Here is a 72,089-nt window from a genome sequence, read left to right on the forward strand (position 1 = left end):
CTGTTTAAAAGAGTCTGGTGTAGGCCACATAACTACAACTGTGGTTTTGCAGTACCACGGGTCAAATCTCTGTATTATCATGCTTTTGAGATTTTTTTCCGTAAAAAAAACTGTAATAGTGTTTCTCTGACTGTTCAGACACCAATATATCTGTTTAAAAGAGTCTGGTGTAGGCCAGATAACTACAACTGTGGTTTTGCAGTTCCACGGGTCAAATCTCAGTATTTTCCTGCTTTTGGCATTTTTTCCGTAAAAAAAATACAGTAATAGTGTCTCCCTGACTGTTCAGACACAAATATATCTGTTTAAAAGGGTCTGGTGTAGGCCAGATAACTACAACTGTGGTTTTGCAGTTCCACGGTTCAAATCTCTGTATTATCCTGCTTTTGCCATTTTTTCCATAAAAAAAACAGTAAAAGTGTCTCCCTGACTGTTCAGACACAAACATGTTAGGCGTTGGTCTGGGACTGGATTTGAAATGGGTCCAAGACCTTCTGTGGTCTCCATTCCATGCCAGCCAGGGCTGATGCTGCTCAGCATTGTTGTCAGCCCCAATGCCTAGCTGCTCCACGAGCCCTGCAGATTGTCTCCCAGGCATTTGTGCCTAGCAGTGTTAAGCATAGGCTGCAGAGGGAGACAGGGCTCGTGGAATCTAAGTCCAGGATTCGCCGCACTGAGCATGTCCGTGACCTGGCGGATCATGATTGGTGGGTTGGCACCCACCTGACTCGGTGACCTGGCACTTCCTGATTGGTCCACGGGTAACGTCACCAATAGCGCGTCGCTGGGTATGGCTTAGTCTTTAAAAGGCCAGCCCACAAACATGGCGGCGCGCTCAGATCTTTTGAGCTAGCTGTTTGTGGTGTGCACGCTGACTCCGGGCTCAAAGAGCCATAGTTTCCGCTAGGCAGGTTTAGCTCCATAGTGGCAGGTTAGCTTCATAGAGGCAGGTAGCTTCGCTTCGCTGACTGGCTCTGACCAGGGTGTTCGTCCTTACACCCCGAGCAGCCTGTGAGTTTAATAGAGCGTGTTTGCTCAGTCCGGTAGCACGCCGGCTGAGTGCTCGAGTACCCGGCGGGAATCACCCGCAAGCTAGCGCCGTCTCCTATAGCGTAGTGCCTGTACCGAAGTCAGGGCTACTGCTCATAGTCCGGTCACACGTCTCCCTGCGGTTCTTGGAGATTGTGTGAACCGCTTTAGCGCCTATCCCCATAGCGTAGCGCCTGTATCAAAGACAGGGCTACTGCTGTTCCCACGGACGCACATCTCCCTGCGGTTCTTGGAGATTGTGCATACCGTCTTACCCTTCCGTGTGCATTAACACGAAGGGATAAGATTATTGTTAGTTGCGTCGCCGGTCGCTCTCTCCTCCGTGCAGTAAATGGAGATAGAGCGTACCGCTATACCCTGTTCGGTGTGAAGTTAACACGGAGGGGTTTATCATTTAGTTGTCGTTAGCCTTTCCACCCGGGAAGTGTTCGGCAGCAGTCCTCTAGGCTGCATCGCGGACCCCGGGGTCGGTTGCGTTCCATTAAATAAAGTTGTCTGCAACCACTCCCCCTAACACAAACATATCTGTTTAAAAGAGTCTGGTGTAGGCCAGATAACTACAACTGTGGTTTTGCAGTTCCACGGTTTAAATCTCTGTATTATCCTGCTTTTGGCATTTTTTCCGTAAAAAAAATTGGTAAAAGTGTCTCCCTGACTGTTCAGACTCAAATATATCTGTTTAAAAGAGTCTAGAGTAGTCCAGATAACTACAACTGTGGTGTTGCAGTTCCACGGGTCAAATCTCAGTATTATCCTGCTTTTGGCATTTTTTCCGGAAAAAAAACAGTAATAGTGTCTCCCTGACTGTTCAGACACAAATATATCTGTTTAAAAGAGTCTGGTGTAGGCCAGAAAACTACAACTGTGGTTTTGCCGTTCCTTGGTTCAAATCTCTGTATTATCCTGCTTTTGGCATTTTTTTCCGTAAAAAAAACACAGTAATAGTGTCTCCCTTACTGTTCAGACACAAATATATCTGTTTAAAAGAGTCTGGTGTAGGCCAGATAACTAGAACTGTGGTTTTGCAGTTCCACGGTTCCAATCTCTGTATTATCCTGCTTTTGTCATTTTTTCTGCAAAGAAACAGTAATAGTGTCTCCCTGACTGTTCAGACACAAATATACCTGTTCAAAAGAGGCTGGTGTAGGCCACATAACTACAACTGTGGTTTTGCAGTTCCTTAGTTCAAAATAATGTATTATCCTGCTTTTGGAATTTTTTTCCGTAAAAAAAACACAGTAATAGTGTGTCCCTTACTGTTCAGACACAAATATATCGGTTAAAAAGAGTCTGGTGTAGGCCAGATAACTAGAACTGTGGTTTTGCAGTTCCACTGGTTAAATCTCTGTATTATCCTGCTTTTGGCATTTTTTCCGTAAAAAAAAACTGTAATAGTGTCTCCCTGACTGTTCAGACACCAATATATTTGTTTAAAAGAGTCTGGTGTAGGCCAGATAGCAAGATCTGTGGTTTTGCAGTTCCACGGCTCAAATATCTGTATTATCTTGCTTTTGCCATTTTTTCCATAAAAAAAACTGTAATAGTGTCTCCCTGACTGTTCAGACAAAAATATATCTGTTTAAAAGATAGTCGTGTATGCCAGATAAATAGAACTGTGGTTTTGCAGTTCCTCGGTTCAAATCTCTTTATTATCCTGCTTTTGGCATTTTTTCTGTAAAAAAAAACATTAATAGTGTGTCACTGACTGTTCAGACACAAATATATCTGTTTAAAAGAGTCTGGTGTAGACCAGATAACTACAACTGTGGTTTTGCAGTTCCACGGGTGAAATCTCTGTGATATACTGCTTTTGGCATTTTTTCCGTAAAAAAAACAGTAATAGTGTCTCCCTGACTGTTCAGACACAAATATATCTGTTTAAAAGTGTCTGGTGTAGACCACATTACTAGAACTGTGATTTTGCAGTTCCACTTTTCAAATCTCTGTATTATCCTGCTTTTGGCATTTTTTCCGTAAAAAAAAAACAGTAATACTGTCTCACTGACTGTTCAGACACAAATATATCTGTTTAAAAGAGTCTGGTGTAGACCAGATAACTACAACTGTAGTTTTGCAGTTCCACGGTTCAAATCTCTGTATTACCCTGCTTTTGGAATTTTTTCGTAAAAAAAAAAACTGTAATAGTGTCTACCTGACTGTTCAGACAAAAAATATATCTGTTTAAAAGAGACTGGTGTACGCCAGATAACTACAACTGTGGTTTTGCAGTTCCACGGTTCAAATCTCTGTATTATCCTGCTTTTTGCATTTTTTCCATAAACAAAACAGTAATAGTGTCTCCCTGACTGTTCAGACACAAATATATCTGTTTAAAAGATTGTGGTGTAGGCCAGAAAAAATAGAACTGTGGTTTTGCAGTTCCACGGGTCAAATCTCTGTATTATCCTGCTTTTGGCATTTTTTCCATTAAAAAAAAGCAGTAATAGTTTCTCCCTGACTGTTCAGACACAAATATATCTGTTTAAAAGAGTCTGGTGTAGGCCAGATAACTAGAACTGTGGTTTTGCAGTTCCACGGGAGAAATCTCTGTGATATCCTGCTTTTGGCATTTTTTCCGTAAAAAAAAAATGTAATAGTGTCTCCCTGACTGTTCAGACACAAATATATCTGTTTAAAAGAGTCTGGTGTAGGCTAGATGACTAGAACTGTGGTTTTGCAGTTCCACGGTTCAAATCTCTGTATTATCCTGCTTTTGGCCTTTTTTTCCACAAAAAAACTGTAATAGTGTCTTCCTGACTCTTCAGACACAAATATATCTTTTTAAAAGAGTGTGGTGTAGGCCAGATAACTAAAACTGTGGTTTTGCAGTTCCACTGGTTAAATCTCCGTATTATCCTGCTTTTGGCATTTTCTCCATAAAAAGACTGTAATAGTGTCTCCCTGACTGTTCAGAGAACAATATATCTGTTTAATAGAGTGTGGTGTAGACCAGATAAATAGAACTGTGGTTTTGCAGTTCCATGGTTCAAATCTCTGTATTTTCCTGCTTTTGGCATTTTTTCTGTAAAAAAAAAAACAGTAATAATGTCTCCCTGACAGTACAGACACCAATATATCTGTTTAAAAGAGTCTGGTGTAGGCCAAATAACTACAACTGTGGTCTTGCAGTTCCACGGGTCAAATATCTGTATTATCCTGCTTTTGGCATTTTTTCTGTGAAAAAAAACAGTAATAGAGTCTCCCTGACTGTACAGACACCAATATATCAGTTTAAAAGTGTCTGGTGTAGGCCAAATAACTACAACTGTGGTTTTGCAGTTTCACGGGTCAAATCTCTGTATTATCCTGCTTTTGGCTTTTTTTCCTAAAAAAAAAACAGTAATAGTGTCTCCCTGACTGTTCAGACACAAATATATCTGTTTAAAAGAGTCTGGTGTAGTCCAGATAACTAGAACTCTGGATTGTAGTTCCACGATTCAAATCTCTGTATTATCCTGCTTTTGGCATTTTTTCCATAAAAAAAACAGTAATACTGTCTCCCTGACTGTTCAGACACAAATATATCTGTTTAAAAGATTGTGGTGTAGACCAGATAAATAGAACTGTGGTTTTGCAGTTCCACGGGTCAAATCTCTGTATTATCCTGCTTTTGGCAATTTTTCTGTAAAAAAAAACAGTAATAGTGTCTCCCTGACTGTCCAGACACAAATATATCTTTTAAAAAGAATCTGCTGTAGGCCAGATAACTACAACTGTGGTTTTGCAGTTCCACGGGTCCAATGTCTGTATTATCCTGCTTTTGGCATTTTTTCCGTGAAAAAAAAACAGTAATAGAGTTTCCCTGATGTACAGACACCAATATATCTGTTTAAAACATTCTAGTGTAGGCCAGAAAACTACAACTGTGGCTTTGCAGTTCCACGGGTCAAATCTCTGTATTATCCTGCTTTTGGCATTTTTTCCATATAAAAAACAGTAGTAGTGTCTCCCTGACTGATCAGACACAAATATATCTGTTTAAAAGAGTCTGGTGTAGGCCAAATAACTACAACTGTGGTTTTGCAGTTCGACAGTCGAAATCTCTTTATTATCCTCCTTTTCGCATTATTTCTGTTGAAAAAAAAAACATTAATAGTATCTCCCTAACTGTTCAGACACAAATATATCTGTTTACAAGAATCTGGTGTAGGCCAGATAACTAGAACTGTGGTTTTGCAGTTCCACGGGTCAAATCTCTGTATTATCTTGCTTTTGGAATTTTTTCCGTAAAAAAAAAACAGTAATAGTGTCTCCCTGACTGTTCAGACACAAATATATCTGTTTAAAAGAGTCTGGTGTAGGCCAGATAACTAGAACTGTGGTTTTGCAGTTCCACGGGTCAAATCTCTGTGATATCCTGCTTTTGGCATTTTTTCCGTAAAAAAAACAATAATAGTGTCTCCCTGACTGTTCAGACACAAATATATCTGTTTAAAAGCGTCTGGTGTAGACCAGATAACTAGAACTGTGGTTTTGCAGTTCCACGTTTCAAATCTCTGTATTATCCTGCTTTTGGCATTTTTCCATAAAAAAAACATTAATAGTGTCTCACTGACTGTTCAGACACAAATATATATGTTTAAAAGAGTCTGGTGTAGGCTAGATGACTAGAACTGTGGTTTTGCAGTTCCACGGTTCAAATATCCGTATTATCCTGCTGTTAGCATTTTTTTACGTAAAAAAAAAACAGTAATAGTGTCTCCCTGACTGACCAGACACCAATATATCTGTTAAAAAGAGTCTAGTGTAGGCCAGATAACTACAACTGTGGTTTTGCAGTTCCACGGGTCAAATCTCTGTATTATCCTGCTTTTGGTATTTTTTCCATAATAAAAACCTGTAATAGTGTCTCCCTGACTGCTCAGACACAAATATATCTCTTTAAAAGAGTCTGGTATAGGCCAGACTTCGGGAACTTTGGTTTTGCAGTTCCACTGGTCAAATCTCTGTATTATCCTACTTTTGGCATTTTTTCCGTAAAAAAAAACTGTAATAGTGTGTCCCTGACTGTTCAAACACCAATATATCTGTTTAAAAGAGTCTGGTGTAGGCCAGATAACTAGAACTGTGGTTTTGCAGTTCCATGGGTCAAATCTCTGTATTATCTTGCTTTTGGCATTTTTTCCTAAAAAGAAACAGTAATAGTGTCTCTCTGACTGTTCAGACACAAATATATCTGTTTAAAAGAGTCTGGTGTAGACCAGATAACTACAACTGTGGTTTTGCAGTTCCACGGGTCAAATCTCTGCATTATCCTGCTTTTGGATTTTTTTCCGTAAAAAAAAACAGTAATAGTGTCTCCCTGACTGTTCAGAGAACAATATATCTGTTTAATAGAGTGTGGTATAGGCCAGATAAATAGAACTGTGGTTTTGCAGTTCCACATTTCAAATCTTTGTATTATCCTGCTTTTGGCATTTTTTCCATAAAGAAAAACAGTAATAGTGTCTCCCTGACTGTTCAGACACAAATATATCTGTTTAAAAGATTGTGGTGTAGGCCAGAAAAATAGAACTGTGGTTTTGCAGTTCCACGGGTCAAATCTCTGTATTATCCTGCTTTTGGCATTTTTTACATTAAAAAAAAGCAGTAATAGTGTCTCCCTGACTGTTCAGACACAAATATATCTGTTTAAAAGAGTCTGGTGTAGGCCAGATAACTAGAAATGTGGTTTTGCAGTTCCACTTGTCAAATCTCCGTATTATCCTGCTGTTAGCATTTTTTACGTAAAAAAAACAGTAATAGTGTCTCCCTGACTGTCCAGACACCAATATATCTGTTTAAAAGAGTCTAGTGTAGGCCAGATAACTACAACTGTGGTTTTGCAGTTCCACGGGTCAAACCTCTGTATTATCCTGCTTTTAGCATTTTTTCCGTATAAAAAACAGTAATAGTGTCTCCCTGACTGTCCAGACACCAATATAGCTGTTTAAAAGAGTCTAGTGTAGGCCATATAACTCCAACTTTGGTTTTGCAGCTCCACGGTTCAAATCTCTGTATTATCCTGCTTTTGGTATTTTTTCGTAAAAAAAAAAACTGTAATAGTGTCTACCTGACTGTTCAGACTCAAATATATCTGTTTAAAAGAGTCTGGTGTAGGCCAAATAACTACAACTGTGGTTTTGCAGTTCCACGGTTCAAATCTCTGTATTATCCTGCTTTTGCCATTTTTTCCATAAAGAAAAAACAGTAATAGTGTCTCCCTGACTGTTCAGACACAAATATATCTGTTTAAAAGATTGTGGTGTAGGCCAGAAAAAATAGAACTGTGGTTTTGCAGTTCCACGGGTCAAATCTCTGTATTATCCTGCTTTTGGCATTTTTTCCATTAAAAAAAAGCAGTAATAGTTTCTCCCTGACTGTTCAGACACAAATATATCTGTTTAAAAGAGTCTGGTGTAGGCCAGATAACTAGAACTGTGGTTTTGCAGTTCCACGGGAGAAATCTCTGTGATATCCTGCTTTTGGCATTTTTTCCGTATAAAAAAACAGTAATAGTGTCTCCCTGACTGTCCAGACACAAATATATCTTTTAAAAAGAATCTGGTGTTGGCCAGAAAACTACAACTGTGGTTTTGTAGTTCCACTGGTCCAATCTCTGTATTATCCTGCTTTTGGCATTTTTTCCGTATAAAAAACAGTAATAGTGTCTCCCTGACTGTACAGACACCAATATATCTGTTTAAAAGAGTCTGGTGTAGTCCAGATAACTAGAACTGTGGTTTTGCAGTACCACGGTTCAAATCTCTGTATTATTCTGCTTTTTGCATTTTTTCCGTAAAAAAAAAACAGTAATAGTGTCTTCCTGACTGATCAGAAACAAATATATCTGTTTAAAAGAGTCTGGTTAGGCCAGATAACTACAACTGTGGTTTTGCAGTTTCACTGGTCAAATCTCTGTATTATCCTGCTTTTGGCTTTTTTTCCTAAAAAAAAACAGTAATAGTGTCTCCCTGACTGTTCAGACACAAATATATCTGTTTAAAAGAGTCTGGTTAGGCCAGATAACTACAACTGTGGTTTTGCAGTTTCACTGGTCAAATCTCTTTATTATCCTCCTTTTCGCATTTTTTCTGTTAAAAAAAACATTAATAGTATCTCCCTAACAGTTCAGACACAAATATATCTGTTTAAAAGAATCTGGTGTAGGCCAGATAACTAGAATTGTGGTTTTGCAGTTCCACGGGTCAAATCTCTGTATTATCCTGCTTTTGGCATTTTTTTCCGTATAAAAAACAGTAATAGTGTCTCTCTGACTGTTCAGACACCAATATATCTGTTTAAAAGAGTCTGGTGTAGGCCAGATAACTACAACTGTGGTTTTGCAGTTCCACGATTCAAATCTTTGTATTTTCCTGTTTTTGGCATTTTTTCCGTAAAAAAATAGCAATAGTGTCTCCCTGACTGTTCAGACACAAATATATCTGTTTAAAAGAGTCTGGTGTAGGCCAGATAACTAGAACTGTGGTTCTGCAGTTCCACGGGTCAAATCTCTGTATTATCTTGCTTTTGGCATTTTTACCTAAAAAAAAACAGTAATAGTGTCTCTCTGACTGTTCAGACACAAATATATCTGTTTAAAAGAGTCTGGTGTAGGCGATATAACTACAACTTTGGTTTTGCATCTCCACGGTTCATATCTCTGTATTATCCTGCTTTTGGTATTTTTTCCGTAAAAAAAAAACTGTAATAGTGTCTCTCTGACTGTTCAGACACAAATATATCTGTTTAAAAGAGTCAAGTGTAGGCCAGATAACTAGAACTGTGGTTTTGCAGTTCCACAGGTCAAATCTCTGTATTATCCTGCTTTTGGCAATTTTTCCGCAAGAAAAAACTGTAATAGTGTGTCCATGACTGTTCAGATACAAATATATCTGTTTAACACTATAACTACCGGAGGGGTCATTTTGACCCTTTTGCTATTTATTTTTCCTATAATTTCTAAAATTTTAACAAATGAGTTCTGAGTTTTGTGACTTTTATTTATTCATGGTAGTGTATATTTTAGGACATAAAAATGAATTATAATTTTTTCAGGGGCCCGTATTTTACAATTCATACCTATAAGTACTGAAGGGTAGTGTTGAGCCACCCCCGTATCGTTCGAGTTCTGTTCGGTTCATCGAACACCCGTATGTTCGTCGAACACCGTTAAAACCAATGGTAGGCAAACAAAAACACATAGAAACACATAGAAAACACTTCAAAGGTGTCCAAAAGCTGACAAACTGCTCAGAAGACACAAATAACACATGGAAAAGTGACAAGTACATATAGTCATGCGAAAAGAAAAGAGGTGGAGGAGTAAAAGGAGGGGGAGACACAGATATAGGTGTAATGCACTCCCCCGGACTGACTGGTGTGTGCGTGTTTAATGGTTCCACTGTGCCATGAACCGGAGAGTGCCTGGAGGGGCGTAACTAAGTATCTGCTCGATCCGACCAAGGTCGCACGACAGCATACGACGCCAGTGCACCAGGGAGGAACCGAGAAGAGGGACCAGGGTCTACGCCAGGTCAGACTCCGGACACGGCTGTTGACCCACACCGGGGAATACAGGAACAGGCAGGCTAGAGCGCAGGCTGGGTAGTGTCCAGTACAGACTGGGAGACGAGTTCAGAGCCGCAGATGCGGTAATAAAACAGAGTAAAGCGAAACCGCAGGTGCGGTAGACAAGGCTGAGCAGAGCGAAACCGCTGACGCGGTAGACAGGGCTGAGCAGATCGAAACCGCAGACGCGGTAGACAAAGCTGAGCAGAGCGAAACCACAGACGCGGTAGACAAGGCTGAGCAGAGCGAAACCGCAGACGTGGTGGACAAGGCTGAGCAGAGCAAAACCGCAGACACGGTAGACAAGGCTGAGCAGAGCAAAACCGCAGACACGGTGGACAGGGCTGAGCAAAGCAATACCCCAGACGCGGTGGACAGGGCTGAGCAAAGCAAAACCGCAGACGTGGTGGACAAGGCTGAGCAAACCGAAACCGCAGACGCAGTGGACAAGGCTGAGCAAAGCGAAACCGCAGACGCGGTGGACAAGGCTGAGCAGAGCGAAACCGCAGACGCGGTGGACAGGGCTGAGATAAATCGCCGAAGAGGTAAACAAAGACAAAACAAAGGGGACAGAGCTCTGTTCACACGGAACTGACTGGAAAAGAAAGGCAGAACCAGATACACACAAGGTACTTGCAAAGAAGTAGCGAAAGGACTCCAACTCACAAACGGAAGTACAATGACAACGAGTAGAAGTTAGGTGCAGGTTCAGACTCTACAGAAAAAAGGGAGCAAACGGACATAAAGACAAAACAGGTAAGAAGCTAGGAGACAGTTCAGACAAGAACAGTTACTGCAACAAAATACAAGAACGAGCCTAGGTAAAGCCAAGTGCTGGTTCAGACACTGCAGAAAAAGGGAACAATCAGACATAAAGACAAAACAGGTAAGAAGCTAGGAGACAGCTCAGACAAGAACAGTTACTGCAACAAAATGCAGGAACGAGCCTAGGTAAAGTCAAGTGCTGGTTCAGACACTGCAGAAAAAGGGAACAAACGGACATAAAGACAAAACAGGTAGGAAGCTAGGAGACAGTTCAGACAGGAACTGTACTGCAACAAATACAGGAGCGAGCCTGGGTATGCGGCCCCCAGAGGGCGAGACGAACAGGCTAGGAGCGTGTTCAGACAGGCCTGGAAATACAGCCTCAGGAAGGCTGACAGACAGCTGGCTAGAGTACACAGACAGGACACAGTTCAGACACGGGAACTGATACCGCAAGGTAGGAAACATAGACAGGACCTGGCAAATCAGTGACAAGAAGCCAACTGACAGAACAAGATGCTCAGGCAAGGATTCCAGGAAGGAGCTGGGTTAAATACCAGGTGACAAACAGCAGTAGGCTGAGGACGCATCAGGGGAGTGTCAGCAGCAGCTACAAGAAACAGGAAGTTCAGCGGGCGTCGCCCTAAACAGCAAGAGCAAAGCAAAGCAGACAACATGGAAAGAAACCAGAGTGGCAGTCTGGACTGGAGATCAAGTGCGCGCTCTTGCACAGTGGGAGATGGACCACTATGCAAGGACGCCGCCAGGTATGTTACAATAGGCATGTCATGCCCTTCTAAAATCAAGAAAGGCTGGAGTAAAAATCTAAAATCAGCCTACCAACACCCAGACGTCGTGACAAGAAAATTAAAAAAAGAAATATCTTTAGGTAGAATGGCGGTTCCATTAAGAACACTTTCCTTACAAGACGTAGTGGTATCCCCGTTGTGAGTTGTGCCAAAAACGGAACCCAATACATTCGGACTAATCCACCATTTGTAATATCCAAGGGGCTGGTCCGTAAACGGCAACATCGACGCAGAACCAAGTACAGTAGTATATACTGTACATCCTTTGACAAGGCAATCAGGTGGATCAAGAAGTTGGGAAGGGTCACTCTAATGGCCAAAACAGACATTGATGCGACGTTCCGGTTACTTGCTACCTGTGCCTCCGAATAGTGTCCACCTATTGGGCTGCTTCTGGGAAGGAGCATACTATATAGATCGCTGTTTGCCCATGGGGTGCTCCAGATCCTGCTCACTATTTGAGGTGTTTAGTTGCTTCCTCGAATGGGTTGTAATGGACATTTCTAAGGGGGCACATATTATCCATTACCTCGACAACTTCTTATGCCTGGGCCCAAAAGATTCGCCACAGTGTGAATACACGCGGTAGTCCACCTGTGAGAAGGAGAGAGCTGGAGGGAGAGCGAACACCACATAGCCGAGGGGTTAGATGGAGAACGGAAGAAGGAAAGAGGGTGAGGGAGGTAAGTGAGTACAGTGGAAGGCCGACCTGAGCTCCCCCACGTTCCTGTTGGGCAGGGAACAGACCTGGGAAGAAAAGCCGCTTGCGCATCCCTTTGAGGTTACGGGTGCGAGCTGGCAGAGGGCCTACACTGGAGTGCGAAGCCGACACGGCCAGTCCGTTCCTGCCCGTGCGACCTCCGTGTCACCAGGTTTGTGCCTGAGCCACGGTGGACCGTGACGGCCAGCCCCCCTCTCCCAATAATGGTGCCTGTCCGCTGGTGGGTCGAGCCCCCACACGGTGGGGGGGGGAAAGTAACATCTGCAGAAGAAAGACCATCTTCCAGCCAAACTAAGATGTCTACTTCTTTTCGTGGACAATGTGATACGTTCCCTTTCTTACGGACATGCCCATCGCTTTAAATTCCAGATGAGGAACAAAAACAGCAGGTGCTTCAACGGATATCAAGTGCTCCTTCAAGTGGGCTCTCCTCCACCTCAACTTCAACATCACAACTACTCCAGTCCTCAGAGGTGTCACCCCAATCGCACTTGCTTCCTCACATCTCCCAAGTCTCCAGCTGCCCGTCTGAGTATAGGGTAACACAGATGGTTGAGTCTGCACAGCTGTTTTCTCATACTATATCCTGGGAAACGGAGGTCGGCTCCAGAGCTTCTGTTAATCCAGACGAGGAAATGATCTGCACTGTTGCCCAAAATCTTTATAAGTCGGATCCAGGACCAGATGAAGAAGGTTGTGAGCATAATGTAGACCCTCGTTCCCAAACTGTAACTCCTGTTGGTGGAGACAATGATGAAGACAATGATGAGACTCAAATACCTGATTGGAGCGACAACTTGACTTTTCGGTCAGGGCAGGAAGAGGTTGGCTCTGTGGACAATGGGTGTGAGAACACACAGGGTGATGATGACGAGGTTGGAGATCCCACTTACTGTCAACCCACAGTCAGCCAGTCGATGAGGTCAGCAGAGGAGATGGAGGAGGATGTGACTAGCCCAGGGGATGGGGATGACTCGGTACCCGGGCCTTTGCCTGGCCTTTGGGATGTCGCGGTGGTCGGCTCCCGGGCCCGTACCCTGGGGTTACTCTTTAAAAGGGTGGATAATTGTTAATTTTATAAGAGTTCGTGACGCCACCTGTGGTATCTGGTGAGAAGCACCAGCGCTGCAGCAGTCCACTGAGGCCGGTGATAAGGCAGCTCGATGGTATAGCTCCCAACAGGTGGAGCTAGGCCTCAGAAAAGCGTATGCAGGTTGAATGCAGGACAGGCGAGACCCAGCTGGGTCAGAGCAAGAACGGGAACGGACACGGTAGTCACTTCAGTACCTTCTACTGGTGGAAATTCAGGCACATCCCGGAGCACTGTAGGGTGAAGGGTTCATATCAGGATCCTCCCCAATGAGCGGGTGTAGGGCCTCCTGTTTCTTGCCTCTGTGTAGTAAGTTTCTGACCTGCCTGGAGCCAGGCCTAACTTTGTCTCTGTCCTGCGCTGGCTGACCTTGTGGTAGGGCCTTGTCTTGGAGTTCACGCTCCCAGTATGCAGGGCCTAAGCGTCTCCTGGCTCTGTTACGTATCAGAACCTTAGCGATCCCGGGACTTGTAGTTCTCCAGGGATTCCGGTTATGCCTTACTGGGTCATAGAGATCCCGGTAAGCTTTGATCCGGTGTCCGGTAAATGCTTCGGGGTGAGCTGGTTAAGCTCCTCTGCCCACTATGTACTAACTCTCCACTCGCCTTCGGCCTACTCAGGCCCTCACTAGGCTATACACACTAACGGCAGCTTGCCGCGCTTCACCGATCTTATGGCGCCGGCACATGTTAAGCTCTAACTGGGCTCCCTGAATCTAGCTAACAGGAGCCACGTGCTCCACTGCTGAACTATTAACTGAGTTCTCTAGACTAGACTGAGCTCCACTGCAGACTGACCTCTCTTAGGCTTCTCTATTGCAGGAACTCTTCAGAGGAACTGAACTGCCTAGCTCCACCATCCCTATTTATATCCCTAACGGGCTCCCTCTGCTGGTCTGAGGTGGAAGGTGGAGATGTGTGAATGTTTATGGGGGCCTCTTGTGGAAGATTCCATCAATGCATTCTTCTAGGATCTGTGATACCAAGCGCAGCTGGGCGTCACAGATGCTATTGACGACGAGGTTAGGTTGCGCCTTCCTGGACAGAGACGGAGTACTGGAAGCACGTCAACAACTGCATCCTCAACCACAACTCTGCCACTGACCACAAGTCGTAGTGGCTCTTCAGGTCGGATTGGCTCTAAGCCTTGCATAGCCTGGGCATTTTTTCAGATCAATAAGGATGACCCAACTCGCGTTATCTGTAATATTTGTCACCAAAAGCTAAGTAGAGGCCAAAAAATCCATAGTTTGAGTACTTCATGCATGAACCGTCACATGGATATGAAGCATAAGTTGCAGTGGGAAGCTTACTGTGCTAAAATGCGGCCTAGCAGGCCGGGCCAATGACCGTCTGCCCCATCTTATGCATCCGTGGCCTCTTCATCCTCTGTGATTGGGGGGACAGCAGTCACACATGTTTTTGGACGAAGATCTGCCACCTCTTTACCCGCAACAGCCAGTGTGATTGGCAGGTCATCATTTCATTTGGAAGTGGAAACACCAGCTGGTGTTGAGCGCTCTCCGACATCGAGAGCACCACCTTTGGATCAAGGCAACCTAACTTTTCCGCCTGCATCTTCCTCACAGACCGGCAAGTTTGCCGGGGACACCCTACTCAACCCCGTCTAAGCAGAACAGCCAGCCCTCGGTCCCTCAGATGTGGACAAGTAAAAGACCATTTCCTCCTAGCTATGACAAAGGTAAGAGGTTGAATTTCACCATCTGCAAGCTCTTGGCTACAGAAATGCTGTCTTTCCGCCTGGTGGACACAGAGGATTTTCGAGACCTTATGTCCGTCGCAGTGCCCCAGTACCAGATACCCAGTCGGCACTACTTCTCAAAGAAAGGTGTGCCTGCCCTCCACCAGCATGTCGCACACAACATCACCGCTTCTTTGAGAAACTGTGTGTGTGGCAGGGTGCATTTCACCACAGACACTTGGGAGAGTAGGCATGGACAGGGGCGTCGCTGACTGGGCACTGGGTAACTATTGTGACAGCAGGACAAGAGGCTGCTGTCCAAGTCTTGCCGTCCCCACGAGTTGTACATCAATCCTCTTTATCTAGTAGTTCCTCCACTGCTTCCTCAACCTCCTCTCGGTCCTCCACCTGCACCCAAAGCCTGTCTGGTAATGCCACCCGCTTAATAACTGTGCAGAAGGAATCCTGCACACCTCCTTACTATGCTGGCAGCAGGGCTCAACGACATCAGGCGGTGTTTACTTTGAAATGTCTGGGAAAAGTGAGTCACACAGCTGAGAAGTTATGGTCAGCTCTGGAGACCCAGTTTCATGAATGGTTGTCTCCACTGGACCTGCAAACAGGGAAGGCCGTGTGAGACAATGCTGCAAACCTGGGTGCGGCCCTTCACCGGGGCAATGTCACAAACGTGCCTTGTATGGCTCACGTGTTGAACCTGGTTGTCCAGCAATTTTTAGCCCACTATCCCGGACTAGATGGCCTTCTGCAGAGGGCACGGTCGCTGTGTGCTCACTTCCGCCGTTCGCATCCCGCAACTCAACGACTTACATCTCTACAGAAGTCGTTGGGCCTGCCAGTTCACCAGCTGAAATGCGATGTGCCGACACGGTGGAATTCAACTCTGCATATGTTGCAGCGACTGTGGCAGCACCGACAAGCCCTGGTGCAATACGTTCTGACGTATCCAGAGGTGGGGCAAATCACGCTGCAGGAGTGGTCTTAGATCAGGGACCTATGAAATTGACTCGCCCCCTGGGCCGTGGGGTACCCGGAGCAGGGCCGGTAGACGCTGGGGGTTGTAGTCACTGTGGCGGCGACCCGGTCCGTGACCCATGGCGGTCAATCCAAGGGTAATTTGTATATATGGGTTTTATAATGTCCGACTACGCCACCTGTGGAGTGCGGCCAAAGGGGCCGCCGCTGCGGAACAGTCCTCTGAAGCTGGTGGTTTTGCAGCAATGGTATTATTACTCCCCACAGGAAGAGTGTAGCTTCAGGGAAGTGTGGGTGGATGATGGTGGTTGTAGTGCAGGGAGTCAGTAATGAACACAGAGTCCGTGTGATGCAGTCCCAAGATCTTTACTCACAGTTGTTGCAGTCCAGATTACAGGTACCAGAGCAATCTCCTCCTTCGTGCTGTGCATACTCAGTGAGGGGCTCAGTCCACCCCCAGATAGCTCCGGAGTAGTTAGCAGGACCCCCTTCTGTTTATCCTTTCTCTGGCCTTCTCCCTGCACCTCACACCCAGTGACACTTCTATCCGGTATCCTCGGGCCTTGGCGGGCGACGTGTGTTCCGTCCCCTGGGTCCTATGTGGCTACATTCTTAGTGAGACTGGTGTGGACTTTGGCCTGCAGTACATGAAATTCTGCAGCCTCCGGTTTCTAGTTGAGCCTTGCTGTTTCTCTGCTAGTTGAGGGACCGGTTCCCCTTATCTGGCCTGACCCCTCTACCTCCTGGTAGCAGCAGGCGTACGGGTGGCCTTCTGCATGGCCCGTACCCCTAGGGTCCCTTCGGTTCCTGGAGCCTTCCTGCTCCCACTCCTCTCTTCTCTCCTTCAGTCCTGGGCCTCCCAGGCTAGGCCCGCCTCCGGAGCAGAGCTCATGCAGAGCCTCTGCTCCTGTCACTTCTCCTCTGACTGGCTTGCTCTTTCTAAGATGGCTTCCTATTTATACTCTCCCTGTCATGTGCTCCCCTAAGCTTCTTTCTCCACCCATACCCACTACATAGGACCCTCCCACCAGCTAGGGACCTGGGTCTGTGCTCTCCCTTAGGAGCAATCTCGCCCTACCCCCACTGCGGGTATGTGTTGGATGCAGGTGTTATGGTTCCGAGCCATACTCCTTCCTTACCTGAGGGTGAGATACCACACCTCTGGGTGAGATGCAGTACCTCTGTGGCGACTGAACCCTCAGGGGCGCCACACACCCTTCTGCACAGTTTTGAAATGGCGACGAAGATGTTTAGTGCTGACGACGGTGCCATTATCAGCATGACTATTCTGGTGATTTACATGCTGGAGCACATGTTAAACAGAATTCAGAGTCAGGTGGTGGGACAAGAGGAGGTGGAGGAAGTAGAGGAGTCGTCGTATGCGGAAGGGATAACATCTGCAAGGTCCAGACGGTCGGCCGCACCAAGGCGGCAGGCATGGGAAGGTGGGGGAGAGGGATTAACCAGGGCGCATGGTAGCAGCCAAACTGTTGAGGAAGGTGCAGCAGCCGAGGAAGAAGTGGACGAAGAACTGGCGATGGGCATGTAAGACTCATCAGATGAGGGAGACCTTGATCACATTTCTGTTGTGTGAGGTTGGGGGAAGAGGGCAGAGGAGGAAGCATGATTCTTACCTCGCTACCAACACAACAAGGACTTGGTCCTCCTGGATGCGCAAGACACATGAGTGCCTTCTTGCTGCACTACCTGCAACATGACCCTCGGATTGTCAGAATTCGAAGTAATCCCGACTACTGGGTTGCCACACTCTTAGATCCCCGGTACAAAAGTAAATTTGCCGAAATAATTCCTGCCATAGAAAGGGATTCACGCATGCAGGAGTATCAGCAGAGGCTGTTGTAGAATCTGACATGTGCTTTTCCACAAACACCAGTGGTGCACGTAGTGAATCTCACAGTTTTAACTTGCAAACCATGGGACTGTCGAGTCTTCATCACTCAAACCGTAACAGTAACACAGTATCTGCTGGTAACAGCAATTTTGTGGAATCGTTTCACCTCTTTTTTAGACCATCCTTTGCAAGGCCACAGGAGACAAGAAGTCTGACACATAGTCAACGCCTAGAGAGGATGACACAGGAGTATCTCCAAGTGAACATCGAAGCTATGACTGTGTCACTGGACCCTTGCTCATTTTGGGCTTCCAATCTGGAAAAATGGCCGGAGCTCGCCACTCATGCCTTGGAGATCTTGTCATGCCCTGCAGCCAGCGTTCTCTCTGAACATGTGTTCAGCGCTGCTGGTGGTGTGCTGACAGATAAGTGCACACGGCTGTCCACTGAGAATGTAGACAGACTCACGTTCATAAAGATGAACAAATCATGGATCCGCAAGGACTTTTCTACCCCTGTGTCATCCTGGGGAGACTAAAAGCTTGAGGATTTGGTAAAATCACCTCACCAACCGTTTTAAGCAACTCTGGGGCAATTGATGCCACTTAAGTGGTGTCTGTGCCACAATTTTTGGAAAAAATGGAGACTCTTTTTGGAGTCCCCTTGCTGTGTTTTACGTGATGTTGGCATCGTCAATTCCAGGTGGGTTGGGTCGCTCCCCCCCCCCTTTTAACTGTAAGAAACTACATACACTATGGCTTGGGGTAACACAGATGGTTGAGTCTGAAGAGCTGTTTACTCAGAGGTCTGCTCCAAAGCTTCAGTGTCTGCTAGTCAGCATAGAATTTTTAACTGCATCTAGCCCAGGCAATACTTTGGGCGTAGTAGCCCAGCTGCGAAGCAAGCTGCACCGCCTGTGTATCTAATAAGAATTTTTAAATGTATCTAGCGTAGACAGACTGTGGGGACCCCCAACCAAACCCAGACGCTCAGCCCCCCTACCGCCCCCCTTTCCTTGACAATACAATAATGTAACTCTTACAACTGGATGGGTGAGGATCAGTCACAGCTTTATTAACTCTTTATACTCATTCCATTAGAAAATTATTTCTAAAATAATTCAGCTTGTTGCAGCATGCCCTGGGTCTCCACACCGGCAAGTTGACCAACAAGTGAAACTCTCCAACATGTCCTTTCTATTTCCAGGCCACGGAGGATCCTGCGTACTCGTATGCAGGACTCTGACCCCCATCCATCACTCTTAACGCTTGTTCCACTCCGTCCTGGAGTCCTGACAGGAATATGTCCAGTCCAATATCCATTAAGTGAACACCGTCGGGCCGTATGAGGCCTGCTTTATCTCCTTCCAGTTGTCGGTGTTGTATCACTACACCGCCTCTGTCTCTTCTAAATTTTGCCATCCGAATATTTATTACCCGCCTTGTCCATTCGATGGCCGTGATGTCTCGCGCAACTTGCCATACCGCTATCGGCAAAATCTCTGACCATACTATAGTTAGTTTTGTGAAAAATTCTCTGAAGCACTCAGTGTCTAGTTTCATTATTGCCATTAGTTATGCGCTCTAGTGATGACCTATGTCGTTTCACCCGGCCTGTATAACTAAGATGACCGGACCTATTGCCTCTCTCCCTACCTTGATTACCTCCATTAGTACCTGTGGCCATAGCAGGCCACTAATACCTCTCCAGTTCAATTATGTGTTATGAAACTCTAATTTCCTCCCGTCTGGGTGGACTTTTGCCCTTTTTTCTGCCCAATATATATGCGACTGGCCTATCACCCACACTGTTGGCTTAGCGTCACCTGTAAAAGAAACAAACCACGTTAGGATAACAAGTCCGGTCTTATGTACCCAACCTAAACTAACCCCCCCACATGCACAATACACATACATAATTTATATACAGTACACAACATAACAGTAACAACAATACACAACATAACAATAACAATATAACAAAGACTAACCATATACCTACATGACATAACAACTTAACCATAAGACCACTAACCATGTACCAAAAGATCAGACCCAAGTTCAGTGCTTGCAAGCCCTATGTTCAGATTCTGATACTGTAAAACAAAAAACTCCAATGTGAGGGGAGCAGCCCACCACCAGGAAACTGGAGACTACCGAGGCTCTCACCCTAATCTAACACACAACACCCTATCCCTCTCTAATAAAGAAAAAGAAAAAACTGTCCCTACCACCCTACCAATCTTTCACTACCGATCCCCAACCTGTCCCTTAGTGACCCTCACTACCAACCTAATACTAACTACCTGTCCCTAAAGACTGTCCCTATCTGTCCCTCCCTGTCCCTACACATCTATCTGACCCTACAAATAAAGATAAAAATACTAAACTCACCCTATCACAAGCACACAGAACCTAACTCTCCCTAGGGCACATTAAATGAGAACCCCCTCCATAGAAGGGAGGCCCTCCATGCACCCAGCCTCTAATACTCCAGCGAGAGCACTTTTGCCAGGTCACCCAGGATGTTCCTAATCACCTCTTCCCGTGGGAGGACTTTCTGTTGGGTGGACACTAAACACCGTGCGTTCCACGTGTAGAACCTAGTCACTAAACTAACTAAGAAAACAATGCCCCGATATTGGCCACCAAGGGACCTGAATGCCCCATAGGCCAACTCCGCAAAGGAAAGGCCTGCCAGCCTAGGCCAGCCAATGGAAGCACCCACCCTACTGTAGACCTCTGTATTAAAGGGACACTGAAGCAGGAAGTGCTCCATGCTTTCAAGCATGCCGCCACACTGATAGCGGGGACAATCCCGGTCATCAGAGTTCCTGTACTTCAGGTTGTCCCTCACATACAGTCTCCCATGGAAGCAGCGCCAAGTCAAGTCCAAAACTTCAAGGGGTTCCGCTTAGAGTTTAATAACCCGAGCCCCACCTCCAGATCCCGGCTTGGGCAATCCTTGAGCGCCAGGGGCTTCTGGAAGTGGGTCAACAGAACCCTATTGTCAAGTAACCTCCTTGACAAGGTCCTGATCTCCCACACTCCCAGACCCCACCGGCAGATCACCTTCACAAACAGGGTAGCATAAGCCGGAAGATGCCCATGAGGCGCTCGAAAGTCCTTCACCCGCCCTCCTGTCTCCCATTCCTGGAAGAAAGGCCGAAACCACCCCCTACAGGAGAATACCCATGGAGGAGCCCTCTTTAACCAGAGGTTGGTGATGTTTGCCTTAAGAAAGGTGTTTACTAGAAACACCACTGGGTTAAACATACCCAACCCTCCTAGTCTCCTCGTGCGGTACTAGTGTTGAGCCACCCCCGTAGTGTTCGAGTTTGGTTCGGTTCGTCGAACACCCGTGTGTTCGCCGAACTGTTCGTCGAACTGTTCGTCGAACACCTTCGAACACCGTTAAAACCAATGGCAGGCAAACAAAAACACATAGAAACACATAGAAAACACCTTCAAAGGTGTCCAAAAGCTGACAAACTGCTCAGAAGACACAACTAACACATGGAAAAGTGACAAGTACATATAGTCATGCGAAAAGAAAAGAGGTGGAGGAGTAAAAGGAGGGGGAGACACAGATATAGGCATGTCATGCCTTTCTAAAATCCAAAAAGTGAGAAGCCGAGACGGCCAGTCCGCTCCTGCCCGTGCCACCTCCGTGTCGCCGGGTTTGTGCCAGAGCCGCGGTGAACCCTGACGGCCAGCCCCCCTCTCCCAATACTGGTGCCTGTCCGCTGGTGGGTTGAGAGAGCCCCCCTGTGGTGGAGGCAGCTCTAAGCTTTTTAATTTAAATTGTCCCTCTAATTTGAATGAATACACTTTAAATCCATTTACAAGGATCTATTGGAGGGCAAGTCTCATGCCAGCAGCCGCGTAATTCCAGCTCCAGTAGCGTCCACTAAAGCTGCTGCAGTTAAAAAGCTTTTATAAGGATCGAGCTCGGCTGTCCACCGCAAGGCATCCTAGTGCCAGTCCCAGCCCCTATGCCTTGGGGTGCCTCCTGATGCTCTTCACTGAGTATCCCGTGGTCCCGAAGCATTTCCTTTGAAAAAATTAAGTGTCCAAACTACAGGTGGTGTAGCTTGCTTAACAGCCGGGATAATCCGCTGACTAGCAGACACTGCTACTAGGCACAAAGTATTTCCTGGGCTAGATGCAGTTAAAAATTTGTAAGTAGATACTCTCGTTGGATGCTGAGAAAGCATTCCATAGAGTCTCCTGGCACGCCATATATGATTCTCTTAAAAAGCTTGGGGTAGGGGTCTAGGGGACCCTTTTATAGCCAAAATCACGGCCCTGTATCACAATACGTCACCTAGGCTGAAGATAAATGGAACTGTAGCACCGAGGGCTCGGTTGCTACAGACGTATTGCACCTCACCCAGAGGTGTGATATCTCACTCTCAGATAAGGATGGAGTGTGGATCAGGACCCGACACCTGCATGCATTACACACATTGCCGTGGGGCAGGGCGACCAATATGCCCCTGAGATGGGCACGACAGTCCCTGTCCCTGGCTGGAGTGGGGGGAGGGAACACTGAGGAAGGGGAACCCTGCAGTGCAGGAGCAGGGAGGAAGCAGTTCCTGGGTGCATTGAGAAGGGAGTATAAAAGGTGGGCACCATCTTAGTTCAGTGCAGAGAAGTCTGAGCAGAAGTGGCAGGGAGCAGGGGCTCTGCATGAGCTCTGCTCCGGAGGCGGGCCTAGTAACAGAGGCCCAGGCCTGCAAGAGGGAGAAGGAAGGAAGAGGAGCGGAGAAGGCTCCAGGAACGAGGAATGAAGGGATCCCAGGGGTGCGGACGGGCGAGTCGCCACCGCACGCCTGAATCCACCTGCGTGGAGGGGTCAGGCCAAAGGGGGAGACCGGTCCCCGAACTAGTGGAGGCAGGAAACGACCCTCACCTAGAAACCGGAGGCTCTGACATTTTATGTGGCGCAGCCCCTCGCTACACCCGCTAGGAAGGCACCACATAGGGTCAGGGAAACTGGCGCCAAGTTTACCAAGAGGAGGCCCGAGGCAGCCGGACAGAAGTGTTGGTAAGAAAGGCCAGACAAAGGACACACAAAGGGGGTCCTGTGAAGTGCTCCAAAGTTATCTGGGAGTTGTCTGAGCCCCTCACCTGGTGAGCACAGTACGACGTGGGCAGCCGTTACCTGCAGACGTGGTCTGGATAATAAGAACTGTGAGTAAAGGCCCTGAACTGCATCACTGACTCCGTGTCGTTACTGCTGCTGCCCTGCACCATCACCCCCATCCTCCGCATACACTGCCCTGAGGCTATACTCCTCCCGTGGGGAGTTATGCTACGCTCTGCTGCACCCACAACACCAGCCTCAGTGGTCTGCCCTGTAGCGGCGGTTCACTCTGACCGCAATCCACGGGTGGCGTAGTCGGACATTTAAACATCAAAACCACATAAATAGTTCCGCCACTGGTTTGACCGCCCTGAGCCACGGAACTGGGTCGCCGCCACGAAGACTACAACCACCAGCATCCACCAAAAAGGGTCCGGCTCCGGGTGTCCCAAGGCCCAGGGGGTGCGTCAGAACATTTTCATCACCTTTCACAATCACCAATGGGACAAGGCAGGGATGTCCTCTTTCCCCTCTCTTATACATCCTAGTGACGGAGCACCTGCTCTCATCAATTCGCCATAACCCCAATATTAGGTGGATTGAGGTGGGAGGCACCGAGTACAAGTGCTCTCTATTTGCTGATGATGTCCTAGTATATATCACTCAATCACATATATCCATCCCTGCTGTTATGGCTGAAATAGATCACTTTGTTACATGGTAAAATTTTAAAATCAATGCAGCGAAGTCTGAGGCCCTCGATGTATCCCTCCCTAAATCCATATAGGATTCCATCAAGTCCAACTTTCCCTTTGCCTGGCCCTCACAGGGTATCAAATACTTAGGAATTCCTATTCATAGAGACCTCTCCCATCTATGTTATCTTAATTTTGGGCCCTTTATTGAACAATTCCATACAGACCACGGTTGGCAAGTTAGAACTGTAAGATTCACTACGTGAACCACTGGTGTTTTGTGGAAAAGCACATGTACACCGCGTTCCAAATTATTATGCAAAAAGTGTTTAGGAGTGATAAGGGAAGAATTTGTTTGTTTGTCAGTTAAACTCATTGATGGTGATGTGTGTCAGGGCTCTTTAAATCACTGTAAGCAATTGCAGACACCTGTGCTAATTAGTTTGGCAGGTGTGTCCAATGAAAGGCAAGACTACTTAAGAAGGCTCTCTCACATTATTAAGCAGCCTACATTTTCTGCCAAAATGGGAAAGAAAAAGGATGTGTCGGCTGCTGAGAAGCAACAAATTGTGGAGTGTTTAGGTCAAGGCATGACTACAATCAACATTGTGCGATGATCAGGATGAAGTGTCTTGGCAATCAAGAAGTATGTAGCTGATTCACAGTACACACGTGTGCGTGCTGATAAGGGCAAATTGAGGACTCTTTCCTACAGGCAATTACGTCAGGTTGAAAGAGCAGCGGCAAAAAAGCCTTGTCATAGCTGCAGACAAGTTTTTGAAGCTGCTTGTGCCTCCAACGTCCCCCGAACAACAAGATGCAGGGTCCTTCAGAGGTTTGCAGCTGTGCATACGCCATCCTGTCGACCTCCTCTATCCACTTCACACAAGCAGAAACGGCTCCAGTGGGCCAAACATTACATGAAGACTGATTTCAAAACTGTTTTGTTCACGGATGAGTGCCGTGCAGCGCTCGATGGTCCAGATGAATGGAGTGGAGGATGGCTGGTTGATGGACACCCCACGCAAACACGGCTACAGCGCCAACAAGGAGGAGGTGGAGTAATGTTTTGGGCTGGAATCATGGGGAGAGAGATTGTCGGCCCCTTTAGGATCCCTGAAGGCGCTAAAGATGAACTCCATAATGTATGTGGATTTTCTCAAACAGCACTTCCTGCCATGGTTCAAGAAGAAGAACCGTGTATTTCACAGCAAGATCATTTTTCTGCATGATAATGCACCATCTCATGCTGCACATAAAACATCTGCATCTCTGGCTGATATGGGCATAAAAGGGGACAAACTTATGGTGTGACCCCCATGCTCCCCTGACCTCTACCCCATTCAGAACCTTTGGAGCATCATTAAAAGGAGTGTCTATGATGGCGGGAGGCAGTTCACATCTAAGCAACAGCTCTGGGAGGGTATTCTGTCCTCATGCAAAACAATTGAAGCAGAAACCATCCAAAACCTGACAAATTCAATGGACGAGAGAGTTCAGAAGCTCCTTTCGAACAAGGGGTCCTATGTGAAAATGTAACATCACCTAGAATAAAGTTTTGAGTTGAAAACTGTTTGATTTCAGTTTCTAACAACCTGCTAATGCTTATAATTTCAAAAATGACCATTTTTTTGGTCTTTATTAAAATGAAAAGGTTGATCGAAAAGTTTGGGGGATCTAAGAGTGTGGCAACCCAGTAGTCATGATTACTTCGAATTCTGACAATATGAGGGTTATGCTGCAGGTAGTGCAGCAAGAAGGCACTTATGTGTCTTGCGCATCTCGGAGCCCCAAAATTATTTTCCGGGCTAGATGCAGCTAAAAATTATTTTTAATTTTAAATCTGGTGAAGCTTATTATAGATGGCCTAATAGGATCAGTGCTGCACACTGCTACAAAGCCCAAATTATTTTCCAGTCAAGATACAGATAAACATGATTAGTAATTTGAAAGCTTAAAACGGTTGGTAGGGTGATTTTAACCAATCATCAAGCTTTTACTCTCCCCAGGATGACACAGGGGTAGAAAAGTCGTTTCGGATCCATGATTTGTTCATCTTTATGAACGTGAGTCTGTCTACATTATCAGTGGAGAGCCGCGTGCGCTTATCTGTCAGCACACCACCAGCAGCGCTGAACACACGTTCAGACAGAACGCTGGCTGCGGGGCATGACAAGATCTCCAAGGCGTAAGTGGCTAGCTCCGGCCATTTATCCAGATTGGAAGCCCAAAAAGAGCAAGGGTCCAGTGACACAGTCGTGGCTTCAATGTTTACTTGGAGATACTCCTGTACCATCGTCTCTAGGCGTTGACTATGTGTCAGACTTCTTGTCTCCTGTGGCCTTGCAAAGGATGGGCTAAAAAAGTGGTGAAATGATTCCGCAAAATTGATGTTACCAGCAGATACTGTGGTTCTGTTACGGTTTGAGTGCTGAACACTTGACGGTCCCACGGTTGGCAAGTTGGAACTGTGAGATTCACTACGTGCACCACTGGTATTTTGTGGAAAAGCACATGTAAGATTCTGCAACAGTCTCTGCTGATACTCCTGCATGCGTGCATCCCTTTCTATGGCAGGAATAATTTCTGCAAATTTACTTTTGTACCGGGGATCTAACAGTGTGGCAACCCAGTAGTCAGGATTATTTCTAATTCTCACAATTCGAGGGTCATGTTGCAGGTAGTGCAGCAAGAAGGCACTCATGTGTGTTGCGCATCCAGGAGCACCAAGTCCCTGTTGTGTTGGTGGCGAGGTAACAATCATGCTTCCTTCCTCTGTCCTCTCCCCCCAACCTCGCACAACAGAAATGTGATCAAGGTCTCCCTCATCTGATGAGTCTTCCATCAGTTCGTCCTCCACTTCTTCCTGGGCTCCTGCACCTTCCTCACTAGTTTGGCTGCTACCATGCGCCCTGGTAAAATCATCTCCCCCACCCTCACATGCCTGCCGCCTTGGTGCTGCCGACCGTCTGGACCTTGCAGATGTTAGCCCTTCCGCATACAACTCCTCCTCCTCTACTTCCTCCACCTCCTCTTGTGCCACCACCTGACTCCGAATTCTGTTTAACATGTGCTCCAGCATGTAAATCACCGGAATAGTCATGCTGATAATGGCATCGTCAGCACTAAACATCTTCGTCGCCATTTCAAAACTGTGCAGAAGGGTGCATAGGTCCCTGATCTGAGACCACTCCTCCAGCGTGATTTGCCCCACCTCTGAATCTCGTTGGCCCAGGCTATACGTCAGAACGTATTGCACCAGGGCTTGTCGGTGCTGCCACAGTCGCTGCAACATGTGCAGAGTTGAATTCCACCGGGTAGGCACATCGCATTTTAGCCGGTGAAGTGGCAGGCCCAACGACTTCTGTAGAGATGTAAGTCGCTGAGCTGCGGGATGCGAACGGCGGAAGTGAGCACACAGCGACCGTGCCCTCTGCAGAAGGCCATCTAGTCTGGGATAGTGGGCTAAAAATTGCTGGACAACCAGGTTCAACACGTGAGCCATACAAGGCACGTGTGTGACATTGCCCCGGCGAAGGGCCGCACCCAGGTTTGCAGCATTGTCGCACACGGCCTTCCCTGGTTTCAGGTCCAGTGGAGACAACCATTCATGAAATTGGTTCTCCAGAGCTGACCACAACTCCTCAGCTGTGTGACTCACATTTCCCAGACATTTCAATGTAAAAACCGCCTGATGACGTTGAGCCCTACTGCCAGCATAGTAAGGAGGTGTGCAGGATCCCTTCGGCGCAGTTAGAAAGCTTGTGGCATGACCAGACAGGCTTTTGGTGCAGGTGGAAGACCGAGAGGAGGTTGAGGAGGCAGAAGCAGTGGAGGAACTTTGACATAAAGAGGATTGACGCACAACTCGTGGGGACGGCAAGACTTGGACAGCAGCCCCTTGTCCTGCTGTCACCATAGTTACCCAGTGCCCAGTCAGCGACATGTAACGCCCCTGTCCATGCCTACTCGTCCAAGTGTCTGTGGTGAAATGCACCCTGTCACACACAGAGTTTCTCAAAGAAGCGGTGATGTTGTGTGCGACATGCTGGTGGAGCGCAGGCACACCTTTCTTTGAGAAGTAGTGCCGACTGGGCATCTGGTACTGGGGCACTGCGACGGACATAAGGTCTCGAAAATCCTCTGTGTCCACCAGGCGGAAAGGCAGCATTTCTGTAGCCAAGAGCTTGCAGATGGTGAAATTCAACCTCTTAGCTTTCTCATGGCTAGGAGGAAATGGTCTTTTACTTGTCCACATCTGAGGGACCGAGGGCTGGCTATTGTGCTTAGACAGGGTTGATAAGGGTGTCCCCAGCAAACTGCCGGTCTGTGAGGAAGATGCAGGCGGACCTGTTAGGTTGCCTTGATCCAAAGATGGTGCTATCGATGTCGGACAGTGCTCAAGACCAGCTGGTGTTACCACCTCCAAAGAAAATGATGACCTGCCAATCACGCTGGCTGTTGCGGGTAAAGAGGTGGCAGGTCTGCGCCCCAAAACAGGTGTGACTGCTGTCCCCCCAGTCACAGAGGATGAAGAGGCCGCGGATGCACAAGATATGGCAGACGGTGGTTGGCCCGGCCAGCTAGGCCGCATTGTAGCACACTGAGCTTCCCACTGCAACTTATGCTTCATGTCCATGTGCCGGTTCATGCATGAAGTACTCAAACTATGTATTTTTTGGCCTCTACTTAGCTTTTGCTGACAAATGTTACAGATAACACGAGTTGGGTCATCTTTATCGATCTGAAAAAATGCCCAGGCTATGCAAGGCTTAGCACCCATGCGACCTGAAGAGCCACCACGACTTGTGGTGAGAGGCAGAGTTGTGTTTGAGGATGCAGTTGTTGACGTGCTTCCAGTACTACGTCTCTGTCCAGGAAGGCGCAACCTGACCTCGTCGTTACTAGCATCTTCCTCCACCTCCTCTGCTGACCTCATCTCTTGGCTGACTGTGGGTTGACAGTAAGTGGGATCTCCGACCTCATCATCATCACCCTGTGCGTTATCACACCCGTCGTCCTCAGAGCCAACCTGTTCCTGCCCTGACAAAAAACTAAAGTTGTCGCTCCAATCAGGTATTTGAGTCTTATCATCGTCTTCCTCATTGTCTCCACCAACAGGAGTTACAGTTTGGGAATGAGGGTCTACATTATGGTCAGAACCTTCTGCGTCTGGTCCTGGATCCGACTCATAAAGATTCTGGGCATCAGTGCAGATCATTTCCTCGTCTGGATTCACAGAAGCGCTGGAGTCGACCTCTGATTCCCAGGCTATAGTATGAGTAAACAGCTCTGCAGACTCAACCATCTGTTCTACCTCATACTCAGATGGGCAGCTGGAGATTTGGGAGCTGTGAGGAAGCAAGTGCGATTTGGGTGACACCTTTGAGGACTGGAGTATTTGTGATGTTGAAGTTGATGTGGAGGAGAGCCCACTTAAAGGAGCACTTGATATCCGTTGAAGCACCTGCTGTTTTTGTGCCTCATCTGGAATTTGTAGCGATTGGCGTGGCCGTAAGAAAGGGATCTTATCACATTGTCCTCTAAAAGAAGTAGACATTTTAGTTTGGCTGGAAGATGGTCTTTCTTCTGCACCTACCCCACGGACACAACCTTTTTTCCCCTTCCCAACACGCCTATTCCCCTTTCCACCAGCAGCAGGCCTTTTTCCACTCATTTTGGTGGTTAACTAATTCACAACTCTGGAGTTGTTTGCACAAAAAAACAATGGATGGTAACCGAGCAGAGCTGAGTGGCCAAACTGTGGTATTAGGCCAAAACTATTGGCTGGGTTAGATGCAGAAAAAAATTATTTTTAATTTGCAACCTGATGGAGGTCAGTATAGATGGACTAACAGACCAAGTCCCACACACCGCTAGAAGCCCAAATATTTTTTCAGAGCTAGATGCAGAAAATTTTTTTATTCAATTTGCAACCTGATGGAGGTCAGTATAGATGGACTAATAGAACAAGTCCCACACACTGCTAGAAGCCCAAATATTTTTTCAGAGCTAAATGAAGAAAAAAATTATTTTTAATTTGCAACCTGATGGAGGTCAGTATAGATGGAATAATAGACCAAGTCCCACACACTGCTAGAAGCCCAAATATTTTTTCAGAGCTAGATGCAGAAAAAAATTATTTTTAATTTGCAACCTGATGGAGGTCAGTATAGATGGACTAATAGAACAAGTCCCACACGCTGCTAGAAGCCCAAATATTTTTTCAGAGATAAATGAAGAAAAAAATTATTTTTAATTTGCAACCTGATGGAGGTCAGTATAGATGGACAAATAGACCAAGTCCCACACACTGCTAGAAGCCCAAATATTTTTTCAGAGCTAGATGCAGAAAAAAATTATTTTTAATTTGCAACCTGATGGAGGTCAGTATAGATGGACTAATAGAACAAGTCCCACACGCTGCTAGAAGCCCAAATATTTTTTCAGAGATAAATGAAGAAAAAAATTATTTTTAATTTGCAACCTGATGGAGGTCAGTATAGATGGACTAATAGACCAAGTCCCACACACTGCTAGAAGCCCAAATATTTTTTCAGAGCTAGATGCAGAAAAAAATTATTTTTAATTTGCAACCTGATGGAGGTCAGTATAGATGGACTAATAGAATGATGCTATGCCCAAAAGATTTTACTTCACTAGGTGCAGTAAAAAAATTGGTATTCTATACACAGGTGGTATATCTTGCAACACAGATAGGCTACTCCACTGACTAACACACTCTGCAATAGGCCAAAAAGGATTAGCTTTGCTAGATTCAGCCAAAGGCTGTGAAAAAAACTTGCACAGCACTGGCACAGACCTGCCTGGCAAAAACTGATAGGAACTGATGTAACCTAGTCCTGAAAAGGACTCCAATTACAATTAGTCTTTACTCCCACAATCTATCTATTTAAGAGCACAGACCTGCTTGATAAAAGTCGTAGGAAATGCTGTAACCTAGTCCTTAAAAGGACTGCAATCACAACTATTCCCTACTCCCAAGCTATCTGTATATTTGTGCGAAAATTGGCTTGAAATTAACAAGGTATAGCGCACACAGCAACAGCGGTGCCGTCTAACACGCAGCTGCAGCAGTGAGAAAATGGTGGCGACGGGGAAAATGGCTTGGTCTTATAGGGCAAGGACATGTGACATACACTGCCAATCACACATGCCCTTGCTTGTGTGAAAAAAAGCACTTTGCTCCGTGTGTGCGCTGCTGATAGGCTGACAGATAGCACCTCCCCACTGCAAATGCGGGAAAGAGAAAAAAAAATGGAGATCTTCATTGTTCCTGCAGAGATCCATCCCCTGCCCCTCCCCCCGCCCCGCTGTACACTCAAACTGCGTATTAACATTAATTTTCATCATTACTGAGAAAAAATCCAGTTATGATTTTGGTGCACGAACAGTTATCGAACATAACCTCGAACAGCCGAATTTTTCTCAAATTGTTCGTGTTCGCCGACCGGCTCGAACACCGCCCAAAACAGCTCGAATTTGAGATTGGCGAACAGTTCGAGTAGAACAACGCTCATCTCTATGCGGTACGTGACCTCCCTCTTGATTTGGTTCAGCCTATTCCCCCACAATAGTTGGAAGAACAGGCTGTAGACCCGTGACCAAAGAGGCTCTGGCAAGATGCAGACACTGCCCAGGTACATTAATAAAGGGAGCAAATACCCCTTGGCCAGGTTAACCCTTTCCCTCAGGGTCAAAGACCAACCCTTCCACTGATCCACCTTCTGGGCGGCGATCTTAAGTCTGCCCTCCCAGTTTTGCTGGGGATAGTCCCCCGGGCCGAAACTGATGCCTAAAATTTTTGCTGTGGCCTGAGGCCCTGGAAGGGTGTCCGGGAGATCAAAACTTGGATCTCCCCCTCCCAGCCAGAGACTCTCACACTTATTCCGGGTGATCATGGACCCAGATGCCACCGAGTAGCGCTCAACCTCAGTCTGCCTCCTCTCTCGAGGATACAAAAAGAAAACGTCGTCAGCGTACGCCACTACCCTCAAGGTGGCCTCTGGCTCCGCCCGGTCCATCCCGACTCCCACCAACGGTCCGCTCTCCACCCTCCTTAAAAAGGGGTGGATTGCGAACACGTATAACAGTAGGCTCAGAGGACAGCCCTGGCGGACACCAGACCAGTCCGACCCAACCGTTCACAAACGGAAAAGTCTCTGCCCCATTGTATAACACTCTCAACCAATCAACAAACCTCCTGGGCAGACCGTACCTCAGAAGGACAGACCAGAGGTACTCAAGAGTAACCCGGTCAAAGGCCTTCGCCTGGTCTAAGTACAGCAAGTACCCCTTCCAGTGACCTGCCCTGCTCTGCTCCACTTCTTCTCTGACACCGAGCACAGCACTAAAAGTACTGCTGCCTGGAACAGAGCAGTGCTGGGCCCCGAAAAGGAGCCGGGCTGCAAACTTCACCAACCGATTAAAAAACACCATTGCCAGAACCTTTCAGTCCGTATTGAGAAGCGCTATGGGACGCCAATTCTCAATACGGGACGAGTCTTTACCCTTCGACAGAATAATCAGGGCGGACTTCCTCATTGAATCGGGCAGAATGTCCGAGGAGAGACATTCATTAAAAGCCTCAGTCATGAGGGGGACCAAAGAGTCCCTAAAAGTCCTGTAAAACTCGGATGTTAAGCCATCTGGACAGGGCGATTTTTTTGGGCCTGAGCCCATCAATGGCCCGTCTCACTTCCTCTTCCCTGATTGCTTCTGCCAAAACATGAAGAGAGGGGTCATCCCCTGGCTCAGGGATGGTTTCAGCCAGGAAAGCCGACATCTCATCCCGATCTGGATCCCTCCTTCCCAAGAGGTGCGAGTAGAAGGATCTGACCACCTCCAGGATCCCTGCTTTGGATCTGTTCAGGGAACCCGTACTGTCGATCAGTCCTGTTACCATCTTACAACTCACTTACATCCTGCAGTTCCTGTAGGGGTCGGGTGAGCGGTACCTCCCGAATCCCTCTCAAAAACTAAGGATGTGTGCCTATCATACTGGCACCCCTTGAGCAAGGCCTTCACCCTGGAGATTTCCTCACGGTCCCCTCCAGTCAAGACGAGCTGCTCGATTTTCCTCCCCAGCTCCTGATACAGGCGGTACCTGTTCAGGACTCTGAGGCTCGAGAGCTGACGGAAGAACCCAGCAACCCTTCTTTTGAAGATCTCCCACCACTCAGACTTACTGCTACAGAGACCCAAGAGAGATACCTGGCTCTGAAGAAATTCCTCAAAGGATTGTCTTACATCCGCTTCTTCCAACAGTGACGAATTCAGCTTCCATAGGCCTCTCCCTATCCGGGGAGTCTCTGTAACATTCAAGGAAAAGAAAATGAAACAGTGATCAGAAAATTCCACCTCAACAGCGGACACTGCAGAAGAGATGGCTTCCTCCTTTAAAAAAACCTATCTATCCTAGACCAACTGCTACCCCTATGAAAGGTGAAACCCCCATGACCTGGGGTGTGCCAGATGTGGACATCCACCAGGCGAGCTTCGCTTGCTATGCTATTAAGAGTATTACTATCAAAAGCCAGCCTTTGGTCTCCGGGGTCTCCCCTATCATGGGATCTATTTATAGCATTAAAGTCCCCACCAAAGACCACCTGCCGGCTCATCAAAAGATAGGGCTTGATCTTCAGGAAGAGACATTTATGGTCCCACCTTGACTGTGGAACATAGATATTAATGAGCCGGAGCTCCTGTCCCCTCATGAAGACGTCAAGGACCAAGCGCCTCCCCATTTCTACCTCGATCACCCATCTGCATTCCACTGAAGAGGCCTTAAAAAGGACCGCTACCCTGCTATACGGCTCAGCCGCAGGAGACCAGTATGAGGGCCCGCACCTCCACTCCCTCCTTGCTTTGTAAATGTCCCCCATATCCGTTAGTCTGGTCTCCTGCAAAAATAAAATGTCAGCCTCAACTCGGTTGAAAAAATCAAAGGCCATAAATCTGGCCGCATCTGACTTTATACTGGCGACATTAATTGATGCTAGAGTCAACGAGGTAGGTTCCGCCATAATGGGTGATTGAGTTAGACGGCCTTCTTTTTGACCGTACCCCCCGATTTTTTATTCTCACCTTCAGAGGAGGAGCCAGACTCTCCCCTCCTCTTCAGTGACACAGAGGTGTCCATAGCACCCGACACCTTCATCCCAGTACTGGGTTCCTCACCTCTGGACCCCGGGGCAGTCCCCCCCTCAGAGGAAAGTGAGCCCCCCGGAGGACGGACCCTGCCGCTCCCTGAAGGCACCTCAGATGTTACCACCGGTCCCTCACCCCCGACCTCCAACACAGCAGAGTCATCGAGGGCATGGAACCGGTTGGAGAAGGGTATCAGAGGGGAGCCAGTGAGCCCTTCTGTAGGCAGCTTAGTGGCCGGGGGGGGGGTTTAGATGTTTTTGCCCCTTTTCTGTTCCTCCTCCTCCGACTCTTACTGGTCTTACTGTAACCTGATTTTTTAGGCTGCCCACCACCTCCTCGTCCAGACTTTCATACTGGGAGGAGTCATCAGAAGCAGCCACCTCCTCCCTCTCCATCCTCCTGATCTCCTCGCTCACCGCCTCCTCCCCCAGGGCCTCAGGGGCTCTGGCTGCCGCTTCTGGGGAGGGGACAGACATCACCCCAGTCGCCTGAGGCTTATCCTGCCCCCTACCCCCACTAATGGGCAGATGTACTGGCCTCGCCTTCCCTCACTGGCCCCTCAGCTCCTCTCCCGCCCCCACCTCCAGCTCCAGCAGAGGATGCACCGCCAGGGACCCCCCCACGGCTCTCCCCCGCCTGACCAGAGATGGTGTTAGAAAAGGAACGGAAGCAGCGGCTATACGGGTGACCTAGGTCACCACACAGGTGGCACCTAATGTCACCACAGGCCGCAGCAAGATGACCTACCCCGCCACACAAGGCACATTTCTGCACCTTGCAGCCCGCGCTGAAGTGGCGGGGTTCACCGCACCTGTGTCAGACTTTTAGTTGCCCCTGGTAGAAGATCAGGATCCTGTCCCTCCCCAGAAATGCTGAGGAGGGGATGTGGGTGACAGTACCGCCTGAGACCTTCAACCTCATCATGAAGGTCCAGCCCCCTGAACAAATACCAAACTCGTCCCTCTTCTTTGGGACCTCCGTGACCTCCCCATAGCGAGAAAGCCACGTCACGATGTCAATACCAGAGAGTGACTCGTTATTGGTTAGAACGTTCACTCTCTTTACTCCGTTCTGGCGAGACACCACCTGCACGGCAAAGTCTTGCCAGCCGGGCTCCCCCTTCACCAGCTCAAAATTCAACCAGAATTGCTCTAGGCCCTCTGGTCGAACAAAACTGATGTCGAAGATGGGGGTACCAAAAGGATCGATCAGGGCAAAGATGTCAGTTGCCCTGAAGTTCATCTTCAGGAGGAGCTCCACGACCCTCGCTTCACTGCCCCTCCATCGAAGACGGACTACATTCCTCCTGGCGACCCCCTGCCCGGCTGTCGGGAGGGACCACGCTGTCTCCCCCTCCCTTTTATCTTGGAAGGCGGCCAGGCCGTGTCTATCCAGCCAAAAGGCCAGGTCCACCTCTCTTCCCTCTACCTGGATCGTCCATTCTCCCTTCTTGAGGGCCTCCAGGAAACGGCGCCGCAAGTCAGCATCCCTGAGGTCCAGAGGTGAGGAAGCCCCCCTAGAAGACCCCGAGGCCCCGGATACTACCCCCGCAAAACTCCGGGGACCAGCAGCCGGGGGGGCAGATGGACTAGCCCCATCCCCACTCCCCCCACTACCAACAGACATAGCATTCTTACCCCCTGCCACAGACACACCAGCACTCGTATCCTCAACCACAGCCACATTCATACCCACGCCATCCCCATCCATGTCAACAGTCACCCCACTTGCCCCACTCTCACTCACATGCACACTGGGGTCACAGTTTTTCACTTTCTGCAGGCACTTTTTCCCAGCAGTTTTTTCACTGCTGCCACCTGCTGGCAGCACCTTCCCTGCCGGGGGGTTTTGGGAGCCAGTTGCTGCTGGCAGTTTTGCCGGACCCCTGCCCCAGATAAGCCCACGGGCACAGGGGACACTGACAAGCAGGCACCATCTCTGCTGTCTGTCGCAGCCGTGGCACTATTGCTACCAGCAGCTTCCAGCGCTAAGCCCTGCCCTTTTTGGGTGGAGCCATGACTACTTTACTTTGGCGGGTTTTGCCTGCGAGGCCATGCCCCCCGCACCAGGCAGCACGGTGGGGGCCCCAGAGGCCACTCCCACCGGTGCCGTGGATGACAGGGAGGCCACGCCCCCCGCACCAGGCAGCACGGTAGGGGCCCCAGAGGCCACTCCCACCGGTGCCTTTAATGACAGGGAGGCCACGCCCCCCGCACCAGGCAGCACGGTGGGGGGCCCAGAGGCCACTCCCACTGGCGCCGTGGACGGCTGGGAGGCCACGCCCCCCGAAGCCGGCCGCGCCGGGACCCCCGAAGCCGACCCGGAACAGGGTCTACTCACAGGGGCCCCTGGACCAGCGGCACCAGCTCTCAGGGGCATAACACCCCCTACCGTCACACCTTTCACCACAAATAGCCTGGCCACCCCAGCTCCGGCGGCCGGCCCCAGGCTAGGCCACTCCCCCTCAGCACCCAGCGGCGGTAGAGCCCCCCGCGCTGACCCATTACTGGGCCCCGGCGCAGGTGGCCCCGACCTCGCCGCGGATTTTGCCAGGTGATCAAGCCCCACCTTACGCTTATGAGCCGGCTCTGCCGGAGCCGCAGGCCCCGTGCCCTTTACCTTAACAGGTTTCTAGGTCCCTAAAAGTGATCCAGATTTTTTAGTGGATCCGTGTGTGAGGGACCCAGACACCCCAGCACACGCCGCCGGAGATGCGGCCCCGGCTGTCGGTGCGCCGCCGGCAGAGCAGGAGGCAGCGGCAGATGTACACGCTGCCCCCTGCACGCCAGCAGGCGCACCAGGTGCCAGGCCAGACCCCCCTTTTACAGGGGATCCAGCCCGAGCACCATCAATAATAACACCCACCGTCGGGCCGCCCTCCGCGCCATGCTCCATATCAGACACCTCCGACCCACTGCCTCCATTACCACAAAGAGAGGCAGCGCTCCGCGTGCCATGACCTATGTTCTCCCCGCTCCCTCGCTGTGGACCCACAACAGAGTCCAAGCCGGGGTGGGTGGCGGGTGCCGCACAACGGGACAGGGGGGCCCCGGAGAGGGGGACATACACAAATTTATGTGCAACTGATGATGTTTTCTTCTTTTTTTTTTTTTTGCTTTTCTCTTCGTCCCCCTCCCGGGTGCCTCATCCTCGCAGATCTCATCCCCGAACGTAAGCTGACCAAAACGTACCGGGGACTCGATCTGCTGGATCTGCTGCATGATAAGGCAGCCCCCCTCACTGCTGCTACTCCCATCCTCCTCATCCTCCCCCTCGCTCCCGCTGCCCTCTGAAGGGCTAGAATCAGACGGGAGAGCCATCTGCTCAGGGGCTATCCCGCTATGCGATGCCTGGAGATCACTTACCAGGCCACCAGGCGGTGGGTAGGGTGCGACCTCCTCCACGCATACCTCTTCCTCCTCCTCCACTGCCTGGCCGGGCCTTGCGACCCCTCCAGAGCCCCACCGGTCATGGCTCTGAACCGGTCACCGTTCTCCAGCTTCTCCTTGAACGGTCCACTGCCTGCCAAGATGGTTCTTCGGCGGTCCTCCAGCTCACGGATGGCTTGCTTGATCTTCCGGACCGCGGCGGATAGCTCAGGCTTCTTGCTGCCAGAGGCCCTTTCGGACATCTCCTGAGCTACCCTCAACTCCCCCCAGAGGGAACTTAGCTTCTTTGAGGTGTCCTCAAACTCACAGAGGTGCGCATGGATACGGGAGGCATAGGTGACGGTTGCCTCCCTCGCCACCTTGGTACCCCAATCAGGGGGCACCGCTGCAGCACCTCTGCTGGCACTCGACCCACCTCCGGAGGGAGGAGCCGCCGCGGTCGTAGCCTCGGGGGTCCTCCGGGTCCTCATGGCGGACCCCTTGCTGCCTCGGCCTGATGTTGTCGGCTTAGCTTGGTTGGTGTTCCTCCCACCCCCCGCCGGCTTAGACCGGGAGGTGGGAGCCGGGGGCCCAGCCCCGGAGGCCAGTCTCACTCTGAGTCTTGTTTCCTGGGAAGGGGGCAGACAAAAAGTCCCAGATGGAAAAGATTACCTCCCTTCCCAGGAGATCTCTAAAAACGCAGCTCTCACAGCACTCAGCACAGCACACGGCAGGCTCCGCCTCCACCACTTCCTGAAACAAGCTGCAACAGGCTGAACTGGATCTCTTTTATTATAAAAATATAAAACAAACCATAATTACACACCATATAAAATCCAAAACACAAAACCCCAACAAAACACAACCCAAAGGAAACCCCAAGTCCAAAATTATAATGTCCAGTTAAAACGTCCTGCAATGTTCATCGAACATAAGTTGTTCATTTTCCCAAAATCCCCCCCAGCAAGGGAAGACCTTAACCTCTTTTTTTTTTATTTTATACCAGAAATAAACCCTACAACATTCACTCACATCCATACCCATACACTTATAACTAACCCTAAAGAAAAAACAACAAAACTGGCCCACAGCCAAAAATGTAAAGTAATAGGCCATCTGGCCAAAAGCACAATATACAGCAAACTCTCTTTTTTTTTTTTTATCTAATTTATTTTTTTTTTTTTTTCCCCCACCACCATTTTTTAACACCCAAGGTCCCACGAGAGTCTGTGGCCTTATCACAACAAGGTCCCACTAAAGTTTGTGGCCATTTCACACACAAAAAGGTCCCTTTGCCTCTTCCAGCATCCCGCAGGACGTCCACATTTCTAACAAAACCACCGCAACCCCTCCCCCTCCCCCCTAAAGCCCCCCACCAAACCTAAACTAACCCCCCCACACACACAATACACATACATTATTTATATACAATACACAACATAAAACAGTAACAATACACAACATAACAATGTAACAACAACTAACCAAATCTTCATGACATAACAACTTAACCGTAAGACTACTAAACATGAACCAAAGGATCAGATCCAAGTTCAGTGCTTGCAAGCCCTATATTCAGATTCTGAACCGTAAAACAAAAAACTACAAATGTGAGGGTAGCAGCCCACCACCAGGAAACTGGAGACTACAGAGGCTCTCACCCTAATCTAACACACAAACAGCCTGTCCCTCACTATTAAAGAAAAAGAAAAACCTGTCCCTACCGCCCTACCAATCTTTCCCTACCTGTCCCTCTCTGACCCTCACTACCAACCTAATGCTAACTACCTATCCCTAAAGACTGGCCCTGTCTGTCCCTCCCTGACCCTACACATCTATCTGACCCTACAAATAAATATAAAATATAGAAAGGGACTAAACTAACCCTATCACAGACACACATTCCCTAACTCTCCCTAGGGCACATTAAACGAGAACCCCCTCCATAGAAGGGAAGCCCTCCCTGCACCCAGCCTCTCATACTCCAGCGAGCGCACTTTTGCCAGGTCACCCAGGATGTTCCTAATCACCTCTTCCCGTGGGAGGACTTTCTGCTGGGTGGACACTAAACACCGTGCGTTCCACGTGTAAAACCTAATCACTAAGCTAACTAAGAAAGCAGTGCCCCGATCTCGGCCACCAAGGGATCTGAATGCCCCATAGGCCCACTCCGCATAGGAAAAGCCTGCCAGCCTGGGCCAGCCAATGGAAGCACCCACCCTCTTGTAGACCTCTGTATTAAAAGGACACCGAAGCAGAAAGTCCTCCATGCTTCAAGCATGTCGCCACACTCCTCGCGGGGACAATCCCGGTCATCAGAGTTCCTGTACTTCAGGTTGTCCCTCACATACAGTCTCCCATGGAAGCAGCGCCAAGCCAAGTCCCAAAACTTCAAGGGGTTCCGCTTAGAGTTTAATAACCCGAGCCCCACCTCCAGATTCCGGCATGGGCAATCCATGAGGGCCAGGGGCTTCTGGAAGTGGGTCAACAGAACCCTATTGTCAAGTAACCTCCTTGACAAGGTCCTGATCTCCCACACTCCCAGACCCCACCGGCGGATCACCTTCACAACCAGGGTTACATAAGCCGGAAGATGCCCATGAGGCGTTCGAAGTTCCTTCACCCGCCCTCCTGTCTCCCATTCCTGGAAGAAAAGCCGAAACTACCACCTACAGGAGAATACCCACGGAGGAGCCCTCTCTAACCAGAGGTTGGCGATGTTTGCCTTAAGAAAGGTGTTTACTAGAAACACCACTGGGTTGACCATACCCAACCCTCCTAGTCTCCTCGTGCAGTACGTGACCTCCCTCCTTATTAGGTTCAGCCTATTCCCCCATAATAGTTGGAAGAACAGGCTGTAGACCCGGGTCCAAAGAGGTTCTGGCAAGATGCAGACGCTGCCCAGGTATATTAATAAAGGGAGCAAATACCCTTTGGCCAGGTTAACCCTTTCCCTCAGGGTCAAGGACCAACCCTTCCACTGATCCACCTTCTGGGCGGCAATCCTAAGTCTGCCCTCCCAGTTTTGCTGGGGATAATCCCCCGGGCCGAAACTGATGCCTAAAATTTTTGCTGTGGCCTGAGGCCCTGGAAGGGTGTCCGGGAGATCAAAACTAGGATCTCCCCCTCCCAGCCAGAGACTCTCACACTTATCCCGGTTGATCATGGACCCAGATGCCACCGAGTAGCGCTCAACCTCAGACATGACCCAGTCTGCCTCCTCTCTCGAGGATACAAAAAGGGAAACGTCGTCGGCGTACGCCACTACCCTTAAGGTGGTCTCAGGCTCCGCCCGGTCCATCCCGACTCCCACCAACGGTCCGCGTTCCACTCTTCTTAAAAAGGGGTCGATCGCGAACACGTATAACAGTGGGCTCAGAGGACAGCCCTGGCGGACACCAGACTTCACCTCAAAAGGGGGTCCGACCCAACCGTTTACAAGCGGAAAAGTCTCTGCCCCATTGTATAATACTCTCAACCAATCAACAAACCTCCCGGGCAGACCGTACCTCAGAAAGACGGACCAGAGGTACTCATGGTTAACCCGGTCAAAGGCCTTCGCCTGGTCTAAGGACAGCAAGTACCCCTTCCAGTGACCTGCCCTGACCTGCTCCACTGCCTCTCGGACACCGAACACAGCACTAAAAGTACTGCGGCCTGGAACAGAGCAGTGCTGGACCCCTGAAAGGAGCCGGGGTGCAAACTTCATCAACCGATTAAAAAGCACCTTTGCCAGAACCTTTCGGTCCATATTGAGAAGCGCTATGGGACGCCAATTCTCAATATGGGACGAGTCTTTACCCTTCGACAGAATAATCAGGGCGGACTTCCTCATTGAACCGGGCAGAAAGTCCGAGGAGAGACATTCATTAAAAACCTCAGTCATGAGGGGGACCAAAGAGTCCCTAAAAGTCCTGTAAAACTCAGATGTTAAGCCATCCGGACCGGGCGATTTTTTTGGGCCGGAGCCCATCAATGGCCCGTCTCACTTCCTCTTCCCTGATTGCTTCTGCCAAAACATGAAGAGAGGGGTCATCCCCTGGCTCAGGGATGGTTTCAGCCAGGAAAGCCGACATCTCATCCCGATCTGGATCCCTCCTTCCCAAGAGGTGCTAGTAGAAGGTTCTGACCACCTCCAGGATCCCTGATTTGGATCTGTTCAGGGAACCCGTACTGTCGATCAGTCCTATTACCATCTTGCAACTCACTGACATCCTGCAGTTCCTGTAGGGGTCTGGCGAGCGGTACCTCCCGAAATCCCTCTCAAAAACTAAGGATGTGTGACTATCATACTGGCACCCCTTCAGAAAGGCCTTCACCCTGGAGATTTCCTCACGGTCCCCTCCAGTCGAGACGAGCTGCTCAAGTTTCCTCTCCAGCTCCCGATACAGGCGGTACCTGTTCAGGACTCTGAGGCTCGAGAGCTGACGGAAGAACCCCGCAACCCTTCTTTTGAAGATCTCCCACCACTCAGACTTACTGCTACAGAGACCCAAGAGAGATACCTGGCTCTGAAGAAATTCCTCAAAGGATTGTCTTACATCCGCTTCTTCCAACAGGGACGAATTCAGCTTCCATAGGCCTCTCCCTATCCGGGGAGTCTCTGTAACATTCAAGGAAAATAAAATAAAACAGTGATCGGAGAATTCCACCTCAACAGCGGACACTGTAGAAGAGACGGCTTCCTCCTTTAAAAAAAACCTATCTATCCTAGACCTACAACTACCCCTATGAAAGGTGAAACCCCCGTGACCTGGCGTGTGCCAGATGTGGACATCCACCAGGCGAGCTTCGCTTGCTATGCTATTAAGAGTATTACTATCAAAAGCCAGCCTTCGGTCTCCGGGGCCTCCCCTATCACGGGATCTAGTTATACTATTAAAGTCCCCACCGAATACCACCTGCCGGCTGGTAAAAAGATAGGGCTTGATCTTCAGGAAGAGACATTTACGGTCCCACCTTGACTGTGGACCATAGATGTTAATGAGCCGGAGCTCCTGTCCCCCCATGAAGACGTCAAGGACCAAGCACCTCCCCATTTCTACCTCGATCACCCGTCTGCATTCCACCGAAGCGGCCTTAAAAAGGACCGCTACCCTGCTATACGGCTCGACCGCAAGAGACCAGTATGAGGGCCCGCACCTCCACTCCCTCCTTGCTTTGTAAATGGCCCCCATGTCCGTTAGTCTGGTCTCCTGCAAAAATAAAATGTCAGAGTCAACTCGGTTGAAAAAATCAAAGGCCATAAATCTGGCCGTATCTGACTTTATACTGGCAACATTAATCGACGCCAGAGTCAACGGGGTAGGTTCCGCCATCATGGGTGATTGAGTTAGACTGCCTTCTTTTTGATCGTGCCCCCCGATTTTTTCCGCTCACCTTCAGAGGATGAGCAATACTCTCCCCTCCTCTTCAGTGACACCGAGGTGTCCATGGTTGTTGTCACCTCCTTCCCAGTACTGGGTTCCTCACCTCTGGACCCCGGGGCAGTCCCCCCCCCCCAGAGGAAAGTGAGCCCACCGGAGGATGGACCCCGCCGCTCCCTGAATGCACCTCAGATGTTACCGCCGGTCCCTTGCCCCCGACCTCCGACACAGCAGAGTCATCGAGGGCATGGAACCGGTTGGAGAGGGGGATCAGAGGGGAGCCGGTGAGCCCTTCCGTAGGCACCTTAGTGGCCAGGGGGGGGCTTTAGATGTTTCTGCCCCTTTTCGGTTCCTCCTCATCCGACTCTTACTGGCCTTACTGTCACCTGATTTTTTAGGCTGCTCCACCACCTCCTCGTCCAGACTTTCATACTGGGAGGAATCATCAGAAGCAGCCACCTCCTCCCTCTCCATCCTCCTGATCTCCTCGTTCACCGCCTCCTCCCCCAGGGCCTCAGGGCTGCCGCTTCTGGGGTGGGGACAGACATCACTCCAGTTGCCTGAGGCTTATCCTGCCCCCTACCCCCACGGCGACTCACCTGTTGCCACTGGTGGGCAGATGAACTGGCCTCGCCTTCCCTCACTGGCCCCTCAGCTCCTCTCCCGCCCCCATCTCCAGCTCCAGCAGAGGATGCACCACCGGGGACCCCCCCACGGCTCTCCCCTGCCTGACCAGAGATGGTGTTAGAAACGGAGCGGGGGCAGCGGCTATACGGGTGACCTAGGTCACCACACAGATGACACCTAATGTCACCACAGGCTGCGGCAAGATGACCTACCCCCCCACACAAGGCACATTTCTGCACCTTGCAGCCCACGCTGAAGTGACGGGGATCACCGCACCTGTGGCAGACCTTCGGTTGCCCCTGGTAGAAGATCAGGATCCTGTCCCTCCCCAGAAATGCTGAGGAAGGGATGTGGGTGACAGTACCACCTGAGACCTTCAACCTCATCATGAAGGTCCAGCCCCCTGACCAAATACGAAACTCGTCCCTGTTTTTCTTTGGGACGTCCGTGACCTCCCCATAGCGAGAAAGCCACGTCACGATGTCAATACCAGAGAGTGACTCGTTATTGGTTAGAACGGTCACTCTCTTTACTCCGTTCTGGCGAGACACCGCCTGCACGGCAAAGTCTCGCCAGCCGGGCTCCCCCTTCACCAGTTCAAAATTCGACCAGAAAAGCTCTAGGCCCTCCGGTCGAACAAAACTGATGTCGAAGATGGGGGTACCAAAAGGATGGATCAGGGCAAAGATGTCAGTTGCCCTGAAGTTCATCTTCAGGAGGAGCTCCACGACCCTCGCTCTTGGCGGGCACGCTTCACTGCCCCTCCATCGAAGACGGACTACATTCCTCCTGGCCACCCCCTGCCCGGCTGTCGGGAGGGACCACGCTGTCTCCCCCTCCTTTTTATCTTGGAAGGCGGCCAGGCCGTGTCTATCCAGCCAAAAGGCCAGGTCCACCTCTCTTCCCTCTACCTGGATCGTCCGTTCTCCCTTCTTGAGGGCCTCCAGGAAACGGCGCCGCAAGTCACCATCCCTGAGGTCCAGAGGTGAGGAAGCCCCCCTAGAAGACCCCGAGGCCCCGGCTACTACCCCCGCAAAGCTCCAGGGACCAGCAGCCGGAGGGGCAGATGGACCAGCCCCGTCCCCACTCCCCCCACTACCCACAGACATACCATTCTTACCCCCTGCCACAGACACACCAGCACTCGTATCCTCAACCACAGCCACATTCATACCCACGCCATCCCCATCCATGTCAACAGTCACCCCACTCTCACTCACATGCACACTGGGGTCACAGTTTTTCACTTTCTGCAGGCACTTTTTCCCAGCAGTTTTTTCACTGCTGCCACCTGCTGGCAGCACCTTCCCTGCCGGGGGGTTTTGGGAGCCAGTTGCTGCTGTCAGTTTTGCCGGACCCCTGCCCCAGATAAGCCCACGGGCACAGGGGACACCGACAGGCAGGCACCATCTCTGCTGTCTGTCGCAGCCGTGGCACTATTGCTCCCAGCAGCTTCCAGCGCTAAGCACCGCCCCTTTTTGGGCGGAGCCACGCCCACTTTGGCGGGTTTTGCCTGAAAGGCCACGCCCCCCGCACCAGGGAGCACGATGGGGGCCCCAGAGGCCACTCCCACCGGTGCCGTGGGTGACAGGGAGACCAAGCCCCCCACACCAGGCAGCACAGTGGGGGACTCAGAGGCCACTCCCAGCGGTGCCTTGGATGACAGGGAGGCTACGCCCCCCACACCAGGCAGCACAGTAGGGGCCCCAGAGGCCACTCCCACTGGTGCCGTGGTGACAGGGAGGCCACGCCCCCTACACCAGGTAGCATGGTAGGGGCCCCATAGGTCACTCCCACTAGTGCCGTGGACGGCTGGGAGGCCACGCCCCCCAAAGCCGGCCGCACCAGGACTCCCGAAGCCGACCCGGAACCGGTTCTACTCACAAGGGCCCCTGGACCAGCGGCACCAGCTCTCAGGGGCATAACACCCCCTACCGTCACACCTTTCACCACAAATAGCCTGGCCACCCCAGCTCTGGCGGCCGGCCCCAGGCTAGGCCACTCCCCCTCGGCACCCAGCGGCGGTGGAGCCCCCCGCGCTGACCCATTACTGGGCCCCTGCGCAGGGGGCCCCAACCTCGCCACGGATTTTGCCAGGGGAGCAAGCCCCACCTTACGCTTATGAGCCGGCTCTGCCGGAGCCGCAGGCCCCGCGCCCTTTACCTTACCAGGCGTCTGGGTCCCTAAAAGTGATCCAGATTTTTTAGTGGATCCGCGTGTGAGGGACCCAGACACCCCAGCACACGCCGACGGAGATGCGGCCCCGGCTGTCGGTGCACCGCCGGCAGCGCAGGAGGCAGCGGCAGATGTACACGCCGCCCCCTGCACACCAGCAGACGCACCAGGTGCCAGGCCAGACCCCCTTTTTACAGGGGCTCCAGCACGAGCACCACCACCGATGACACCCACCGTCGGTCCGCCCTCCGCGCCATGCTCCATATCAGACACCTCGGACCCACTGCCTCCATTACCACAAACAGAGGCAGCGCTCTGCGTGCCATGGCCTATATTCTCCCCGCTCCCTCGCTGTGGACCCACAACAGAGTCCAAGCCAGGGTGGGTGGCGGGTGCCGCACAACGGGACAGGGGGGCCCCGGAGAGGGGGACATACACAAATTTATGTGCAACTGATGATGTTTTCTTCTTTTTTTTTTTTGCTTTCCTCCTCGTCCCCCTCCCGGGTGCCTCATCCTCGCAGATCTCATCCCCGAACGTAAGCTGACCAAAATGTACCGGGGACTCGATCTGCTGGATCTGCTGCATGATAAGGCAGCCCCCCTCACTGCTGCTACTCCCATCCTCCTCATCCTCCCCCTCGCTCCCGCTGCCCTCTGAAGGGCTAGAATCAGACGGGAGAGCCATCTGCTCAGGGGCTATCCCGCTATGCGATGCCTGGAGATCACTTACCAGGCCACCAGGCGGTGGGTAGGGTGCCACCTCCTCCATGCATACCTCTTCCTCCTCCTTCACCACCTGGCCGGGGCTCTGCAACCCCTCCAGAGCCCCACCGGTCATGGCTCTGAACCGGTCACCGTTCTCCAGCTTCTCCTTGAACGGTCCACTGCCTGCCAAGATGGTACTTCGGCGGTCCTCCAGCTCACGGATGGCTTGCTTGATTTTCCGGACCGCGGCGGATAGCTCAGGCTTCTTGCTGCCAGAGGCCCTCTCGGACCTCTCCTGAGCTACCCTCAACTCCCCCCAGAGGGAACTTAGTTTATTTGTGGCGTCCTCATATTCGCAGAGGTGCGCATGGATACGGGAGGCATAGGTGACGGTTGCCTCCCTCACCACCTTGGTACCCCAATCAGGGGACACCGCTGCAGCACCTATTCTAGCACTCGACCTACCTCCGGAGGGAGGAGCCGCCGCGGTCGTAGCCTCGGGGGTCCTCCGGGTCTTCATGTTGGACCCCTTGCTGCCTCGTCCTGATGTTATGGCCTTAGCCGTGTTGTTGTTCCTCCCACCCCCCGCCGGCTTAGACCGGGAGGTGGGAGCTGGGGGCCCAGCCCCGGAGGCCAGTCCCACTCTGAGTCTTGTTTCCTGGGAAGGGGGCAGACAAAAAGTCCCAGATGGAAAAGATTACCTCCCTTCCCAGGAGCTGTCTCCACACGCAGTTCACACAGCAGAGCACACTGCAGGCTCCACCTCCACCACTTCCTGATTGAAAGTGCAACAGGCAGAACTGGAACTCTTTTTTATTATAAAATTACAAAAACACAGATACACAACACAAATACAAACATTATACAATAAGAAACAAAAACCCCAGCAAAACACTGCCCCAAATCCCAAAATTATGTAGAGTCCAATAAATTAACGTACGACACAGAAATGTCCACACAAAAATGTCTATGTAGGAGACCCCCCAGCAAGGGAAGACCCTAACACACCCTCTTCCTGCCCTGAAGTATACTTGACCCCCAACACTCTTCCCACTCACACCTGCACATTTACACCTAACCCCCTAAAAAGGAAAACTAAAAAACTGGCACATCGCCCAAAATCAAAATATAGGCCACCTGGCCAAAACTTAACCCATTCTATAACACACATTTTTTTTTTTTTTTTTTCCCCACCACCATTTTTTTTAACACCCAAGGTCCCACTAAAGTCTGTGGCCTTATCACAGCAAGGTAACCACGAAAGTTTGTGGCCTACACAAAAAGGTCCTTTTGCCTTTTCTGGCATCCCGCAGGACGTCCAAAATTCCTCACAAAAACACCACAACACCTACCCCCCGCCCCCCTAAAGCCCCCCACCCAACCTAAACTAACCCCCCCACACGCACAATACACATACATAATTTATATACAGTACACAACACAACAGTAACAACAATACACAACATAATAACAATATAACAAAGACTAACCATATCCCTACATGACATAACAACTTAACCATAAGACCACTAACCATGTACCAAAAGATCAGACCCAAGTTCAGGGCTTCCAAGCCCTATATTCACATTCTGATACTGTAAAACAAAAAACTACAATGTGAGGGGAGCAGCCCACCACCAGGAAACTGGAGACTACAGAGGCTCTCACCCTAATCTAACACACAAACAGCCTGTCCCTCCCTATTAAAGAAAAAGAAAAACCTGTCCCTACCGCCCTACCAATCTTTCCCTACCTGTCCCTACCTGTCCCTCTCTGACCCTCACTACCAACCTAATGCTAACTACCTATCCCTAAAGACTGGCCCTGTCTGTCCCTCCCTGACCCTACACATCTATCTGACCCTACAAATAAATATAAAATATAGAAAGGGACTAAACTAACCCTATCACAGACACACATTCCCTAACTCTCCCTAGGGCACATTAAATGAGAACCCCCTCCATAGAAGGGAAGCCCTCCCTGCACCCAGCCTCTCATACTCCAGCGAGCGCACTTTTGCCAGGTCACCCAGGATGTTCCTAATCACCTCTTCCCAGGGGAGGACTTTCTGCTGGGTGGACACTAAACACCGTGCGTTCCACGTGCAAAACCTAGTCACTAAGCTAACTAAGAAAACAGTGCCCCGATCTCGACCACCAAGGGACCTGAATGCCCCATAGGCCCACTCCGCATAGGAAAGGCCTGCCAGCCTGGGCCAGCCAATGGAAGCACCCACCCTCTTGTAGACCTCTGTATTAAAAGGACACCGAAGCAGGAAGTGCTCCATGCTTTCAAGCATACCGCCACACTCCTCGCGGGGACAATCCCGGTCATCAGAGTTCCTGTACTTCAGGTTGTCCCTCACATACAGTCTCCCATGGAAGCAGCGCCAAGCCAAGTCCCAAAACTTCAAGGGGATCCGCTTAGAGTTTAATAACCCGAGCCCCACCTCTAGATCCCGGCTTGGGCAATACTTGAGGGCCAGGGGCTTCTGGAAGTGGGTCAACAGAACCCTATTGTCAAGTAACCTCCTTGACAAGGTCCTGATCTCCCACACTCCCAGACCCCACCGGCGGATCACCTTCACAACCAGGGTAGCATAAGCCGGAAGATGCCCATGAGGCGTTCGAAGGTCCTTCACCCGCCCTCCTGTCTCCCATTCCTGGAAGAAAGGCCGAAACCACCCCCTACAGGAGAATACCAACGGAGGAGCCCTCTCTAACCAGAGGTTGGCGATGTTTGCCTTAAGAAAGGTGTTTACTAGAAACACCACTGGGTTGACCATACCCAACCCTCCTAGTCTCCTCATGCGGTACGTGACCTCCCTCTTTATTAGGTTCAGCCTATTCCCCCATAATAGTTGGAAGAACAGGCTGTAGACCCGTGTCCAAAGAGGTTCTGGCAAGATGCAGACGCTGCCCAGGTATATTAATAAAGGGAGCAAATACCCCTTGGCCAGGTTAACCCTTTCCCTCAGGGTCAAGGACCAACCCTTCCACTGATCCACCTTCTGGGCGGCAATCTTAAGTCTGCCCTCCCAGTTTTGCTGGGGATAGTCCCCTGGGCCGAAACTGATGCCTAAAATTTTTGCTGTGGCCTGAGGCCCTGGAAGGGTGTCCGGGAGATCAAAACTAGGATCTCCCCCTCTCACACTTATCCCGGTTGATCATGGACCCAGATGCCACAGAGTAGCGCTCAAACTCAGACATGACCCAGTCTGCCTCCTCTCTCGAGGATACAAAAAGGGAAACATCGTCCTCGTATGCCACTACCCTCAAGGTGGCCTCTGGCTCCGCCCGGTCCATCCCGACTCCCACCAACGGTCCGCGCTCCACTCTCCTTAAAAAGGGGTCGATCGCGAACACGTATAACAGTGGGCTCAGAGGACAGCCCTGGCGGACACCAGACTTCACCTCAAAAGGGTGTCCGACCCAACCGTTCATGAGCGGAAAAGTCTCTGCCCCATTGTATAACACTCTCAACCAATCAACAAACCTCCCGGGCAGACCGTACCTCAGAAGGACGGACCAGAGGTACTAATGGTTAACGCGGTCAAAGGCCTTCGCCTGATCTAAGGACAGCAAGTACCCCTTCCAGTGACCTGCCCTGCTCTGCTCCACTGCCTCCCGGACACCGAGCACAGCACTAAAAGTACTGCGGCCTGGAACAGAGCAGTGCTGGGCCCCCGAAAGGAGTCGGGGTGCAAACTTCACCAACCGATTGAAAAGCACCTTTGCCAGAACTTTTCGGTCCATATTGAGAAGCGCTATGGGACGCCAATTCTCAATACGGGACGAGTCTTTACCCTTTGACAGGATAATCAGGGCGGACTTCCTCATTGAACCGGGAAGAATGTCCGAGGAGAGACATTCATTAAAAACCTCAGTCATGAGGGGGACCAAAGAGTCCCTAAAAGTCCTGTAAAACTCGGATGTTAAGCCATCCGGACCGGGCGATTTTTTGGGCCGGAGCCCATCAATGGCCCGTCTCACTTCCTCTTCTCTGATTGCTTCTGCCAAAACATGAAGAGAGGGGTCATCCCCTGGCTCAGGGATGGTTTCAGCCAGGAAAGCCGACATCTCATCCCGATCTGGATCCCTCCTTCCCAAGAGGTGCGAGTAGAAGGATCTGACCACCTCCAGGATCCCTGCTTTGGATCTGTTCAGGGAACCCGTACTGTCGATCAGTCCTGTTACCATCTTGCAACTCACTGACATCCTGCAGTTCCTGTAGGGGTTGGGCGAGCGGTACCTCCCGAAATCCCTCTCAAAAACTAAGGATGTGTGCCTATCATACTGGCACCCCTTCAGCAAGGCCTTCACCCTGGAGATTTCCTCATGGTCCCCTCCAGTCGAGACGAGCTGCTCGAGTTTCCTCCCCAGCTCCCGATACAGGCGATACCTGTTCAGGCCTCTGAGGCTCGAGAGCTGACGGAAGAACCCCGCAACCCTTGTTTTGAAGATCTCCCACCACTCAGACTTACTGCTACAGAGACCCAAGAGAGGTACCTGTCTCTGAAGAAATTCCTCAAAGTATTGTCTTACATCCACCTCTTCCAACAGGGACGAATTCAGCTTCCATAGGCCTCTCCCTATCCGGGGAGTCTCTGTAACATTCAAGGAAAATAAAATAAAACAGTGATCGGAGAATTCCACCTCAACAGCGGACACTGCAGAAGAGACGGCTTCCTCCTTTAAAAAAAACCTATCTATCCTAGACCTACAACTACCCCTATGAAAGGTGAAACCCCCGTGACCTTGGGTGTGCCGGATGTGGACATCCATCAGGCGAGCTTCGCTTGCTATGCTATTAAGAGTATTACTATCAAAAGCCAGCCTTCGGTCTCCGGGGCCTCCCCTATCACGGGATCTAGTTATAGTATTAAAGTCCCCACCGAAGACCACCTGCCGGCTGGTAAAAAGATAGGGCTTGATCTTCAGGAAGAGACATTTACGGTCCCACCTTGACTGTGGACCATAGATGTTAATGAGCCGGAGCTCCTGTCCCCCCATGAAGACATCAAGGACCAAGCACCTCCCCATTTCTACCTCGATCACCCGTCTGCATTCCACCGAAGCGGCCTTAAAAAGGAACGCTACCCCGCTATACGGCTGCAAAAATAAAATGTCAGCCTCAACTCGGTTGAAAAAATCAAAGGCCATAAATCTGGCCGTATCTGACTTTATACTGGCGACATTAATCGACGCCAGAGTCAACGGGGTAGGTTCCGCCATCATGGGTGATTGAGTTAGACGGCCTTCTTTTTGACCGTACCCCCCGATTTTTTCCGCTCACCTTCAGAGGAGGAGCCAGACTCTCCCCTCCTCTTCAGTGACACCGAGATGTCCATGGTACCCGCCACCTCCTTCCCAGTACTGGGTTCCTCACCCCTGGACCCCAGGGCGGTCCCCCCCCAGAGGAAAGTGAGCCCCCCGGAGGATGGACCCCGCCGCTCCCTGAAGGCACCTCAGATGTTACCGCCGGCCCCCGCCCCCGACCTCCGACACAGCAGAGTCATCGAGGGCATGGAACCGGTTGGAGATGGGGATCAGAGGGGAGCCGGTGAGCCCTTCCGTAGGCACCTTAGCAGCCAGGGGGGGGGCTTTAGATGTTTTTGCCCCTTTTTTGTTCCTCCTCCTCCGACTCTTAATGGTCTTACCATCACCTGATTTTTTATGCTGCTCCACCACCTCCTCGTCTAGACTTTCATACTGGGAGGAATCATCAGAAGCAGCCACCTCCTCCCTCTCCATCCTCCTGATCTCCTCGTTCACCGCCTCCTCCCCCAGGGCCTCAGGGGCTCCGGCTGCCGCTTCTGGGGTGGGGACAGACATCACCCCAGTCGCCTGAGGCTTATCCTGCCCCCTACCCCCACGGCGCCTCACCTGTTGCCACTGGTGGGCAATTGAACTGGCCTCGCCTTCCCTCACTGGCCCCTCAGCTCCTCTCCCGCCCCCACCTCCAGCTCCAGCAGAGGATGCACCGCTGGGGACCCCCCCACGGCTCTCCCCCGCCTGATCAGAGATGGTGTTAGAAACGGAGCGGGGGTAGCGGCTATACGGGTGACCTAGGTCACCACACAGATGATACCTAATGTCACCACAGGCCGCGGCAAGATGACCTACCCCGCCACACAAGGCACATTTCTGCACCTGGCAGCCCGCACTGAAGTGACGGGGATCACCGCACCTGTGGCAGACCTTCGGTTGCCCCTGGTAGAAGATCAGGATCCTGTCTCTCCCCAGAAATGCTGAGGAAGGGATGTGGGTGACAGTACCGCCTGAGACCTTCAACCTCATCATGAAGGTCCAGCCCCTGACCAAATGCCAAACTCGTCCCTGTTCTTTTTTGGGACGTCCGTGACCTCCCCATAGCGAGAAAGCCACGTCAAGATATCGACCCCAGAGAGTGACTCGTTATTGGTTAGAACGGTCACCCTCTTTACGCCATTTTGGCGAGACACCGCCTGCACGGCAAAGTCTCGCCAGCCGGGCTCCCCTTTCACCAGTTCAAAATTCGACCAGAAAAGCTCTAGGCCCTCCGGTCGAACAAAACTGATGTCGAAGATGGGGGTACCAAAAGGATGGATCAGGGCAAAGATGTCAGTCGCCCTGAAGTCCATCTTCAGGAGGAGCTCCACGACCCTCGCTCTTGGCGGGCACGCTTCACTGCCCCTCCACCGAAGACGGACTACATTCCTCCTGGCCACCCCCTGCCCGGCTGTCGGGAGGGACCACACTGTCTCCCCCTCCCTTTTATCTTGGAAGGCGGCCTGGCCATGTCTATCCAGCCAAAAGGCCAGGTCCACCTCTCTTCCCTCTACCTGGATCGTCCGTTCTCCCTTCTTGAGGGCCTCCGGGAAACGGCGCCGCAAGTCACCATCCCTGAGGTCCAGAGGTGAGGAAGCCCCCCGAGAAGACCCCGAGGCCCCGGCTACTACCCCCGCAAAACTCCGAGGACCAGCAGCCGGGGAGGCAGATGGACCAGCCCTGTCCCCACTCCCCCCACTACCAACAGACATACCATTCTTACCCCCGGCCACAGACACGCCAACATTCGTATCCTCAACCACAGCCACATTCATACCCACGCCATCCCCATCCATGTCAACAGTCACCCCACTTGGGCCACTTTCACTCACATGCACACTGGGGTCACAGTTTTTCATTTTTTGCAAGCATTTTTTGCCAGCAGTTTTTCCACTGCTGCCACCTGCTGGCAGCACCTTCCCTGCCGGGGGGATTTGGGAGCCAGGTGCTGAGACTTTTGCCGGTGCCCCTGCCCCAGATAAGCCCATGAGCACAGGGGACACCGACAGGCAGGCACCACCTCTGCTGTCTGTTACAGCTGTGGCACCACTGCTCCCAGCAGCTGCCAATGCTAAGCCCCGCCCCTTTTCGTGCGGAGCCACGCCCACTTGGGCGGGTTTTGACTGCGCGGCCATGCCCCCCGCACCAGGCAGCACGGTGGGGGCCCCGGAGGCCACTCCCACCGGTGCCGTGGGTGACAGGGAGGCCACGCCCCCCGCAACAGGCAGCACAGTGGGGGCCCCAGAGGCCACTCCCACCGGTGCCGTGGATGACAGGGAGGCCACGCCCCCCACACCAGGCAGCACGGTGGGGGCCCCAGAGGCCACTCCCACCGGTGCCGTGGGTGACAGGGAGGCCACGCCCCCCGCACCAGGCAGCACAGTGGGGGCCCCAGAGGCCACTCCCACCGGTGCCGTGGATGACAGAGAGGCCACGCCCCCCACACCAGGCAGCACAGTGGGGGCCCCAGAGGCCACTCCCACCGGTGCCTTTGGTGACAGGGAGGCCACGCCCCCCGCACCAGGCAGCACGGTGGGGGCCCCAGAGGCCACTCCCACTGGCGCTGTGGACGGCTGGGAGGCCACGCCCCCCGAAGTCTGCCGCGCCGGGACCCCCGAAGCCGACCCAGAACTGTGTCTACTCACAGGGGCTCCTGGACCAGCGGCACCAGCTCTCAGGGGCATAGCACCCCCTACCGTCACACCCTTTGCCACAAAAAGCCTGGCCACCCCAGCTCCGGCGGCCGGCCCCAGGCTAGGCTACTTCCCCTCGGCACCCAGCGGTGGTGGAGCCCCCCACGCTGACCCATTACCGAGCCCCTGCGCAGGGGGCCCCGACCTCGCCACGGATTTTGCCAGGGGAGCAAGCCCCACCTTACGCTTATGAGCCGGCTCTGCCGGAGCCGCAGGCCCCGCGCCCCTTACCTTACCAGCTTTCTGGGTCCCTAAAAGTGATCCAGATTTTTTAGTGGATCCGTGTGTGAGGGACCCAGACACCCCAGCACACGCCGACAGAGACGCGGCCCCGGCTGTCGGTGCACCGCCGGCAGCGCAGGAGGCAGCGGCAGATGTACACGCCGCCTCCTGCACGCCAGCAGGAGCACCAGGTGCCAGGCCAGGCCCCCTTTTTACAGGGGCTCCAGCACGAGCACCACCACCAATGACACCCACCGTCGGGCCGCCCTCCGCGCCATGCTCCATATCAGACACCTCGGACCCACTGCCTCCATTACCACAAACAGAGGCAGCGCTCTGCGTGCCATGGCCTATGTTCTCCCCGCTCCCTCGCTGTGGACCCACAACAGAGTCCAAGCCGGGGTGGGTGGCGGGTGCCGCACAACGGGACAGGGGGGCCCCAGAGAGGGGGACATACACAAATTTATGTGCAATAGATGTTTTCTTTTTTTTTTTTGCTTTTCTCTTCGTCCCCCTCCCGGGTGCCTCATCCTCGCAGATCTCATCCCCGAACGTAAGCTGACCAAAACGTACCGGGGACTCGATCTGCTGGATCTGCTGCATGATAAGGCAGCCCCCCTCACTGCTGCTACTCCCATCCTCCTCATCCTCCCCCTCGCTCCCGCTGCCCTCTGAAGGGCTAGAATCAGACGGGAGAGCCATCTGCTCAGGGGCTATCCCGCTATGCGATGCCTGGAGATCACTTACCAGGCCACCAGGCGGTGGGCAGGGTGTGACCTCCTCCACGCATACCTCTTCTTCCTCCTCCTCCACCGCCTGGCCGGGGCCCTGCGACCCCTCCAGAGCCCCACCGGTCATGGCTCTGAACCGGTCACCGTTCTCCAGCTTCTCCTTGAATGGTCCACTGCCTGCCAAGATGGTAATTAGGCGGTCATCCAGCTCATGGATGGCTTGCCTGATCTTCCGGACCGCGGCGGATATCTCAGGCTTCTTGCTGCCAGAGGCCCTTTCGGACCTCTCCTGAGCTACCCTCAACTCCCCCCAGAGGGAACTTAGCTTCTTTGAGGTGTCCTCATACTCACAGAGGTGCGCATGGATACGGGAGGCATAGGTGACGGTTGCCTCCCTCGCCACCTTGGTACCCCAATCAGGGGGCACCGCTGCAGCACCTCTGCTGGCACTCGACCCACCTCCGGAGGGAGGAGCCACCGCGGTCGTAGCCTCGGGGGTCCTCCGGGTCCTCATGTTGGACCCCTTGCTGCCTCGGCCTGATGTTGTCGCCTTAGCCTGGTTGGTGTTCCTCCCACCCCCCGACGGCTTAGACCGGGAGGTGGGAGCCGGGGGCCCAGCCCCGGAGGCCAGTCCCACCCTGAGCCTTGTTTCCTGGGAAGGGGGCAGACAAAAAGTCCCAGATGGAAAAGATTACCTCCCTTCCCAGGAGCTCTCTCCAAACACAGCCAAACAGTCCAGACCGCACACGGCAGGCTCCACCTCCACCACTTCCTGATTGAAGGTGCAACAGGCAGAACTGGAATGGAGCCTCTTGCTATATGCACTGCAGTCTGCTGTATACCCTTCCTGCCTGCTTAGCACTGATATCTCTGCAGCTGGATTAGTCCACAGAAGGACTGTTAGTTGAGATGGATATGTAGAGAATCTTGTGGAATAACTACACTAACTAATAAACAACCAAATCTCTCCTTAGCTCAGCAGCACCTCTCCTTACACTGCCTGATTGCGAAGTAGACTGGGGTGAGCACGGCAGCGCCTGGTCTGATATCGACCTGATGATGCTGTGCGGCCAGCCCATCACTGTAATGCCACAACCAACATGGCTGCGGCATTACAGTGTGTGGCAGACAATCCCTGCGTGTTGATTGGCGCTCTAAAGTGCAGCAAACATGCAGGAAGGGGACCCGAGCATCCGCTCGAGCATCTCAGAATTACTCGGCGAGCTCCGAGCATCTCGATTCCTGAGATACTCAGGCGAGTGCCGAGTACTTGCGAGTATGCTCTCTCATCACTAATAGTATTAGCAAATTAATGGCCAGCTATTTAAAATTGTGGTTCTCTGTCAGACGTATCCCATATAACTGCCTTCCAAAATCAGCCAATTCTCGTGAACGTGGAAAATATTGTCCGCCATTAAAAATGTAAAGGTACGTGGCAAGGGACGGGGAAGTGGACATGATGGTGCATGCAGAGGATGATGACGTTTTCGTGGGCAAGCTGAAATTGTGCCACAAAAAACACTCACATCTTGTCACTCAAACTTCCTATTATAATTAATAGGGGACCACAGAACACCACTATTGAACACAGAGCAGTTTGAAAATGTTATTGGTTGGATAGCAGATAATTCTTCCAGTCACTTGGCCACCACCACCTCCACCCTGTCTTCCACACGGTCAAGTCACAGAAGCCGTGAGCCTGAACTGCATATTCCTCACCCTGATTGTTCCTCCCACCATGCCCAAGTGCCTGGAGACAACCTGATCACTTAGACACTCAGAAGAGCTGTTAACTTTTCCAATTGAATATTCAGGCCTCTCGCCCGACCAGCTTCAAGCGAGTCAAGAGGAGAATGCGTGCAGCGATGCCCAAATATTGGAGCAGCCATGGTCTCACGAAAGTGCAATTATTGTCGCAAGAGGTGGATGACACAATTGCCAGAAAGTCAGGAGGAGGACCAGGGTGCTGAAGTGGAAGACGAGGTGGTGGATGATATAGTAACTGACCCAACCTGGCAGGAGGACATGCAGAGCGAGGACAGAAGCACACAGGGGGAGGGAGGTGTAGCACTCCAACAGGCAGGAAGAAGCAGTGTGGTGGCCACAGACACAAGACGGGAAAGCGTTCCTAGTAACAGCAACACGACGGAAGTTGCCAGTACAAATGTTAGGTCTTCCAGAGTCTGGTTATTTTTTAAAGACTGCAGATAACCCCAAAAAGGCCATTTGCACCACCTGTCAGGCCAGCATCAGCAGGGGTAGCAAAACTAGCAGCCTGATCACCACCAGCATGATCAGGCACATGGTAGCAAAGCACTAGACTAAGTGAGCCGAACCCCAGGGTCCAGCAACAGTGTCTGCGGGTGACACCACTGCTTGTTCCATTGTTGTTCATGCACGCCAATCCCCTGTCCATGGCGCATGCCAAGATGCCTCCCGCCCTACAAATGTCATTGCACATTCTCAACTAGCACCATCAGCAAGCATGTCCACGTCCTTGTCCCAGCGCAGCATTCAGTTGTCCCTACCACAGTCCTTGGAACGGAAGCACAAATACGCAGCCAATGCCCCACAGGCCACACTACTAAATTCACATATTTTGCGAATGCTTGCACTCAAAATGTTGCCTTCTAGGCTCGTGGAGACAGCAGCTTTCTGCAACCTGATAGCGGCGGCTGTCCCTCGGTACTCAGTCCCCAGCCACCACTATTTATCCCGGTGACATCTCGCTGACGGCACACTGGGTTAATATAGTGGAAGCCAGGACCCACTCGAACCTTGAGACGGAACATGTCCTCCCAATGCCGAGGACTGCCGGCCCTGTGTCAGTCAGGGTTGCCCCCACATTCTACAACTCCTGCACCTCATCCTCCTCCTCTTCAGCCTCCATCTCCGAAATTACCACATCAGTCGCAAGCTGGAAGCACTGCAGCACTGCCTCGGCCAAGCGGCAACAGGCTGTGCTGAAGCTAATATGCTTAGGTGACAAATCGCACAATGCTGAAGAGTTGTAGACAGTTCTGAAAACAGCAGGCAGATCTGTGGCTGACACCGCTGAACCTACAGTCAGGCATGGTCTGGTGTGACAATGGCTGGAACCTGGTGGCGCTCTGAGGCGAGGCGAGCTCACACCCGTACCATGCCTGGTTCAGCGGATTCTCAAAAACTAACCGGATCTGCTTGTCAAAGTATGCCGCTTGTGTGCCCATTTTAGAAAGTCAGCTACAGCTTCCGCTGCCCTTGCCGTGCTTCAGCAGTGTTTGCTGCTTCCAGCTTACCGACTGATCTGTGATGTCCACACGCATTGGAACTCTACATTGCAGATGTTGGGAAGGATTTGTGAGCAGAAGAGAGCAGTTGTTGACTACCTGCATCAACAAGGCCTTCGGTATTCAGGTCAGGCTCCACACATAAGACCTCAGAAGTGGACATGGATTTCAGACATATGTACCATCCTCCAAAACTTTGAGGACTCCACCAAGATGGTGAGCGGCGATGACACCATAATTAACGTCACCATCCCTCTTCTCTGTCTTCTGAAATGCTCTCTGCTCACAATTAGAGTATGCATAGCAGGCGGAGGATGATGAGATGGGGCAAGGAACCATACAAGGTGATTCCACACAGCCCAGCCTCCTCTCATCCCAACGTGGAGTGGGTGACTATGAGGAAGAGGAGGAGGAGGAAGAACAGGAGCTAGTTTCCTGCGCTATAGACTGTAGTACCTGCACAACTGTCATACTGTCTGTTCAGCGTGGATGGCCTGATGACAGGGAGGAGGAGGAGAGCATGGTCAGTCATCCTCTTGGTGAGGACATCGAAGTCTTGCCTGTTGGCAATCTGGCACACATGGCTGAATTTATGTTACGCTGCCTTTCCCGTGATCCTCGCGTTGTCGACATTTTGGGTGACAGTCATTATTGGTTGGTGACACTTCTAGACTAACGCTAATAGGAGAACTTTCTGTCTCATTCACTTGCAGGACAGGCCTAATAAAATGTTGCAGTAAGAGAAGGCCCTTGTTGTGGAATTATTAAAAAAAATCCCATCTGAAAATGCTGGCGGCAGAGGTAACAGTTCGTTGGACAATCAAGGAGTACAGGCGAGAGGGACACAAATGCAATCGAGCAGAAGAAGAGGAACACTGTCAAAGTTTCTCACACCCTCCCATCGCACAAGCCCTGATGAGTGCTGTACTCTCCCAAGTAGTGCAAAGTTTCAGAAGATGGTGAGGGAGTACCTTGCCGACCATACCAACGTCCTCCGTGATTCCTCTGTGTCTTATAATTATTGGGTATCCAAGCTGGACACATGGCATGAACTGGCTCTCTATGCCTTGGAGGTCCTGGCTTGCCCTGCCGCTAGCGTTTTGTCAGAGGGGGTTTTTAGTGCCACCGGTGGAATTATAACTGATAGGCGCATCCTCCTGTCAACTGAAAATGCTGACAGGCTGACTCTTATAAAAATGAACAAGGGCTGGCTTGGGCCAGACTTCTCAACACCATCGAATGATAGCAGCGTAAACTCAAATCCAGTGTCTTTTTCTGGGGAGGTCTAACTCTATTCCCATGCACCTCTGTCTTCACACCAAGACATGGGTATACGATTCCTGATTTTGTCTATTTGCTGCCATTACTTCACTGAATAGGCAAACAGTATGGGGGACCCACTTCCTAATAATGGGAGCATTTTTTACAGTAGGCCCTCTGACATCTACATCTCTTGCAAGTGGCATTGGAGTTCCTCCAAATTTTTGGCAGCCGTTGCTTCACTTCATAGGCAAAAAGTATGGGAGACCCACTTCCTAATAATGGCAGCATTTTTTTGCAAGAGGCTCTCTGACCTATACGTCTCTTGCAAGGGGCTTTGGAGTTCTTCTAAATTTTTGGCAGCCGTTGCAGTCACTGCATATGCAATAACTGTATAGGAGACCCACTTGTTAATAATGGGAACAACAAAGCATAGCCGGCTGATGGCTCTCTATCAAAAGCGAGGGCTTACTCCTTCCCCTTTAAGAATAGTAAGGGCCATCTGATGGCCCTATAAAAATAGGCTTTGTGACTTTCAGAGTCCCTCCTTCATAAATGAAACAGGATGTGTCTGATGATGTGTCACACACCACATGGCCAGATGAGGTTGTAAAATGTTAAAATGGCATTTCCTGGTGAATGCATTTGTCTTGGTTTAAAGCAATGCAAAAGTGCAAAAACGCATCATGAACGCTACATGTGACATGTGAACATATCCCAAGGTGTGGAGGAGCATTTTTGTTTTTGTATATTTATTTTGACTTATATACAAGTTATTACCCTGGAAGAGATATTCCTTAACATATTTCCCACAAAAATCTCTAATCTCTCTGACAACGTTGCTTCCAGGGGTTTTCCCCATGCTGTTCACATGTCATTTGAGCACTCTTCCCATCGATTTGGGCAATTTTTAGGCCCTCTGCAAACCGCCGGGAGGATCCACTGGAAAAATGCTTGAATTTCCTATAGACTTACATTGGGCTTGTTATTCGGTCCGAGCACTCGAGCATTCCAATTTGCTCGACTCGAACAATGAGTACCCGTGCATTTTTGTGCTCGCTCATCATTAATCCTTATCTGTACTCTGTTATTGACAGTTTAGCTGTTTTTGCACTGACTGAGGCAATAATTTTCTCTTGTCTTGCACCAATTCCTATCATACAGGGTTAAGGCCCTGTCACACTAAGCGAGATCGCTAGCGAGATCGCCGCTGAGTCACAAGCTTTGTGACACAACAGCAACCTCAGTAGCGATCTCGCTACGTTTGACACGTGAGATCGCTGGTCGTGTCAGAACGGCCTGGACCATTTTTTGATCGTTGAGGTCCCGCTGGGTAGCATACATCGGTGCGTTTGACACCTTACCAATGACCTAGTTGGTGACTCAGAACTGAGACACATAGGCGTGCATTTGCGTTGCCTTTTCTGCGCCCCCTCAGCTCCAGTCTGAATCGTCAGAGTAGCTGCTATGTGACAGGGTCCCAACGACAGCTGACATCGTTATACAGGTCTCTACGGGTCACCGTATTGTTGCAGCGTCGTTGGGAAGATCTGACTGTTTGACATCTCACCAGCGACCACATAGCGACGCAGCAACGATCCCTGTCAGGTCATATTGTTGTCGGGATCGCTGTAGCGTCGCTAAGTGTGACGGTACCTTTAGACTTTATGTTGGGCTCATTGTGACTAATTCCTCTTATTTAGTGACCTGCCTATCACTCACATCGTGTTAGATAATAATGACATTGTTACCTGTGTGACGCAGTTACCCTATGCTTTTGTCATACTGGTATATTGCACTTGGTCACATACTGAGGTTAACATAGTATCTTCAAAAGATTTCTATATTGGTAAGATAATTGAGGTGATAACCACACTTGATGTATGCCCTAGTTTTTTGCCCTGAACCTGGCTATCTTTTTGACGACTGAGTGTAGCATTTATTAATATTATCACACAAATATATATCTCCTCCTGCTACATTCTCAGTGAACACTTTGATCTAAGACGAAGTAGTGAGAGGGATGATAGATTTGTTCAGCATGTCCTTGAGTGATTCTTTGATACATATATAACAACAAATATTTTTTTCCCATCTTTTCTATCTATAGTGTGTATTTTTCACTAGGAGTAGGGTATAACAGGGATACAGACATTGAGTGGGATCGCCACACAGTACAAATTAGGGTGCCAACCTCTGCTGCCTGGAAAGGACAGGAATAAGGGACGATTAGGATTGTTATAGATCCTTCTGTTGTATTCCCTGGCTAGTACCCCTGTTGTAGATTTTGACCTTCACTATTTGATATATACACTATTGTATCATGAATGCTATATATGTTTTTAATATTGTTAGGTCCTACATGCTTTTAAGAGTATTATTAAAAGTTTATTTTTAGGGGTCTAATTTTTTTATCTTTGGTTGTCTAACCCTATATTTATATCTATGGTTTGTTTTTTCTTCTTTTTGCAAACTTCAAAGGGGACTTCTTATGGTTTGTGTGACGCTAGTCACTAAATCACGGAGCGACCGTGAGGAGGATAGTCAGACATTCCGAGGTCAATACCAAGAGAGCACGTAGATATCAAAAGAAAAGACAGATATGCAAGTCAGGTCACAGTCCAGGGTCAATATCAAGAGAGAGCAGAAAAAAGTCAAAGGGCAAGAAAAGGGGGTAGTCAGAACATGGTACAAAGGGTCAGGCAGCAGAAGATTACAACACAGAACAGCAGAATGAGGAAAACACTCACCAGGAAGCACAAACTACATCTGGCAGGGAACAGGGGCAGTCAGCTCAGTTAGATAGCTTGGGCAATCTCCAGAACATTGAACACCTGGAGACTTCCCTGCAAACCCCAGTCAAAGATTGGACAGCCGAGCTGTCAATCAAAGCACCCAGAGGGCGACTTGCCACTCACAAGATTGGACAGCCAAGCAGTCCATCAAAACACAGCAAGAACCAGTTCAATAGGACAGCATAGCAATCCCACACAAAATGCAGGAATCGTGACAGCTTGCTTTCACAAATTATTTTCTCCTTGCCACTCTTCCATAAATGCCAAATTTGTGGAATATACCACTAATAATTGTTCTGTGAACACATTCTTCAACTTGAGCTGTGGATCTCTGCAGCTCCTCCAGAGTAACCATGGGCCTATTGGCTGCTTCTCTAATTAGTGCTATCCTTGCTTGAGATATTAGTTTAGGTAGTCCAGAAATGAATACCAGAAAAACATAGAAAAAAATAAAAAGAAGAGACTGTCCTTCGTTTATCAATTTATTAGCAAAAATGCTCCCACGAAGCTCCAATGTAGTCCATGTTCCCCGAATCCGGCATCTGTGAATAGCAGTTGAAGTTCCTGCTATGCACAGGTGCCAGGTACTGACGACAACGCTCATCAGCGTTACTGGCTCACGCTGCGCTCAGCGAGACAAGGCGGCTCTGATGGGCATTGTTGTCAGTACCTGGCACCTGTGAATAGCAGGAACTTTGCTACTATTCACAGGCCCTGGGCCGGATTCAGGGAACGTGGACTAAATCGGAGCTTTGTATGAACATTTTTGTTAATAAATTGGTGAATGAGGTACAGGCTCTTGTTCTTCTTTCTTTCTTTGATTTTCAGGTATCGATTTCTGGACTATATCCGGTTTGGTGGACCTGTGGTGGATTTTTTTTTCAATAGATTGGTGAACTAGGGAGAGTGGGGGAGTCTTTATTCAAATAAAGTTTTTTTTTATGTTTGTGGTTTTTTTTTTTCGATTACTGGGTTCGTAATGAAGGGGTCTGATAGACATCTCTTCATTACTAACTCCAGGGCTTGATGCCACCTGTGATTTTTGACAAACTCCAATATCATTATCCCAATTGCCACCGCACAAGGGCAATCAGGGCTGGTATTTTCAGTCTGGGACGGGCCCAATATCCATGGACCTTCCCAGCCTGATAATATCAGCTTTCAGCTGTCTGCTTTACGTTTTCTGGTTATCAAAAAAGGGGGACCCCAAGTCATTTTTTTCATAGAAGTACAGTAAGCTACATGCAAAGCACTAATTATACAGTGGATTGCGAAAATAGTCACCCCCTAGACATTTTTCGTGTTTTGGTACCGCAGAACCTGGAATTTCAGGTTTTTTTTGAGGGTTTGCATCATTTCATGTAAAGAACATGCCTACAACAGTGAACATTTGGTTTTCTTTTTATTGTGAAGAAAACAACAAATAGGACAAAATAACTGAAAACTTTAGTATGCATAACTATTCTCCCCCCTAATGTCAGTAATTTGTAGAGCCTTCTTTTGCAGCAATTACTGCTGCAAGCAGGGGCGTACATAGAAGTCATGGGGCCCCATAGCAGAAGCTCTAATTAGCCCCCCCCCAAAAAAAAATTAATAAATATTTGTCTGTGTCACAGAAGAGCAGATCTCATAACTTTCCAGCCTTTACATAGAAATTTTACTACTTCTGAAGTCGTAGATTCCTCTTTCATTGCCCCATAAAGTATGATGCCAACAAAAGTGCCCCCCAAACAGTATGATACCCCTATGGTGCATTCCTCCACATGCACAGTATAATGACCCTATAGTACCCCACTTCAACTCCCACGGCAAAGTATGGTGACCCTAGCGCAGTATAATCCCCCAACTGTGAACCCCACAGAGCCCTCCATACACTCTCATGGCCCCCACACAGCCCTCCAAACAGTATAATGGCCCCCACACAGCCCTCCAAACAGTATAATGAACCCCACACAAACCTTCACACTGTATAATTGCTTTCATACAGCATAATGGCCCCCCACATAGCTCTCAAATATTATAATGCCCAACATAGCCTTCCATATAGTATAATACACCACCGATAATCTTCCATATAGTATAATGCGCCCCCATAATCCTCCATATAGTATAATGCTCCCCCCATAATCCTCCATATAGTATAATGCTCCCCCCATAAGCCTCCATATAGTATAATGAACTTCCCATGGTCCTCCATAGAATATAATGCACTCCCCATAGTCCTCCATACAGTATATTACACACCCCATAGGGTAAAATGCAGCCCCCATATAGTATAATGCACGCCACAGTCCCGCAGTATTATGGGCACCACGTACTCACTGATTTTAAAATACCGTATATTTTAAATAAACTGACCCGAATATAAGACGAGGCCCCTAATTTTACCACATAAAAATGGGAAAACCTATTGACTTGAGTATAAGCCTAGGGTGGGAAATGCAGCAGCAGATAAATTTCCCATCCTGGTATGTGTGGCCCCCTCAATCCCACAATCCCTAGTATGCATAGCCTCCTCAATCCCCCAATCCCTGGTATGTGTGCCCCCCTCAATCCCACAATCCCTGCTATGCATAGCCTCCTCAATCCCTCAATCCTGGTATGTGTGGCCTCTTCAATCCCCCAGTCCTGGTATGTGTGGCCTCCTCAATCCCCCAATCCTGGTATGTGTGGCCTCTTCAATCCCCAAATCCTGGTATGTGTGGCCTCCTCAATCCCCAAATCCTGGTATGTGTGGCCTCCTCAATCCCCAAATCCTGGTATGTGTGGCCTCCTCAATCCCCAAATCCTGGTATGTGTGGCCTCCTCAATCCCCAAATCCTGGTATGTGTGGCCTCCTCAACCCCTCAATCCTGGTATGCGTGGCCTCCTCAACCCCGGTATCTGTGGCCTCTTCAACCCCTCAATCCTGGTATGTGTGGCCTCCTCAATCCCCCAATCCTGGTAAGTGCGGACTCCTCAATCCCCCAATCCTGGTAAGTGTGGCCTCCTCAATCCCCAAATCCTGGTATGTGTGGCCTCCTCAATCCCCCATTCCTGGTATGTGTGGCCTCCTCAATCTCAGTATTTTGGTATGTGTGGCCCCCTCATCCCCCAATCACTGCACACAAAACAATAAACACTTATACTCTCCTTCCTTCCTCACCTCTGCTCCAGCGCTGAGTCCTGTCTGCAGCAGCTCATGTCGGCATCTGAGCTGCGTGCGCTCTCAGAAGTCGAGGTGAGCTGCTGCTGCTGCCGGCACATTCACTCCTCTCCACGCCAAGACTATGGGCATGAAGAAGCGTGAATATGCTTTCTCTTTAGCAGCGGGCACTGACAGGAGCCGCGGCTCAGCGCTCCTCCGTGCCCACTGCTGAAGAGAATGAATATTCCCTCTTCTCCACGCCCATGGGAGTGGAGAAGAGGGAATATTCATGTCCCTTTAGCAGCGGGCACACGTAGCTGCGGCAGGGGTACTACGTGTGCCCTGCTCCTCCACTGCCGCAACCCGCTCCTCTGCCGCAGCAACCTCCTACTTACCTATCCTCCTCGTTCCCACGCTGCTTGGGGCCCTCCTGGCTCAAGGGCCCCCTCCGGCCACGGAGTCTCTATGAGCTTTCCACATCTTGCCTCTCGGATTTTTGCCCATTCCTCAAGGTAACTCTGCTCCAGCTCTTTCAAGTTAGATGGTTTCATTTGTTGAACAGCAATCTTCACGTCTGACCAGAGATTCTCAATTTAATTAAGGTCTGGTCTTTGACTAGGCCACTCCAAAACATTAACAAGTTTCCCCTTAAACCACTCGAGTGTTGCTTTAGCAGTATGCCATAGGTCATTGTCTTGTTGGAAGGTGAACCTCCGTCCCAGTCTCAAATCACTGACAGACTGAAACAGGTTTTGCTTAAGAATATCCCTGCATTTTACACCATCCATCCTCCCCTCGACTTTTGATTTCATCTGATCACAGCACCTTCCTCCGTACATATACAATACATATATATATATATATATATATATATATACACTGCTCAAAAAATTAAGGGAACATTTAAACAACACAATGTAACTCCAAGTCAATAACACTTCTGTGAAATCTACCTGTCCAGTTATGAGGCAACACTGATTGTGAATCAATTTCTCCTGCTGTTGTGCAAATGGAACAGACAATTGGAAGAAATGATAGGCAATTAGCAAGATACCCCCTATAAAGGAGTGGTTCTGCAGGTGGTGACCGCAGACCATTTCTCTGTTCTCATCCTTTTTGGCTGTTGTTTTGGTCACTTTTTCATTTTGCCATTGCTCTCACCCCTAGAGGTACAGTAGCATGAGGCGGTGTCTACAGTACAACCTACAGGTAGTGCAGTTCATCCAGGATTGCACATCAGTGCGAGCTGTGGCAAGAAGGGTAGCTATGTCTGTCAGCACAGCGTCCAGAGCATGGAGCAGATACCAGGAGATGTGGAGGGAGCCAAAGGAGGGCAATAACCTAGCAGCAGGACCGTTACATACTCCCTTGTGCATGGAGGAACAGGAGGAGCACTGCCAGAGCCCTGCAAAATGACCTCGAGCAGGCCACAAATGTGCATGTGTCTGCACAAACGGTTAGAAACTGACTCCATGAGGGTGGTATGAGGGCCCGACATCCACAGATTGGGATTGTGCTCACAGCCCAACACCGTGCAGGACACTTTGCATTTGCCACAGAACACCAGGATTGGCAAAGTCGCCACTGGCGCCCTGTGCTCTTCACAGATGAAAGCAGGTTCACACTGAGCACATGTGACAGACGTGACAGAGTCTGGAGTCGCCGTGGAGTGCGATCTGCTGCCTACAACAACCTTTAGCATGATCGCTTTGGCAGTGGGTCAGTAATGGTGTGGGGTGGCACTTCTTTGGAGGGCCGCACAGCCCTCCATGTGCTCGCCAGAGGTAGCCTGACTGCCATTAGGTACCGAGATGAGATCCTCAGACCCCTTGTGAGACCATATGCTGATGCGGTTGGCCCTGGGTTCCTCCTAATGCAGGACAATGCCAGACCTCATGTGGCTGGAGTGTGTTAGCAGTTCCTGCAAGATGAAGGCATTTAAGCTATGTAAAGAAGGTAAAATCCGGTGCCACATGCGATAAATCCTTTTATTCCAAAATTAAAAATCACAACATGTCCCTAGGAGGTGAACAACTGGACGCGTTTCGAAGACACAGCACCTTATTCGTCAGTATACAAATGAATTAAAAAACAACACATTTATAATAAAAACTGTGACCACCCCTAAACATGTGTGATAGATTAGTATACAAATTAGGATATTAACTCCTACTTAGACAAGATTTGCGTGCAACGAATTCTCATAGAATATTCAGATATAAACTTAGGAGAAAAAAAAAATACAAAATTGTATATATGTAATAGATTTGCCATATAAATGCACAGAAACAGAACATGCATATAATATTATAAGTGCAAGCATATATGTATAATTTAATAAAAAAAACATTAGATCTGATCTATAATTCATACCTTGCGGTATCCGTGCATTTAATTTCAATATCCATAATTTTTCTTTGTTATGGAGCATTTTTCCCAATTACCGCCACGATGGGGACGTGGTACTCTCTCTATGCCTCTAATATTTAATGTACTTATATTGCCAGCATGTACCTCCCTGAAATGTTTGGAGAGACCTGATAACCTGATGGATTTTGAGGCAGGATTTGCTCCTGTAATATGTTCTGATATTCTTGCTTTAAGGGCTCTGATAGTACAGCCTATATAATATTTTGAACAGCTGACACAAGTTGCCATATAGACAACATGGGAGGTGTTACAATTTATATAAGACTCTATGTCATATTTTCTACCCGTGTGTAGATCAGAGAAACTTGTACCCATAGCGACATTTAAGCTATGGACTGGCCTGCCAGTTCCCCAAACCTGAATCCGATTGAGAACATCTGGGACATCATGTCTCGCTCCATCCACCAACGTCACATTGCACCACAGACTGTCCTGGAGTTGGCGGATGCTTTAGTCCAGGTCTGGGAGGAGATCCCACAGGAGACCATCCGCAACCTCATCAGGAGCATGCCCAGGCGTAATAGGGAGGTCATACAGGCACGTGGAGGTCACACACAATACTGAGCCTCATTTTGACTTATTTTAAGGACATTACATCAAAGTTGGATTAGCCTGTAGTGTGTTTTTCCACTTTAATTTTGGGGGTGACTCCAATTCCAGGCCTCCATTAGTTAATAAATTTGATTTCCATTGATGATTTTTGTGTGATTTTGTTGTCAGCACATTCAACTTTGTACATAACAAAGTATTCAATTAGAATATTTCATTCATTCAGATCTAGGATGTGTTATATGAGTGTTCCCTTTATTTTTTTGAGCAGTGTGTATATGTGAATATATATATATATATATATATATATATACACACAGTACAGACCAAAAGTTTGGACACACCTTCTCATTTAAAGATTTTTCTGTATTTTCATGACTATGAAAACTGTACATTCACACTGAAGGCATCAAAACTATGAATTTACACATGTGGAATTATATACTTAACAAAAAGTGTGAAACGACTGAAAATATGTCTTATATTCTAGGTTCTTCAAAGTAGCCACCTTTTGCTTTGATGACTGCTTTGCACACTCTTGGCATTCTATTGATGAGCTTCAAGAGGTAGTCACCGGAAAAGGTTTTCACTTCACAGGTGTGCCCTGTCAGGTTTAATAAGTGGGATTTCTTGCCTTATAAATGGGGTTGGGACCATCAGTTGTGTTGTGCAGATGTCTGGTGGATACACAGCTGATAGTCCTACTGAATAGACTGTTAGAATTTGTATTATGGCAAGAAAAAAGCAGCTAAGTAAAGAAAAACGAGTGGCCATCATTACTTTAAGAAATGAAGGTCAGTCAGTCCGAAAAATTGGGAAAACTTTGAAAGTGTCCCCAAGTGCAGTTGCAAAAACCATCAAGCGCTACAAAGAAATTGGCCCATATGAGAACCGCCCCAGGAAAGGAAGACCAAGAGTCACCTCTGCTTCTGAGGATAAGTTTATCCGAGTCACCAGCCTCAAACCCTGATATTAGTGCTCAGCATAGAGCACAGGATAAATGGGAACATTTTACATGACATTTTGGATCACAATAAAAGCTTTGACTCAATGCACAAAAAAAGCAAACAGCAAGTCCCCACTCAGGTCCGTTATCTGTTAACGGAAATATAGGGGGTTTCCACGCTACCCACAGAATAAAGGCTCTGGAAAATTTAAATGGCCCTTGCCCCCCAAAAGAAATTCAGCAAATTCTGTGCTCCCAAATAGAAATGCCCACTTCCCTTTTGAGCCCCATAGTGTGCCTAAACCGCAGTTGGTGTCCACATGTTTGGCATTTCTGTAGTGATGAAAGTCCATCTAATTTACGGGTGCATATCTCCAGAAGGACGAGATGGGAATAACGTACTAGTCACTACAATGGCAGTGTGCAATTTTCACTCAGCAACATCCACAGTTGCTTGTTTCTTGAAAACACTCATGTAGTTAAAATCCTCACCACACCTGTAGATAAATTCCCAAAGGGGTATAATTTCCAAAATGGGTGATTCTGCTCTTCTAGCACTTAGGGTCTCTGTGTATGGTGTCTGCATACTATTCTAGGAAAATCTGTGCTCCAGGAGGCAAATAGTGCTCCGTCCCTCTCGAGTCTCGCCGTGTGGGTAAGCTGTACTGTACAGCCACATATGGGGTATTTCTACATTCAGCAAAAATTATGTGACAAATTTTGGTGCCATTTTTACCCATTTAAAAGTATGAAAATGTAAAATCTGGGCTAAGACAAAACTTAGAGGAATTAATTGAGAGGTCTATTTTGTAAAATGGGTTCTCTTATGGGGTGTTCTGCTGTTCTGGCATTTAGGGGCTCTGTCAATGTGACATGGCACCATCAAACCAGCCCAGCAAAATATGAACTTCGATATGGCTCTTCTTCCCTTCTGAGTTTTGCACTGTGCCTCAAAAGTAGTTTTCGATCACATATGGGAAATCGGCGTACTCAAGAGAAATTGCACAACAAAGTTTGGGGTCAATTTTCTCCTGCTATCCTTGTGAAAATGAAAATATTGGGGGATAAAACAACATTTTTGTGGTAAAATATATATTTTTTCATTTTTACAGATCCACGTTGTAAAATTCTGTGGAGTACCTGTGGGTTCAAGGTGTTCACCACATATCTAAATACATATCTTGAGGGGTCTAGTTTCCAAAATGGTGTCACTTGTGGGGAGTTTCCTCTGTTTAGGCACATCAGAGGCTCCCCAATCGTAACATAACACCCAGAAACCATTCCATCAAAGTCTACTTTCCTTCCATTTTGAGCCCGGTCGTGTGACCAAACAATAGTTTACCACCCACATATGGGGTATCTCGGTGCTCAGGAGAAATTGCACAACAACAAATTTTGGAGTCCAGATTCTCCTCTTACCCCTTTGAAAATAAAAAATTTGGGGCTAAAAAACATTTTTATGGGAAAAATGGGATTTTTTTATTTTCACGGCTCCACATTATAAACTTCTGTGAAGCACTTGGGGGTTCTAGGTGCTCACCACACATCTAGATAATTTCCCTGAGGGGTATAGTTTCCAAAATGATGTCACTTGTGCGGGATTTCCACTGTTTAGGCACATCAGGGGCTCCTCAAACGGGACATGGCATACGCTAATTATTCAAGCAAATTTTACATTCAAAAAGTCAAATGGTGCTCCTTCCCTTCCAGGCCCTGCTGTGCACCCAAATAGGGATTTTCCCCCATATATGGGGTATCAGCTTACTCAGGAGAAATTGCAAAACAAATGGTTTGGTGCAATGTTTCCTGTTACCCTTATTAAAATGCAAAGTTTGGGGCTGAAAAACATTTTTATGGGTAAAATGTGAAAATTTTATTTTTACGGCTCAATGTTATAAACTTCTGTGAAGCACCTGGGGGTTCAGGGTGCTCACCACACATTTAGATAAGTTCCCTGAGAGGTCTAGTTTCCAAAATAGTATCACTTGTGAGGGGTTTCCACTGTTTAGGCTCATCAGGGGCTCTCCAAATGTGACATGGTGTACGTTAATTGTTAAATCAAATTTTACATTCAAAAAGTCAAATGGCGCTCCTTCCCTTCCGAATCATGCCGTAAGCCCAAACAGTGGTTTTCCCCTACATATGGGGTAGCAGCTTACTCAGGAGACATTGGACAACACATTTTGGGGTCCTTTTTTTCCTGTTACCCTTGAAAAAATAAAAAAAAATTGGGTCTAAAATACCATTTTTGTGAAAAAAAGTTAAATGTTCATTATTTTCTTCCACAATTCAAAAATTCCTGTGAAGCACCTGAAGAGTTAATAAACTCCTTGAATGTGGTTTTAAGCACTTTGAGGGGTGCAGTTTTTAGAATCGTGTCACTTTTGGATATTTTCTGTCAAAGTCACTTCAAATGTGATGTGGTCCCCAAAAAAAAGGTTTTGTTAATTTTGTTGGAAAAATTAGAAATCGCTGGTCAATTTTTAACCCTTATAACTTCCTAACAAAAAAAAAAATTGTTATAAAATTGTGCTGATCTAAAGTAGATATGTGGGAAATGTTATTTATTAACTATTTTTTAAGGCATACTGAGCCAGCATGGCTACCACAGCATCTTGCAGCGGCATGCTATTCCATCCGGTTTGCGTTTAGTTGGACCATCATTTATTTTTCAACAGGACAATGACCCCAAACACACCTTCAGGCTGTGTAAGGGCTATTTGACCAAGAAGGAGAGTGATGGGGTGCTACGCCAGATGACCTGGCCTCCACAGTCACCAGGCCTGAACCCAATCGAGATGGTTTGGGGTGAGCTGGTCCGCAGAGTGAAGGCAAAAGGGCCAACAAGTGCTAAGCATCTCTGGGAACTGCCAAGAGTGTGCAAAGCAGTCATCAAAGCAAAAGGTGGCTACTTTGAAGAACCTAGAATATAAGACATATTTTCAGTTGTTTCACACTCTTTTGTTAAGTATATAATTCCACATGTGTTAATTTATAGTTTTGATGCCTTCAGTGTGAATGTACAATTTTC

The sequence above is a fragment of the Phyllobates terribilis genome, unplaced genomic scaffold (assembly GCF_046119375.1).
Source record: "Phyllobates terribilis strain yellow unplaced genomic scaffold, ASM4611937v1 Scaffold_4__5_contigs__length_816908805, whole genome shotgun sequence".
NCBI lineage: Eukaryota > Metazoa > Chordata > Amphibia > Anura > Dendrobatidae > Phyllobates > Phyllobates terribilis.